At 41.1% G+C, this 72089-nt stretch overlaps 1 protein-coding gene across 1 annotated transcript; it reads left to right on the forward strand.

The window, feature by feature from the left end:
• Nucleotides 1-30905: 30905 nt before the first annotated feature.
• On the forward strand, nt 30906-57011 carry LNX2 (ligand of numb-protein X 2; the record flags this gene model as incomplete). The annotated part of the gene is made up of 9 exons (XM_080354766.1): nt 30906-31306; nt 39484-39722; nt 40805-41004; nt 44864-45235; nt 47253-47399; nt 49585-49762; nt 51347-51578; nt 53334-53492; nt 56681-57011. The coding sequence occupies 9 exons, from the start codon at nt 30906-30908 to the stop codon at nt 56814-56816; spliced, it is 2064 nt and encodes a 687-aa protein (XP_080210892.1). The 3' UTR covers nt 56817-57011.
• Between the last annotated feature and the right edge of the window lie 15078 nt (nt 57012-72089).

A 72089-nucleotide genomic window follows, 5' to 3' on the forward strand; every position in this document is an offset into this window, starting at 1 on the left:
AGCTGTCTGTTAGGAATTAGCTTTGGGGTACATTTGATAGTGTCTGGAAATAAATTTTGAATCATAAATGCATTCGAGCTTCTGTTCAAAAGAGAAACTGTTCTCAGCTAGACTGTCATTAAATAAACACTTTGAATTACTGAATTTTTTTTTAGTACTCTACCCAATTCCTTTTGGCTTCTCGATGCTTTATTCTAAGCTGCAATCCAGCAGCAGATCAAGGAGGCTTAGGAAGAAACATCAAATGGTTTTGGTTAGTGTCCCTACCACTTGGAAAATAAACATGTTAGTACCATATGCTGCCCTGAGTTTAATAAAACAAATTTCCTCCAAATGGAAACAAGGTATGTCAGTGTACTTGCTAAAACCATAAGACTAAATAAGGTCCTGTATAATTTGCTCTTAAAAAAAAAAAATCAGCTCTACTGAGGGAGGAATGCTCTTTCCTGAATGCAATATTATATAAAATGATTAACTCCAAATTCAGCAGACTGCAAAGAACACCATTGTGCCCACTTAGTGTTTTGAGTGGTTTTTTAATAAAAAAGTATGTAATGTTACATTTTTTTTAAAAAAAGCATAATTTTAAAATGAGAGTTTTTAGTACTGAATTTTTAACTGTACTGACCCTTAACTCTGCCTGGTGACTTCAGCAAGAGATAGCCCAAGGCCTTGGACTCAGGTCTGAGATTTGCAAACACATCATGATTTCCTAACACAGGACTCAAATTTTTGATTGAAAAAAAAAAAAAGCTACAATTTAGGCATGAAACTTTGCAAGAGGAATGTAAGCTGGTGAATGGGTGGAAGAGTACTGTTCACTTGAAACAGGTTAGGTTAGGTTAGGTTAAAAAATAAGCTTACTAATGCCTATCAGGCATAATTACAAAAATGTTAGCTTTGACATTGTAAGCTTTGGCATTTGTTTGGAGTCTGCTCTTGTGGAAGCACTGATGACCTCAGTGAAACATGGGTTTTTTTCATAAGGCTTTACCTGCACTGAACAGCCTGTCAGTCTCAACCTTGGTAAATATTTATGGACCTGTATGGCTAAGAACCAGCAGAAGTTTGTTAGCTTCTAGATAAAACTATTTACTGGAAAATACTTCAAAATATCCTCTTTTTTTTTTTTTTTTTAAATCCTGTTTTTCTGTGCTCTTAAAAATGTCTTCACATAGTTCAAAGCAACTGTGAAGAAGTGATACCAACAATATCAAAGTGAAATGTGTAAGGATGTGATGTATACTAAACCTTGGATTAATTTAAATTAATATCATAAATCAGCAAGATGATGCTTACTTAAAGAGTGATTAGATATTAAGAGCTGTAACTAATAAGAAAACAGCACTTATTCAGTGTGAAGATGTTCCCTGGTGTAAAAGTCACCAGAGGAAACTGGTTGCCTATTTGATATAGCAGTGGCTTGTCTCTGATATTTGAAAGTTTATTTTGCAGAAACAATTTTAATGTGACCCCATTGAATTGCATGCTGTGTAATTTCTTTATTAGGTCAATGGAGTTTGTTGTTTAGAAATTGTAGTGCCTTTCAAAGTTGAAAATTATTTTAAATATCAGTATTATATTATGTAATTGTTAGGTCATGATGCCTACAGAGCAATAAATAACAATAATGTTGTGGTGTGTGCTTTTTGGTTTTTATGACCCCAATTCTGTCGATGTTTGCACTTACATATGTTTAATTTTAAACACCCAAGTATTTCTTTTGGAATTAATGCCCGGTTTTTAGGCTTAATGTTAAGCCTGCATGTAAATATTTTTAGGGTCAGGATTTATGTTCACAAAGTTCATGGGATAAACGTGTCATGTGTTTTCATATGGACTGTGCTGTATTTTGGATGAGATAATGTAAGTAGCTGACTTCTGCTTCAGAACCGCGGGCTGGTTTATCTGTTGACACATAAAGAGATGCTCTCAGCCGTACTCTGCGTTACCGTGCTGTACCTGAGCTGACTCCCTCCATGCATCTCTTTAATTTCTAAAGTATTTTTGGTAATTTTGCATATGTCAATCGTTGACATACTTGTAGAATGCTCGTTTCAACTGATATTAGTTTTACAAGTATTCAGGGGCTGGAAGAGGAGGGGAGTCTCTTGCTGAGCCACTCACACTGAGCTGTGCATTAGCTGGTGAAAACAAAAGCTGAAGTATGCAGTTGTTTGATATAAAATCAGGGAACTTGTGAGCATGCAAGATTTTAAATTGCTTTGCGTTTCTGTGATTTTTCCACCTAAATAGTAGGAACTATTTTTATTTTAAAAAATGGAAACTTGGGGTAATGTAGCTCAATATTTGGAACCTCATTTTTGTTTTGAGTAAGCAAGTTGTAATGTTGCTCTGGAGTTGTGGTATTTTGTTAAGAATGTCTAGAATTTCTTTGCTGTCATTACAGCAAAACTGAACAAATCAGGTAAGAAAGTAATTGCGAGGTTATAAATGTGTCAGATCAATACTATATAGAAGTTAATTTTTGCCCAGGCAGAGTTGTTTTACTTTGGGATGGAGTGATAAATGTTGCATTTTGCCTGGCTGTTTTTCCTTCATTCCACAGATAATAATGTGTTTTTATATTTCATTGCAGAGATTTGTAACACTTAACTGCTGTTTGATGGGGTGTACAGAATTTTTATGAAGAACCCTTGTTCGTAGAGCAAAATGCAGTTTGATCAAGGAGCATGCCCAATATATGAACTGTTCTGGTTTTAAATTGTTGTAAATGGTAGTAATAGGTAGTTCTAGATCATGAAGGAGGAACTATGACTTATTTATATTGTTTCTAACAATAGAGAATAACTGACAGTGGTGTGTGTTGAGCAAGAACCTGTGTGTGTCTGGGTGAAGGGTGGAACCCAGTAGCTGTAGAAAGGCAAGGTGAGACTTTTGGATCAGGTTGCCTGGAGTGGTGTAGTGCTGTCAAATATTACTCAGCACAGTGGGGAAAAAATGAGCGACAAATTACCTACTTCTGCATTGGTACATTCTTTGTCAGTGGGAGTGATCTGAGGTGTGTTACAGGCTGTGCTCCCCATGCCAACCCCTGAGATAGCACTGCAGTCTTCTCGTGGTCATATCCAAAGAGGTTGCAGAAGCCTGTGGGAGGTGTCAAGATGCTAGTGGTGTGTATCTCCAAGGGCTGACTGGTTAGAAAACAACTGGGAATAAGTACAGTTCATTATTGGGTTCAAGTCAGTGTTCCTGTATGTTGACAGTTTTATTGGCTCTTGGAGTTGTAGGTTATTCTTTTTTTCATACAATTTTTGTTGGAATCCGAGATCTCCTCCACAGACAGCTCTCTCTTAATGCCGTATAATCTTCAAAATTTTGGCCCTGAAACACCAAAGAATACTAGTGATGGAGGATTTTAAGCTCTTACCTTTGCGTGACTTTCTTTGTTCTTCAGATTGGTGCTAACCCTCATTTCTGAGTTCATACATAGGAAAAAGAAAGCTGGTGCAGCAGACGTTTTTGATACAACAAAAGCAAATGGAAATTCAAGCAAAGCTAACAGATGGAGGTAAAATGCCTCTGACTCGTGTACTGAAACCAGTTCATGGAAAGCAGTTTTCAGTGGACTCTGTATTCTGCTTGGATAAGCTGTTGTGTTTTGCCACAGGAATGTTGTGTTTGCTTTGGAAGGACTAACCCATGGGGTTTTTTTTGGGATACAAAGCAACATTTCAGAATCTAGGCGTGTCATGCTTGTTCTGGCTATCAAGTTTTGGTTGGTGTTCCTGAACAAAGTCTTCATTAAAAAAAAAAAAAAAAAGCTTGACTGATATCAGTGAGGCTACTTGGTACATTTTATTTTGTCATAACAGGAATGTGCTTTTGTCTGTATATCTTGTATTAGTCCTCAAATTAAATGAGTTGCATCAGCAACGTACTCTTATGGCAGTATAATAGAGCCTATACTGAGTTTTTTTGCAAGTATAGTGATATCATCCAAATAATTCCCCTAATTGACATCACTACCTGCTACACCAGAAAAATCCAAGCAAACAGAAAACCCACAGTCCCCACAAGTTTCTTAACACAGTTGGTTCTTCCACCACCATTAGTAATGGTCTGTGCGGAACAGTGCATTCAAATTCTCTTATGGCTGGTTTTATTCAGTGTATGAGACAGTGACTTTCTCATCCAAGGAACACATTTTGCAGAGTCGTTTTTCGTACATGCTTCAGCCTACATCTACCCAGGTAGAGGAAGTGACTTTTCAAGGAGGACACAGTAGATCTTAGTATCTGTACATGCCTCTTGGATAGTTGCACTGAATATCTGCAATAAATTAAATGTGGACTATATGAAACTACTTCTACACATTTGGAGGTTAAAAGTGATAGAAAATAACAGCTATTGCCACTTCATGCAGAGGATGTGTTATTATTACTTCCAAGTTAATGCATTTCTTTACCAATAGCCCACCCTTCCTTGCATTATTGCCTCTTCTTATTAAATACGTTTCCCTGCCCAATGTCATCTTTTTTCCTGTTGTATTTTCTTCTTTTAATCAAGTTGTTCAAAATTTGTTTGTAACCTGACTGAAATAACTGTACATGAAAGCTGATTGATACATCACAAGACCACATAGATCCTGATGTGTTGTATAAACTTTCTGGCTGTTTTCAAAGAGTTTGCTAGAAACCCTACTCTGATCCTACAGCTGTAACTGCACCTGTGGTATGAGATGTGTGCACTGTAGCCATCATCCAAACCCCCATGCTCCTTGGGGCTGCCTTGACTGTTAATTGGTGTAAATTTATTTTAAAAAACTTTTTCAATCAAGCTTCTTCTGGAGCAGGTGGTTGGGTATTTCCTTCTGTCCAGCCTCTTTTTCCTGTCATTTGCTCTAGGCTGGTTTTCTCAGCTGTTTATTGTTACTGACAGGAACTAGTGAAGGCTTACCCAGTGAATTAGTAGAACAGTACCCTGTCTGTGATAGTCTTGCATTTATATTAATTAAAGATTTGTACAAGTCAATTCCTGAGCTGTTTTTACACGTAGTCCCTTACTAAGCTGTTATTGCTGCTTCTAATGAAGGTTGAAGCTGCAGAAATCAGAGTTTTCTGCCTTATACTAAAGGAGTATAAAATCCCATTTGTTCAGTATTGAATGCCTTCAGAATTTAGGTTCACTTCTTAACTATTTTAGTTCCTTTTAAATGCTAATGCTAATCTCATCCAGGCTTTAGTAGGCTAAAAAAAATACAGATTTGTTTGTGTACTTGTAGATCTGTCATGCATTTAATCTGAATGTCTCAAAAAGGTATGTACGTTAGATCTTTACATACACATTGCAAAGCTTCGTAAGAATTCAGTGACAACCACCAAATGTGTTTCTTTTTCAAATCACCAGTTAAAAAAGGTATCTTTCTACTTTGGCAAAATAACCACTCTGCTTTCCTGTTATCTAGGGGATGGCTCAGCATGTCTGTTCAGTGCTTATACTTTCATATTCTATAACTTCTGATAGTGTTTGCTTATAGCTGGAAGTGACATGAGCTGAATTAGGCTTTGCTGCATGTACAGCAGCAAATATACCTGTCATGGTGTATTTTTTTTTCAGTCTAAGCATGATCCTGTATAAATAATACTTGCGTTTTCAGCTGTGGGGAGGTTTTTTTCCCCAATCTGCAATCTGTTTTGACTGATAGCTGCTGATTTATGTATGGAGTGTAGCTCTCCTGCATTCTGCTGGGAAAATAACTTTCCGGTGAAGCAAAAGTGAAGGCAATTCAGTGGTGGTAAAAAGGAGAATCAGCAGCACAGCTTGTCTGTGCACTTGACCTGACCTGTCTTGCCATGTAAGCAGAAAAAGAGAATCCATGGGAAAATTAACACTAAAGTGCATGGTAATGTAGAATTTTGGTTTACTGGAGTGTGAAATGAAACTGTTAAGTTCTTTCTTCTGCAGTAAGGGATGTGTGCCATTGACCCTGAGTGCAGCCTCAGTAAGTTTGCAGATGACACTGAGCTGGGTGGGAGTGTTCATCTGCTGGAGGGTAGGATGGCCATACAGAGGCATCTGGACTGGCTGGATTGTTGGGGTGAGGCCAGTTGTAGGAGGTTTAACAAGGGCAAGCGCTGGGTCCTGCGCTTGGGTCACGACAACCCCAGGCAGCGCTACAGGCTCAGGAAAGAGTGGCTGGAAAGCTGCCTGGCAGAGAGGGATCTGGGGGTGTTGATTGACAGCTGGCTGCATATGAGCCAGCAGTGTGCCCAGGTGGCCAAAATGGCCAACAGCATCCTGGCTTGTATCAGGAATGATGTGGCCAGCAGGACCAGGGAAGTGATCGCCCCACTGTACTTGGCGCTGGTGGGACCCTACCTTGAATCCTGTGTTCAGTTTTGAGCCCCTCATCATAAGAAAGACATTGAGGTGCTGGAGGGAGTTCAGACAAGGGCAACAAAGCTGGTGAGGGATCTGGAGCACAAGTCTGGTGAGGAGCAGCTGAGGGAACTGGGGCTGTTCAGCCTGGAGAAAAGGAGGCTGAGGGGAGACCTTATCACTGTCTGCAACTGCCTGAAAGGAGGCTGTAGCATGGAGGGTGTTGGTCTCTTCTCCCAAGTAACAAGTGACAGGACAAGAGGAAATAGCCCCAAGTTGCTCCAGAGGAGGTTTAGATTGGATATTAGGAAAAAAACACTTCACAGAAAGTGTTGTCAGGCATTAGATCAGGCCACCCAGGGAAGTGGTGGAGTCAGCATCCCCGGAGGTGTTTAAAAGGCATTTAGATTAAGTTCTTATGGACATGGTTTAGTGCTAGAGTTAGGTTTTGGTTGGACTCGATGATCCTGAGGGTCTCTTCCAACCAAAATGATTCTATGATTCTCTGATTCTATGAGTAGCAGAATGCTGTAGAAGTATAATGCTTTCCCAAGTTGTTATATATTTTGACCAGTCTGCAAAGCTCTGAAACCAGGAAACGTTCATAACTAAGTGTCATGCTGTTATGAAGCAGAACATACTTAATGCAGAAATTTTGGATTCATCTTGGTATGTTGCCTCCTCCAAATGGTGAGAAACATATGGATTTCGCAACAGGTGTCATTGGTCTTAAGTCTCAAGTTTAGTGAAGACAACTTATTTCACACAATAATGGCAGCATTGTGCTATGGGATTTGTTTTAGGTTTTGGGTTCTGTTTTGTTTTTCCTCAAAAGATCAAAGAGGAAAGATTTCTGTTTTAGATATGATACTGTCTTGAGGATAAAGAAGGTGATTTCTTCTAAAGCAATATAGGTGAGGCCATGTATTCCTGGAAACCTGCTAAGCAGGTGAAGTTTAAATGTGGGAGACAAGGGACTTCACTCCAGTGCACCCACACATTAGGAGCAGTTGCTATCCCACATATGCTCTTCTTCAGATGACGTATCACATGCTGAGTCTTACTTAGTTATATTTAAGTATATTTAAATATTAAATATATTTATACTTAAATATATTTAAGTATATTTAAATATAGTTATACTTAGTTATATTTAAGTATATTTAAATATTTATTTATAAAATTGTATTTAAATAGATTGATAAAACTCTTTGTTAGAGAAAAATGCTCTGCCTTAACAAGAATTGAAGAGGATTAGGATTTAATAAAGTGAATTACTCTTTTCTGTTTGAGGCGGGGGAAAATGTTTTCCCCTAAGGTTTTGCTTTTAAACTACTGTCTTTCTTCCCAGATGTTTTCGAATACATTCTGCATTGTTTTAAAACAACTCTAATCTTTAATACGATTATCTGTAAACTTCCTTTGTTTACTGAGGGATTTTTTCAGATTATCAAATAATTTTATATACAAATCCTCCTTTTCTTTGTGTGTGCCATAAGTCTCCATTGCATGCTCCAGGCAGTGCCCCAAATGAAGCCGACTGACATCAGTTATTGATGATTTCTCTTTGCACACTGGGAAGCGAAGGGGAGCATCTGGTCTCGATTCATGGTTCATTTCCAAGATGGGGTAATGAGACCAGGTGCAGGGAGACACTGGAGTGTGTGCGCTGATTTGCAGTGTAAGTGTAGACAAGTTACTTAGAGTATATGGGACTGAGAAGAGAAAACGATTGGAGCTGAGGTTGTCATTTGCTTCTAAATAACTTGGTCAATATGTATGTACTTGGGTTATCTGTACGGCAAAATGAGAGAAGCTATTTTCTGTCGCTGTGGTGGTGATATTTCACGGTGCTGGGATACGGGACAGCACTTAGCAGGAGGGAAGAGCCCCTCTGTCCTGGTTCTCCATTCCACCTGAGCGTGGCCTGGTCCGATTTGCTTTGACTGCATCAGGGAAAATTGTACTCCCAATCTCTCACGCAGCAATAACTTTCTTTCTGTGGTGGTTTTTAAGTGTGAAATCAAGCAACCTAACATTGGAAATGTGCTTGTGCATCCCTCATGCTGTTCCTTTTTGTGGCCGCCCCTCTCACGGGGTGGACAGCTGGGGTAAAAGGCTTCTGAACAGAAACCAGCAGCGGAGTTGCGACACAGGCTCCCGACGGGTGGAGAAAACTGAAAGGCAGTGGGATAGCTTAAAAAATGGCATTTCCTAATTTTGTAAATTAGTTTGCAACCTGAATCATCGTGTTTTAACATTGTTACATGTAATTTTTGACATATTTTTAAAGGACAGCAACAGTTGCGGCAACTATATAATTACTAAAATCCTTACTGTTTATGAGGTTTAGAAGGAGCTGGCAATACTGCTTGAGCTACGAGATGGCTTAGACACAGGAGAAAACTTTATTATCTTATAGAGGAAAAGTACTCTGCTTGTTTTTGCTGGAGAACAAAATGATCAGTGAGGATTTGGGTCCAGCCAGGTTTTCCCCCACTGCAGGTTCTTTCCAATGCTGCCAGCCTCTTGTGGGTCCAGCTGCTTGGGTTTCCCTGCAAAGCCTTTGCTTTTGGAGATTATTTGGCAAGCTGTGTTTATGCCATCTGAAGAACAGAGAAAAGAAGGGAAATACTAATTTTTTCAAAACCCAGTGTGGAATTTGTTGGGATAGAGCAAGCCATGCAGGCACATGAGGATTTTTCATGTTTGAAGTTGTCAGAGTCTGTTGTAGGTAAAAAGGTCAGATGTGAATTCAGGAGCGTGATGTTTTCCCATCAGAATCACCCCTCCATCTTCTGGGTGCAGGAGTTCAAATGCCAAACGTAGCAGGGGAAATAAAAAGTAAGCAAGAGACGATGCATCTTCGAAGGGCGAATCAGTGTGTTGAGAGCCTCCCTTGCTGGCGAAAGCCTGAGTAAGCAGGTGAGACTGGCAGCGTGCCCTCAAGGTTAATGTCCTCAGTCACCAACCCGGAGGGAGGCCAAAGCCTTCCTTCTGCAGGGCATCTCTAGAAGGATGCTCTGAGAGGCTTCTGGCTGCTGCCTCTCATTTCACCTTGGGTGCCAGGAGAAAGAAATGGTAGCTAGGGCTGAGACAATGCAAGGCTGAAAAAAAAAAAGAAATCAATTTATATAGTATCAGTGGCATTTAGAACCGCATTGGTTTGTTTGGTGGGCTCTGAAGAGCAGCCAGTGTTTCATTTCTTCTGCAGCTCTGCTGCCTGGGTGGGCTCAGGGGCTGCTGTCTGCCCCCCCAACCACCTCAGCTGCCCGCCCCACCTGCTGAGGTTTTATGGTGCCTCTGGGGCTATTCCTGGATATCAGGTCTGCACTGGAGAAATATGGCCAAATTTTTTTTAGTGCAAGTGCAGGAGAGGTCTAGCTGAGCACAGAGACAGTGATACTGTTAATTTTCCAGGCCGTTGCTATCTTACTCTCAGCTGTTCCTAGGCATCCTCACCATTTAATGTTTCCTCTCTAATGGCATGAGCCAGGATGTCATAATATCCAAAATCAAATGTACCAGAAAATATAATAAATTAGAATCTGGCTAGCAGAGTAATTGAAGAATAAACTGAATTTTAAACAACACAAGATTGCGTTATGAGCTGATTGCTATGCACAAAGTGCACCAGAGGAATGCGACTTCATGTAGATTTACTATTGATGGCAGCATTTCCTAGATTGCTACGGGTAATAAAGAAATGAAAACGGTTTGAACTTTTGAGTTAGTACCACAACATAATGTTGCAGCAAAGGAGAAGTACCATTCTAGTCACACTGCAAAGTAATTCTGGAAGAAAAATTTTCTAAGCACTTTATTTATTTATTTAAGAGGTTTTCATGTATTTAACAATTTTGGAGTTTATAAAGCCACAAAGCGAGGGCAGGCTTTGTAATGGAAAGTACTAAATTTATCCTCAATTCCTAATGTGTTTTTCTATAGGAAATTGAGCAGTACAGTAGATTCCTCCCAATTCAGAAAATTGAGTTTAAGGACATTTGGTGTCCTTAAGGAATTAAAAGGTTGTTTGCCAGGTCAATTCTATGGCAGTCTGCACATTTTTGTTTGAATAATTTTCTTGTATTTTTTATTTCATTAAAAACAGGTAACGGACATACATAAGATATTTTAAAAATAACTCTCTAGCTGTCATGCTAGTAGAGATATAGGGAGATGGCATAAAACGTTCTGTTTTGTGAGCTATAAGTTACCTCAGCTGAGCCCTGGAAGCTGAGCATCTGTGTTCTCCTGGTCTTGTGAAACGTGAAATGAGATAGTGCTAGCGAAAGACACCTGAAGGCTGTTCTGACAACCAGAACTTATGGGAAAATCCATGAAATCCAAATAGTCAGTAGCAGGTATTTGCTAAAAGGTAACAAATATCGCTTGAGCCTGGGTTGAAGAATCTGAGTGGGCTGGATGAAAGCAGGTCCTGCGCAGAGGCATTGGTACTGAGGTAGTCAAGCTGCTCATGTGCAGAGAAACATGAAAAAAACCACTTTTGACTGTACTTTATTTTTTTATGCATCCTGATTTTGAGAACACGAAGGAAATTTTGTAGGGATCAGATTTTTGGTGACAATAATTCAAAGTCAAGGGAAGACTCTGCCACTTCCAAAATTACATTATGTGGTAAAGTATCAGTGAATGGAAGGGCTATTCAATGGTAAAAAATCAAACAAGCTTTCTTTGTGGTAGCAGGGAGGGCAGGAAGGTAAAAAAGTAGTATTACTTCACTAAAAGAATCCAATTTTGTAGCGATAAACAGTATGATTTAAGTGAATATTTTTAAGTTTAAAGTTGTATTTAAATGTGATATGGTAATGTTCATTTTCATTATTCTTGTAAAATTTAAATAAGGTTCTCTACCAGGAATGGTAATGAAATACATTTTATTTGTAAAGTAATTTTATATAATAGTGAAAAGGTAGCTTGTGAGTTAAATACTTAAATATACACAGTAAGCTTTAGCATTATTAAACTAATTCAGAGTGCTGTAAATCCCTGGATTTAAATTACTTCAGTGTGCCACAACCTAATAGAAGCAGAAGTTAATCTAGAAGATGCAATTAATAAGCTACTTACATCCCCTGTGTAATATTTTAAAATGGATTATTTTTCCATCTGTATTTTGATCACTTAATAACTTACCTGTTCATACCCATCCTGCTTCTCCATAGAAGGGGCTGAGGGAGGACATCCCGCTGCTGCCCATCCCTCCAGGCTGCTTGGGAAGAGGGAAAGGGCCCGTTTCATGAAGACGCCACAGGTCACCATGGCTCTGGCTCCTCAAACTTCTGTAGGAGGAAACTTGAGAGAGTGGAGTTATGAAGGAAGAATTAATCTACCTATCAATAGGGGGAAATAGGCAACATTTAACCCATTTAAATAGAAACAACCTTGAGCAGTACAGAGCTGAATTTTCACTACAGTGGAAAATTCAGAGCTCACCTGTGCTACTGAGATCTCCCTGTTCCTTTTTCCGTCCTGCATCCCAGGTGATGTTCAGGAAGTTATGCAAACACCATTTATCTTTGAGAATTTTCTCCAGCGGGATATGACACTTGTAGGAAATATTTGCACGATTAAACCTTTCTATAACTGTGGTCTGTCTCTTAGTCTCTAACACATGTTGCCTATCAGAGGGAAATCTGCATACCGTGGGAGAGCTCTTAGTGCAGGTAGGACCACTAGAGAAACCTTGAGTGCTGTTGTTAGGGATGATTGTGATGGGTAAATGGAGTTCATTCAGGGAGTCATGGAGAATTGGTTTTTTTCAAAATATGTTACTGATATGCAAGAAAGCGAGCATTTCTGATAAAGTTCATTGCAATAGTAAATGTTAGAAACAAGTCAGGAATATTGAGCAGTCCAGATCATGTTGGAAGCTGCAGGCAGTTGAGTGATATATTACAATTTAAGCTATGTATTTTGTATAACATTTAGAAGCAGAAAATCTAAATAATTTTCACAGGGTGAATGCATCCTGGAAACATGCAGCAGTCATCCTGGTAAAAAGGAAAAAAAAACTTACAAAAATTATTACAGGCTACTTTATGTTATTTATTCAAGATCCCTTCCTTCTTCATCTAATTGATAAATAAACTGTAGTGCATAAACGTAATGGGTGGTTTCATCATTTTAAAGAGATGTTTACATATCTGGTGGCATTGCTGACAGGCAGCTAATATAGCCAGGTAGGCTTGATAATGGTTTGCTACAGACTGAGTAAATATCATAAACACTTAATGATGGGAAACTCTCAGGAACAGTAAACATGACTAGTTAATAGCAATAAGTAATAATTTCACTGTTGGATGCAAAATTGCACTAATGTATATTTAATGTGCACACGCTTCAGCTGGATACGTGGTACGGTGATGCTGTTGGGATCAGCACTTAATGGTACAATTTCTGTTAAGGAATGCTTTTCCTGTGGTGGGTGGGCAGGGAGCCAATGCTACATAAAGTCATTGAAGTCATCCCAGGGTTGCTGATGAGGGGAACAGGTGGGACCAGATGTCCTGAGACCAATGTACGAGGCAACCATCTCAGTCCCTGCATTCACTGCTGCTGCCATGTTGGCCCTCTGTCAGGCAGCAAGCACAGACTGAAGCACAGGAGGTTCCATCTGAATATGAGCAGAAACTTCTTTACCTTGAGGGTGCCAGAGCACTGGAACAGGCTGCCCAGACAGGTTGTGGAGTCTCCTTCTCTGGAGACATTCAAAACCTGCCTGGACACATCTGCTCTGGTGACATGCTTTAGCAGGTTAGTTGGACTAGATGATCTCCAGAGGTCCCTTCCAACCCCAACCATTCTGTGATTTACAGTATGTTGTAAGTCCTGTAAGGAAAGTCTTGTCTGGTGATCAGCCTTCCAGTGGAAGCCACTATGTCTGAAGAATCTCTTCAGTCTGTTGTTTTAAATTATGTATGCTCTGAAGGGGGTTTGAGTGCTCCTAGTGTGTCTATTAGACGGGCAGATGGACAGCTCATAAATTCAGATGTTGCTCTGTTTCATGTTCAGTCAAATAGACTTTGGTTGTAATGCAGCAACACAAAGTCATTTTGAGTTTTGTAAATGCAAGAAAGAATATTAATATAGTTCAGCTTTATCCCCAAAAAGTCCAATGAAAAAATGAGGAAAAGCCTTCAGACATTTTGTTATATTGTTTTCCTACCTCGATGAAAGCTTCTTCTTTTCAGTTTTAATAACAGATGTAGTAGCTGAAAGGAGGCTTTTCCCATGGGAAGGAAAAGGGTGAGACATTGCAAAATGAGCTTACAAGATCTTCAGCAGAAATATTTCATGAGGCTTACAGAGGATTCCTTTGTATGAAAGTGGGAGAACTACAGATATAAAGTAAGTCCCTACATGAAGTAATTTTTTGTTTGAAGTGGCACACCAATAAAACTGTTATTTTTCCCTTCCAGCTCTTCTGTGTGTTTGAAGAGGGCATAGAAAAAGCCCATCAAAAGAGTTCATAAAGGTTAAGACTTTTATGGTTGTCAGTGACTTTGAGGTTCTTGGGTAAAGACATTAAATAAGTGGCGTATGCAGTGACTGTATCACGGGCATTACGTTGTTCCATCACACCTTACAAAGTTAACAATGTCATGAGTTCAAAACTTGTTTCCTCATATTTATGCACAACATAGAAGAACACAATTGCTCAGCTAAATAAACAGGACATTTTCAATTAGAAGGTGCCATTACCTTTGTGTGTTCTTGTCATTTATGAAATCAGCGGGTGGTTAATTAAATTGCTCCTTTGCACTCTTCTGAAGGCTGTGTATTAATTGTATTTTAGTGATGGTGTGCACATTTCTCAACTTTTTAATGAGGGTAAAAATTGTTTACCTCTTCCTTCGGAAATAGCATTTTTTTAATTTAGGTTAGGGTAATATGGGGTTTTGTGGTGTTTTTTTCTGTTTTTCCAATAAAAGCTCATTAGTCAGCTGCTCATTGCAATCAACACTTAGTTGAAATCAAATGTTAAAATGTTAATTTTACAGTTGCAAAGCACTACTAAAACAGCCATATCTGTGCATTAAACCCTGTGTTGATGGAGTGAATAGGTTTATCACTTGAAAGGAGAAAATGCTTCCTTCAGCCATCAGGTCTTTTGAAGACATGGCTCCTGGAGACAATTTAGGGGCTCCAACTGAGAATTTCATTTCAGCCCATTGGCTGAGCAGGCAGATCCTGGCTGTCCTCCTCCACCTCCACCTTCACCAGCAGGAAGAGCAGTGCTGGTGTTTGGGGGTTCAGAGGGAACCCCATGGTGGCAGGGCTGGACTGGGGAGCAGCTTTCATGCGGGAGGGCCAGGGCTCTGTTTTTACCCCTGTGCTTTGCGGAGTTTCACCGCACATATCCCAGTGCTAAAAAATTTGGTATCTTAGCAAATGCCATTTCCAGCTTTTTCTTTCTTTTTAGTTTAATGAATGACATTTGCATACTAAAGGAAGCCCATGTAGGTGTAGTGTGGGTGTGCTGACAGAGGAATGCTGTAGGCAGGATTGGTTTATATTTGTTCCTCAGATGAAATGGTGTATTACTGGCAAATGTTCAAGTCCAAAGAAGAAGCCTCTAGCCCAGTGTAAATATCATTGATACCGTAATTTTAGTGCTGTTGGAAGTGCGTCTAGCAGAGGTCAGAAGTTTCTCTAGGTCTTTGAAATGCCATTGCAGGCTTTATCTCATGGGAATGAGCAGAACAGGCCTTGCTTCTGATCAGACCATTTATTTATTATAACTGGCCTGGTGGCCTCACCGGCGGTGAGATCTCGTCTAGTCTGTGCAGCTTTCCTGTGAACCAAAAAGACATCGGTCCTCTTCATTACGCTGTTTATCCAAGCCTGTTTATTTAAGACCATACCAAGCCAATAAAAGTCAAGAAAAACAGTTTGGTACTTTTTGAGATGGGTAGTTTACTTTGCAATTGTGTGTTCTCAAGTGGAAGGTGATAGAAAGACCACCCTGAAGTCTGCTGAAGCATCTATCCACTGAGACCTCAAACCGAACCCTTTACCACTGGAGCATATTTGTCTACTGCTGATTTATGGTGGTGTTTGTGGTTTTAGGGTTTTTTTTAATCCACTTCATGGAACTAAGTAAGTGAAAGGAGAGGACAGTATCTTGAGGGATATAGTGGTTATCACATTTAGCTGGCTGTAGACTCTCCTGCATGTTGTTTGTATTATGTCCAGTATAATGGAAAAAAAATACTTAAGTATTTAGTTTGAAAGTGGAAAAATTAAAGTCCAATTTACTAGACTTTATAAACGCAGCTGTGGAAGACAGTGGTTTGTAGTTTGTGAGTCTACAAATATGCAGTATATCTAATATTGAAAAAAGCCAGCAAGTTAGTTAATTTGAAAGAAAAATACTATTTTTAAAATTTTTATTTTAATTGACAAAAGCAGAGTAATTTCAAGATGTAAAGCTGACTTTCTGCATGGAATACTCCCCTAGGATTGAGATACTGAATTATTAAACTATATAGAAATTGAGAATTTTTCATAAAGTATGCACAGTTTTGAGAACAGTTTAAACATTTTGTTTAAAATTTCTTTTTAAAAAAACAGGATTTTTCTAAAATAGAGGAGGGGAGGAAAGGTTATATAATCTGATTTGTTTTTTTTTTCTTGCAAATGTTGTGTTGCTGAAGTAGCTTTACATAATATTCATGGTGACATATGGTGACATATACATAATATTCATGCACATGGTGAGCATGATAGAGACTTGAAACGTTCTGTATGTGTTGTAAAGGCACTATATACGTGGAGTTATTGTAAGTATTCCTGTGTGTGTGATACCGGCACATGCTCTCCGGGTGTGCTTGCGAAACTGTGATGCGCTAGATGTAGTAGCACCATTTCATTATGCATTCATGAGAAATTGCTGGTGACATTTTAGCCTACGTAGCGTTAGGTTTAGGGTTTGAAAAGGACACAGTGTAAGAGATTGCCTGCAGATCCTTTACGCTGGCTTCTTCTCTGGTTAGTATTTACTAAGCCACAGCTTTTACAGCTTCCCTTGTATTCGTGTGAGGGTAGGTGATCAGATTAATTTACTGCTTTAAGTAAATCAAACCCCGAGAGCTGCTGTAGTGGTTACAGGAGGGGCTGGTCCTGTTTTAATTACTCACCAGTGAATTAATTTGTGTATACCAGCATGCCGACAGCCTTTTTCCTTGAAGTTCCCTGTTGTCATGTGATATCCCCTCCTCCCAGAGAACAACAGTATATTCTCCTTTTCCTTTATGTTGGGCAGGTGCGCTGTGCTCCCTCCTCGCCTCTGCTGGGATGGAAGGGTAAGAAATGTAGACTAAGGAGGTGAAAAAGGGAAGGGGCTGTTGTGCTCTGTGGTACAGGGTTTGTAACAGATCCTCGGTGCTGGCTGCCGAGGAATCACACCTGGGTGTTTCTGGTGCTCCGCTCGGCATTTTAAAGATGCTCTTCTTCAGAGGCTGGATGACGAATGCTTAATTGCACATTAGACCCTGTGATGAGAATGACAAATAAGAAATTAAGGGAATGCTTTCAGTTTGGCTTGTTTCAAATGCATAGGCTGGTCTAACCTCTAACCTGAAGTGTAAAGTAACCTTCTCTTGAATTATCTGATTTGTGCTTCTTGTTTGGTGGGGTTTTTTTTTTTCATGTCTCTTTCTGAGAGTTTTTGCTAGATTATATCATTCTCTGATGTGTTGTATTTAACAGGTTGGATGTTTTGAAAAATGTTGTGGTCAAGAATCTAAATTTCACTTGCATGAGTACAAGGGCTCTTTCTAGTGATTTGCATGTATGTATATAAATTTTTAAAGACTGCAAGTTTTAGTTTTGCTCTGTTATAAAATTCAAGTTTAAAAACACGTTTTGTGAATTACATGAGATTTCTGACATCTTTTTAGGCAGAAGATGAGAAAGAAGGAGACGTGACATAAAATTAAATGGTTTTTGTTGATATAAGCAGAGGTCAGTGTACATTCTGGCTGAAATAAAACCATGTCCTCCTTTCCCACAGCTATTTGTATTATTTATAAATGCATGAGATGTGTATCGAGAGGGTGGCTAGGAAATAAGCTCTTAAATGTGAAAGCTCTTTGGTCTCCTAGGATACGTATGTAGTAATAGTTGTACAGTTATCCATAACGTTTTCCAATAGGCATCCTAGAAACCCTGGTAAACTTCCAGGTAGCCTTTATAACCACCTTGCAAAAAAGGCTTCTCATTTTGTTGGGCGTTGTGCAGTGCATGCAAACTTTTAACACAAGTCCTCTGGTTAAGGCTTTTTTAAAAACAAAAAGGAATTCTATACTTTTATGTCAAGTATAAACAAGAAACAGAAGATCATTCATGTTTTTGTTCCTTCTTTTTACTAAATCTGTTTGTTTTCAGGACTTCTTGGTAGAAAAATAAGAGCTCTAGCGTGTAGGTATTTTAAAATAACAGTACTTAATGTTTTCAAGTAGAAATGTTTGTCCCAGAAGAAAAGTTAATGTTTCACTGTTTTTCTGGGATTTGGGGAAAGGAAGGAGGCAGAGAGAAAAATGGGAGAGCAAGTGAGGTGTCAGGTCTGTTTGTCACGAGGGGTTTTTTTAATTGTTGGTGAGGTTCAGTGGTTTTGCGTTTGTATTTTCTTACCCTAATAATGCTGTGTTCCAATGTTTACAATAATTACTTAGGACAAGGTTCTATAGCGTCCCTTTGGTTGCATTCACAAGTCTGAAAGGAGTCATGAGGGCAGTGGAGAACATGGGTCTCCAGCCAGCCGGAGCCCCAGCAGACGAGCTGTTCTCCAAATCCGATGTCGAAAAAACCACATCCATCTTCTGTTGCATATGGGAAAGGTGAAGTGATTTATTTTAATTTACTTAGTGAAAAAACAAGACTCTTTGTAAACCCTTTTAGCTTTAAATTTACTTCCATTTAGTAGTGCGGTCGGCTGAAGCTAAAGCAACAAAACATGCTTTAAAAACAAAATAAGTATCAGTTCAGAATTTAATTTCATTGAAGCTCTCATGTTAAGTTAAACCGGTCTGTAAAGACAAGCAGCAAATCCAAGTTCATATATTTCCTGTTCTGAAGTTCATAAAGGGAAATGCATGCAAATCATGGCTTTTAGCCAAAGCGTGCTATGTTACTGCAATATGTTTCTAGTGTAACTTCTCAGTCCATGAAGCTTGGTTTGCCTTTTCACCCCCGCTCCCTGATCTTAAAATTGCTCAGCTAGGATGGTTTTTCAGTACTCCTTCGTTTTCCCTGTGTGTGTTCTTTACATTCTCTCTATATGTGGAGACACACTAGTTGCCTGGGATTCTATTTATTGTTCTCTGTTCTTATCCTGATAATAAGGAGACAACGTTGCTTGTAGCTGAGTCTGCTGCCCTTAAAGTAAGACATTTCCTTTGAGTGAAAATTTCATCATATTCTTGACTGCCCTTCTGGTTTTCAGATTGTGCATTGAAAGGACAGGAGGAAGGCTTTTAATTACCCTGTTTCCTCACCTCTCAGTTCACTGAATTGGAATGATTAGCCTTTGAACTCTCAGAATCAGTGAAAATCAAGGCTGATTTTATTGCAGTATCAAATAGTTCTTTACAGAAATGTGAAATGTTGTTTTTCTGATCCAAATGTCTGTGTCTAGCTGGAAGGTAATAACCATAGAGCAGACTAATTTTTTATGTGGACTCCCTCTTAATTGTCTATATTACAAGCTTGATGCAAAAGAGACCCTTCTCAGGATAAAACGTGCACTCATTTCTTAGGTATTCCTTAGCTTTTTGGCATCTCTGCCAGGTGAAGATGACTTGTGGCATAGTCTCTTTGACCCACTAGACCCTGTTCCTGTGAGCTGCCTAACTACTCTGAACTTGATAGTAAGTTTGAGTCATTTCTTACAATATCTGGATTTCATGAACTGGCAGTTTGCAGGTGAACTTCTGACTAATTCCTTGAATACTCATTGTTGCTGATAGGAGCAAAGAAGTTTGGAAGTATGCTATTTCCAAATACTCCATTGCATGCTTGTGTCATTGCATGAAGTTAACCTGGCCTTGTCAACACTTCTCCTACTGTTGTTTCTTCTCTTGGAAGGGTAGGCGTGTGTCTACAGCAGCACCGTGTAGCATTTCTGGGGTCTCATTGTCCTGGTGCACAGCACTGCTTCCTTTTTATGAAAAAGAGATATATCCCATGGGAATGTGAGTCTTTATCTCATAGAGACAGCATTTTCTTTTGGGTTCATTTGCACAGCACGCAATGTAGTAGGAACATTGTCTGTGATCGTTTCTGGCTCTTGGACAATATAACAATTAAAAGAAAAAGTTTATAAAATTTTTAAAATGTTTAAGTATCTGGCATAAAACATGTGAAAGTATTTGGCATGGGTTAGAAATAAAAAGAAAAAAAAAAAGGTGTGGAAATAAATCAGAGCTTGAATTTTTTAAGTCTGTGAACCTAACCTAACTTGTTGAGAAGTGCCTGGTTTGGGAAAATGAGCATTGTGGTTAGGGAGTGAAAAGAAGTTGGGCACTCCTGAGGCTGAATCATCTGCCTCTTAAAGACCTTTTTCAAAAAGCAATGCTAATGAAGTAATATCCTTCAAAGCAAGACTGGTATTTTAAGAGCTAGCTCTGAAGAGTTGAATACATAGAATAAATGAGGAAGTGAAAATTGTATCATCCTCCACAGAATCTCAAATGCAAAATTTCAGTGTGCTGAGAAGAGATTGGACAGGGGGGAGGAGGAGGAGGAGGAGAAGGTTGGCTCCTTCCCAGTGTAGCATGCTTCTGTCAGCCTCTGTTGCTGGAGCCATTTTGACCACGGGTATAGAAAAATGGTGCCTGAAGTTAGGAACCTGGGCATCCTACCTGGTGGGGCTCTTCAGCGCATCGCTCCTTTCCCACTCTCTTCCCAAAATGTGGTGAACCAGAGTTCTCTACTGACGTGAGTAAATGTCTTCTGTATGTTTTGCAAATTCATGATGAAATATCTGAGAACCAAAATGCATTTTTCTTTCAGAATTGTAGGTCTTCAGTTTTTTAACAACTCAGCTTTTGTTCACTAGATGAGTGTGGCAGTTGGAGCCCTGGTGCCTTCCCAACCACCGAACTTCTCCTGACCCGTCCCCCTGTTTGCTCATAGGACAAGCACTTTCTCTGAGCACTTAACCCTCTTGTGCTTGTGTTGAACAATTTTATTCTAGTCGATTTCTTTATTTAAAGCTATATAAATATATATGTTATATATAATTTCTGCATAAGGCTGCCAGTTTGGTGTTTTACGTAGGTGCTACCACTTACGTGTCTTTAGGGTCATTTTGTTTTTCTTTGATTTTTGTTTTAATTTGTACTGCTCACTTAGGAGGTAATGATTTTCATTTGTCTGCCTTTGTTTAGGAATCTTGTTTTTTGAAACACAGAGAACAATACTACCAAAGAAAGCAGTCAGAAATGCTATAACAGCAGTTCAGCACTCCTCCACATTATTCATTCTGCAATGGGGAGGTAGAAGATTCCTGCTTAATATTTAGCCCCTGTCACTCATTTGAGAATAACATACCAGGACCTGTTGCTTTACTGTGTGTTACTATGTATCTTTGCTAACATTTTCACTTGGAATGTAAAGGAATGTTTTTCAACAGTGCTCCTACAGAAGTGGTTTCTTTCCTAAGAGCCCTAACAGGATTCAGGGGGGACACAGAAGCAGCAACCAAACTTTGCACCTCAGGCAGATAAATAACTGCACTGTAAAAGCCTCCCTATCTAATAGGTGCTGAAATTCTGGGGTTTTTTTTAAATATGTATGTATGTATGTTAGTATATATTTAACTTGCAGTCAGCCAAGCTAATAGGGAAAGTAATTGAAATATACACCTGGCAAACATGGTTAACAGACAGAGAAGTGTATTAAGAAAAATGTTTGGGGTTTTTTGGTGGTGTTCTTGTGTTTTGTTTTTCCATTCCACAAATGTTGTCTCCACTTTTTCTTGCTGGCCGTGGAATTGCAAAGACTTAAGTGGACAATATATGATTTCTACAGCTGAACTATAAACAAATGCAGTGCTTTCTTTGTTTCCATGTTCTTTGTCAAATCTGTATAACCAGACTTGACTTTACATACTCAACTCAGTGTCTGCTTCCCTCTCTGAATCCTGTCTGGAGGCTCCAATCAAATGCTAGTCTACTGTGTATGTAAAGACCTGTTTACATACAAAATATTTAAATGTTGGGTTTTTTTAAATTTAAGATAATATTTGTATATTTAAGACTACTGCTTCTAGATCTAACATGTTCTTGTTATGTAAATTCTGATGATGCACGAGCTATTTGTTTTCTTTATCTGCATACAGAGTACGTCTATCTGAGGTATGGTACATGTACAGACAGAGAGTGTAAGCAGAAGATCTCAACGTTAAACTTTTATTTTCTGACAAGCGTCCTACAAAATAATGTGGGAGTATTTTGTATAAATGTACAAGAGCATGAGGACAGGTCACGCTCTGCCTTTCCTGTGTGCTCAAAGCTGGGTTGGGCAACTGGCTCTGAAAATAACCTTTTAACATGGATCAGAAGGAAAGTTCTCCCTGGAAGTTAGGTAGAAATTAAGTTATATACAGCAGCAAAGTGAAATGTCTTCAGCAGAGTTAATAGGGAGAAGGGCAGCTATCACCCTGAAGTGTTAAGAATCAAAGAACTTGCCTTTATCATGGAGTTAATTCAAGTGACAGCTTGTGAATGGCATCCAGATGTCATTCCCAGGGACAGGTAGGGGTGGCTCAGGCACGGCAGTGCTTTCAGGACAAGTCACCTGCTTGCCGAGGGGTGGCTGGGCAAGCACAGCTTTCCCTGAGTTGCAAACCAAGCGTGTGGCTTGGCTGGTGAACCAGTCACCCTGCCTGCAGTGCCCCCACTCACCAGCAAGTCACAGCTTCTGGCTGATTAGCCCTGCGTGTAGGTAGCTGAGGTTAAACACTCTTTTGACTGTGGTTTTAAGAAGGTGCTTTTTTTGTTGTTGTTGTTGTTTTTTTCATTTGAAGAGTCCTGATGTGGTGATACTTGTTTTCTTATATTAGGGAGAAAATGAGCAGTGTCTTGGCTGGGCAGACCAGTTTAGGGGATTGCCTTAGTGCTTCAAGTGAAGCTCCTGAGCTGCTGGGGTGGGTGCTGTTCAGTAGGTTGTGACTGGAGGCACAAACCTTCTGTCTAGACCATCCTCTGTACTTTTTCACCTGTACTTTCAGGTTTCTTCCTCTCTGCATAGGTTGTCATGAGTTCCTTGTAGCTGATGGGCACTTGCTCCTGCAGAGGATTCTGCCTGCTTTCCTGCAGAGCAAGGATGGCATATGGCTTATGATTTGTCTGAGCTGTCTCTAACGCATGTCTTCTTGGCTCTGTCTCATACAGATCTTAGAAATCCTCATTTTGATAGAAATCGTCCTTTTTTGGTAGCATAGTAGGGGGCAGCTTCATTTTTTCGTAATGTGGCTGAGTTAGAGTACTGCTTAGTAACAGCATGGTTTATGTTTCAAAATAGCTTTCCACCATCACTCAGGTTGTGGTTGATGGGGGAAACCAGCTGTAACACATCACACAAGGTGGCATATGCCCAAAGGAAGAGATGGGGCTGATGTTTTTCTCTAAAAATAGTTAGTCCTGCAATTTAACTACCCAGAAAGTTATTTTATCCTTCTTTCCACTCTTCCACCCTCAGCTTCTCTTTGTCATCAAAGCCGTTCTGTGATTAATCTAAGTGTTGTCTCCCTGAATTTTCTCCATGCACACTCATAGAGATGGGGGCTGTTATACAGAAGAGCAGAAAAAGGGAATGTAACTCCCCACTTCTTTCTTTATTTTCTTTCAAATGCTTCAGCACCTTAAAATTTGAGTTAATCAAATCAGGTCGTCTCTGTGCACATCCAGGAACCAGCTACATTTAATCTAGTTAAGTGTTTTCTGTTCATCTATGAAAGTCCCTGTTTCAGGGTGAAGTGCGCAGGGGAGGGCTTTCCAGAAGGTTTAGCGTCTTGATGGACAGCTTTCTGCTGCCTTCATCTCTCCAAACAGAAAGGGTGGCACATATGGCAAGGGCTGGTGGACAGATTGCACTGCAGAAAATAACCATGGCGGATAAGCAAATGTTTTACTCTTTCTTGCCTTTCTACTCTGCTCCGTCGGTGAGAAGAAAGCCTCGCTAATTGTCTCCTTGTCGTGGATTTTTGACTGTTGGGTTACTTTTTTTGCTCCCACTGGATGTAAAAGCCCACCTGTTACAACAGCAGTAATGATATACTGCTTTCGTTATTCTCTTCAAGCAAGGAAGGAAGTTTGGCTCTACTGGCAGGTAAGTAGGGTTATTTTTGCTTTCATTTCATTTTGCTTCTTTTTATTAATTTTTTTTCACTACTGCAAAAATCCCAAAAGGGATTTGGGAGCTCGCAGGAGGTTTCATCCAGGATATTTTTTATACTCTTGGCCCTGAAAGTTGCAAACCTGCTCAGTTGTTTAGAGAGACCTGGGAGCATCTTGAGCCGCCTGGCACTTGTCCTGTGTTTGGGGGTTCCTGCGGTGGGGTGGCTTCTGACACCAAGCAGCGTTAACCCCCAGAAACAGGCCCTTTGCTTTCCACTTAGCAGTGAATTGAATGTACCCACAGAAAACAGATCTTCTGGCAAATCATAAAGGCGGTCACCACCTCTCTTGTCGAACAGGGTGGCAGAGAAGGGCAAATACTTGTGACTGAGACTTTGAGTAGGATGGGCAGCAGTGGCTGCTGTGCTGGTGGAGGAGGGGGTGCAAGTTCAAGTCCTTTCTTCTCCAGGGGGTTCAGGGTTCCTGCAACCCAACAGAATGGCTGGCCATCCAAACCTGGGTAACTCTCATCTAGCTTGGCTTATGCATTTTACCTCTGTTTTTCAGCGCTCCTCTTGTTCAGTAGGAATACGCAAACTTTAATCTGTAGAGACGTGGTTGTGTCTTTGTTAAAGATTCATGCTCTTGCCTCTTTTTCTTCTATTCTAAGATGATTTATCGGATGTAGCTCTGTATTAGCTATAAGGAATGGATACTTCGTTGCAGAGACCTCCTCATCTTCCCCATCGTGTTTGAGACCTATTTGACTAAAGTAAAGCTATTTTAATCTCCTGGTCCCAAAATAGAAGCCATTCCATTTGTGCTGTAGAAAATGGCTGCAGGATGATCTTCGCGTGTTTGAGCAAAACCTTCTGGCCACTTGTTTTCTCTCAGGGCACCTCAGCTGTCTCTTTCCTCCCATCGTCCCCTGGTGTTGAGCATCTCTGGGTTTGAGGTGCTGTTTTTGGGAGATGGGTGTCATCCTCCTTCTAACAGTGGATGGCCTTGTGCTTCCCCCTTTCTTTATGTCTCTTGGTTTGCTGGTGTGATGGTTGCTCAGGCTCCCTGAGTCTCTGCAGGCAGCAGCCAGGCAGCATGGGCATCCCTCCTCCATCCTCTTTCACACACACCGAGGTACAGCCAGGGCCCTTAACGTCGTGATGGTAATTAAAGCTTGTAGCCCCCAGTTGCCATGGAAACGCAGCACTCCACAAATACCGAACACAACTTACAGTCCTATTAATTTCCCCAAACACTCCTTATTCTCCAGATTTAAGGAGGGTTTCATTTCGCAGCCTGGAAAAATGCCATACTCCAGAAATACCCAGCAAGGGAGCGCGTGTGCACATCTTTTTTAGGATATTGCGTGTAACAAGCTGAACCCTGAAGTGGGGAAGGAGAAGCATTGCCTGCAACCTGCTGCCTTTGCAGCAATGATGCCATGTCAACATCTGGTGCAGGGCTGACTCCTTCCCTGTGTGGGCATTGCTTTGGTGGAGCAAAAAGACAAGCACAGAGGCAAAGAAATAATCAGTGGAGAGATAGTTTTACTCCAAGCCCAGCCTTGCCTGGTTGTAGTTCAGTGAAACAAAGTCACTATTCAAGCACAATTTTTTTTAGCTTGATTATAAAAATCTCACTTGTTCTACTGAATGACTTAAACGTGGAAAAGGGTTTCTCATTGGTACAAAAATACAGGTGTATTGGATAATTGTCATGCAGTGACAGTGTGGCTGCAGCATTAGCAGAAATCTATCCCAATCTAATTGCTGTGCTCTGCCCATCTCTAGTATACTTTTCCCTGACTTTGAGCTGCCAGATGCCATCTTTTGACAAAATTTTCAGTTGCTTGCATTTTCAATGAGGAAGAGCCTAACAGGATTACTATCTCATAAATTTGGACTAGAGTCGAATTGGGGTTTGATATTTGAAGACAGTGCAAGCCTCAGATAGCAGTGTAATTAACATGGATATTGTAAAGTCAATACAAGTTGGTAGTTCTGCTTCACTTGTTTGCTGTGTGGCTTTAATATTAAAGCAGAGATTGTATCTAATGAGGTAGGTCATGCTTATTGGAAGATGTGGAATAACACTTTCCCCTCTAGTGCTGTGTGCCAGCTATTTATTCTCATCATGTTTTTTATTACAGTTTCTGCTATCTTTTATTCTTCCATTCAAGCTAGGGTCCGCTTTGAAAACAGCTATGAATCATCAGCCTGATGTTGTAATTCCTATGAAGGGTGCTGGACTGGGAACTAACAACTAATTTTTAAGCAGTTATGATGTGTGTTTTTTAAGCAAAGGTTGTAACCACTCTCTAGTTTCCCTCTGCTGGGGCTTGTGTTGATCCACTCCTGTCTGCTAAGAGATCCTGTTCACAGCCCTCGTGTTTGAACAAGGCAAGGGAATTTAGATACCACGAGATCCTTCTGAGCTATCTTGGGTGCTCAGGTGCCATGGAGAGCAACTTCAGAAATCCTATGACTGTTTTAGATTAAGCCAGCCTTTCCTGATATGAGAGCATTTGTGTTGCCTTGTAAATGCAGATATGACCAGGAAAGGACTGCCTGAGTTCAGGGTCATATGAAACCTTCACCGTAGCTGTTATACCTTTCTATACCCTTCCCTTCCCCATTGCAGAGGGATAAGAAGGGGCTATGCTGAGGCAACCCTGTGCTGGCAGCAGGCAGCAAGTTTTTGCGCCTTGTGGGAAGAGAAGCAGCAGCCAGCACCTGGTGGCATTGGATCGACAGGAGATGCAGGTGGACGTTTTATCACCTGCAGTTGCTTTAAAGCACGCTGTATAAATTAAGCATTAATTCAGTGGTTAGATACAGCTCAGTGAGATGATGTCCATTCTAGCGTGGAGCATTGTCAGCCACAGAACTGACACCTGCATCCCAGAGGTTTTGGGATACAGGGACACCAGAGTCCAGCAAAGAAGCAGTGGTGTCGTTTGTCAGGGGGTGTTTTTTGACCTTTGCTTCTGCTTGAGGAAGTTGCATTGGGTAGTAAACAAAATAGGAAATTGTGGTATATTAAAGATAATTTTTAGCGGGATTAGTTGGTAAGATGGGTATTTTCTGTAGTTATTTGCTTTTGGGGTATAGTCAGATTTTTTTTGTAAAATTTTGAACTGTCAGTTAATGGCCTCTACATCTGCAAGATTTTAATAATATAATTTACAAACAGATTGCTTAGATCTCTGAAAACGTTCATTGCAAATACATATTTCCATTAATTTCAAACTAAAACTAGTGTTAATTATTTGTGACTTATATAAAAAGGCAAACATAGTGAAAGAGCTAAGATATTGCTACAATTCTGGTTTGGTTGTGTTTTGTGTTGGTTTTTGTTTGTTTTCTGTTGTTTTGTGTGTTTGTTTTCATGCCCCTTCAGACAGAAGGAGTAAACATCGTGAAATCTAATGCAGGTATAAAGCCTGACATCTTATGCTTTTGTAAAAACATGTCAAGCTTCTCCAAATAATGTTAGTGGAATCAATAAGTCAGAAGCAGAGGAGGCCTGAGGACAAGGCTTTCAGTCTAAAATCACTCTCATGCACAGTCCACTTAAAAATGAATCACACAATTGGATGTCCAGTCTTGCCCAGTTCCCAAGTGGATTGTGATTTAAAACTAAAAGCAGGGCACTACCTGCACTGTTCGGCTGTTGTAGGGAAGTTCCAGGAGAATTATTTCTTGGCGAATTATAGGACCGGCTGGCTCTTGTACCCTCTTACTGTTTTTTATAATTCTGACTATTTTTCCTGTTTGCAGCTTTACTGAGCTGATACCATCCTGTGGAGGTGGTGATCTTTGGTGATCTGCAGTGATAAAAGAAACAGCACGTAATAGAAGGGACGCATAGAGAGGGTTGAAGTAGGGTATTATAATAGGCAGTGCTCCAGTATTGTGGATTTCGGGGATATAGTGCTTTACATCGGTGAAATTTAGACCCTGTCTGCTATCCCAATAATTTCTTGGACCACAAATACTGTGTTTGTGAGCTTTGTAAGTCAGTTGATATTTTGCACTGGGAGTAGTCTTGGAATTGATAATTAGGCAGCTGTGGTATATAATCAATACAAGTCCTGGTGAATGATTCCTCAGTCCTGGAACAGTGAAGGCAGCAGTGTGAAAGAGAAGAAATCTCAATGGGATTTTTATTTGTTTGGTTTGGTTTATTTTTAAGGGGGGCGGGGGGGCCATGGTAGTGGTTTGGTTTGTGTTTTTTTGTTTGGTTTCTGTTGGTTTGTTTTTTTCTTTTGGATCTTCATGTTGTAATCCACTATCTGTTTCTCCTGCAGCTCTGCCAGCAGGGAGGTGATGGGAGAGTGGTCACGTCAGCCACAGGAAAAGTGGTGGGGTTAGTTTATATAGTATTTATTCGTGGTTTAAGCTCAGAGGGCACTGGCAGCACTGAGAAGCGGCCAGAGGCGATGTCAGCAGCTGCAGGAACAGCCTGTCCCTAGCCTGAAGTGGCACCTCCGCACAGCCCAGGGCACTTCTCACTGTACCAGCAGCATTAAGAGACTGGGATGAGGCGGTTGTAAGAACTGGTCTGTGTGCTCACCTGCTTCAGGCGTGGGCAATCGAGAGTGACTGCCTGTGTTTCACTGTGCTTTCAGTAAATAGAGCTTGTCTCTGGATATGCCTTTCCTGAGAAAGAAGGCTTCTCATGGTAATTTAAAACACAACAGTGAAAGCCTGATCACTCAATAACTTCTCATTTGACTTTTTGTTCAAACTTGATAGGGAGCTATTTAAAAAAAAAAAAGTAAAAAATGAAAGGGTTTAATTGCAGCCTTCTTAAAGAGAGGTGCAAGTATCTTTGACCATAGCAAGTATGTGGTCAAAGTATCTCATGGTATATTTACTGTATGACACTGCCTGGTGCTCTGCAGCAGACTGGCATGTGAGTCACATAGACTTCAAAGGACAGAAATGCTGGAAGCTTTCAGGTACGTGAATTCAGGATGCTCAGCGTCAGGGGTCTGTGACAGGCCTCCATAACTGCAGTACATTGAATGGTTCCTGGGTGTTTCTGTAGGACTGGCTGATATAGGACTTGCTTCTTTCTTGGGACCTGGGTGACTGGGAGGAGGAGGAAGAGTCCTGCTCATAGTCAATAGCAGAAGTGCATCTGGCATTTCGGTAACACACTGTTAAAATGTCTTTCTCTGCCAGTTCTGCATGTCCCTTTTCTCTACCCTGCCTGTTGGGGCTGCCAGTACCCCCACGTACAATATGACATGTGCCATGTATTCCTCTCCTGGAGCTCTAAATGGCAAAATAATTTGTTAAAGCCGCAAATCAATATGGTGTTTTTCTAGAACATTTATCTGGTTTATTTTGCGTTACATAAAGGGCAGCCATTAGGCGGGTCTCATCCCTTCTGCGTTAATCCATGAAGGCAGAGCGCGAGCGCTGCAGTTTGAGCACGAGGGCCCCGCGCGCGGCTCTCCTGAGCTGCCCTCCAATCTTCGGACTCTTATATAATACATTTAAGACTGTTTTTTGAGTAATCTCTTTTGGGGTCTCATTTTGCATTCGCAGTCTCCAGTAACAAAGAACAACTATGCTCTTCCCTGGTGAAATCCTTTCCAGAAGGTGCACATTATCCAGTACGAGGCAGGGCAATGATGAGCATCAATTTCCACGGCAGAATAGAAGCCTGGATTACAAATTACTATTTAATCCTTTTTGCGTCAAAGGATATAATAATCCTTGTAAAATGTGCTCTAAGTCTTATGCTTGGCTGTGTGAGGTTAAGGGGCAAAAACCAAAACAGGGATTCTCTTAAAAAGTAAGACATGGTGAAATGCATGCGTTCCACAAGAATTTCTGAATATATTTATGACTTCATTTCAGCAGCTAAAAATAAAGGTGGTGGGCTGGTACCTAGACTAGCAGTTTTCATTTCTCTGTTTGCTTGCTACTACTCTACTAGAACACAGTAAGCATCTGTCATGAGAGTTGCTTGCTGAATAGCAATAAAGAACTTGGCCACAAAGTAAACATTTCTCAAATTTGATTTTTTTTTTCCCCCACCAATGAAAACATTTACGAAAACTAATGAATGAGGAGGCCTCTAAAGTATGTGACAAAATTTATTTTGCTTTCAAAGTTATCCTGTTATGCGTGTAAAGCAACATGATTTTTGTAAGGGAGAGAAGGGTAAATAGGGTTGGAAGGGGTAAGGATTCAGAGTTTGAAATTGCAGACTGATGGCTGCTCAGTTTCCTGACCAGGCAGCTATTTTAAGAGAGGCAAAGTTGAATAACTTATATAGTTTGGAAAAGAAATCCCGCAGTGACTGACTTACGTTCCTTTGACTGACATGATTATTGTCACATTGAATATGCTGTAATTTTGTTAGATAAAAAGCAAAACAAATTAGTTGTTTGGAACCAGTAGTTTCATATGATTAGTTTATTCCATATTTTTATTAGTGGCCTCTGTGCTAAATCAAATGTGGTGTACTGAATAGAATCAGTCTTTCTCACTGTGTAGCAGCCCACAGAGAAAATGTGAAGGTAAGTGGTGACAAGCATGCAATATTACTGGTAGAAAGAACAGGGTAAGGGGCTTGTTGCTGTTGTTTTTAATGCAATGTATTTAGACCTTTAATGTGTAATATTCTACATTAATAGTCAAAATTTTAAAAAAGATAATAGGACCAGATTAAAATGATAATCTCATATAAAATAACACATTTAGTTACTTGGTCAAATAACCATTATCCCACAATAGGGTATTTTTGTGCTAGACAGTAATTGCACGCTTCTGGTGTGACGTTGCGTAATGCGGTGTCCTTGCTGTCACAAACTGGTCATCTTGCAGGTGAAAGCTGTGCAGTGCAGCAGCTGTTATGAAGCTGTAAAATGTTTATGTTGTAAAAGCAATCGTACTTACACATTTTTTTTTGTTGCTGTCTTCTGTGACGAATTTACAGAAAACGGGAATATTCTCTTACTCTAGCTGTTGTGTTTTGGTAAACCCAGAAGAAGTCAAAAGTTCTGACAAGAACTTTTGTAATTCATGCAAAATGAATGATTATTATATCTTTATTTGTTGCAGAAAATGACACTTGACTGAAGAGCATAAGTCACCCTGGAAGGAGTTGCTCCCCTCTGAGCTTTAAGTGAGCAGCCCTGTCGTATGAGGAGGATCCGTCAGTCTTCTTAGCTGTACAATGGGCACCACAGGTGACGACATGGCTTCGGTGGAGCAGAACGCCTCCTTGAACCCGCTGTGCTTCGAGTGCGGCCAGCAGCACTGGACGAGGGAGAACCACCTCTACAACTACCAGAACGAAGTGGATGATGACTTGGTCTGCCACATTTGCCTTCAGCCCTTGTTGCAGCCGTTGGACACTCCCTGCGGACACACTTTCTGCTACAAGTGCCTAAGGAACTTTCTGCAGGAGAAGGATTTCTGCCCGTTGGATCGAAAAAGACTCCATTTTAAACTCTGCAAAAAGTCCAGCATTCTTGTTCACAAACTGTTAGACAAGCTATTTGTTTTGTGCCCCTTCTCTTCGGTGTGTCAGGAAGTCATGCAGCGGTGTGACCTGGCGGCACATCTCAAAAACAGGTGAGTGGGGCAGGTGCTTGCATTGCGTGTTCCTTGCACGTTTCGTAGGTCAGTTTGTGTAGCACTAGGAATTGAGGGCAGGAAGGGTAAGAGTGTTGGTGGTGGGGTTTAAATTGGTAATAGAACACCATAGGAAATGATCAGTCTGTAACTGGGCATAGCTGGAGCACTGGATCATCTTTTGGGCATTGCGCTTCAAGAATAGTGAGGCGCAATTCAGGAGGGTCATGGGCAGAACAATATCATTCGTTACAGAGGTCTTGACAACATGATTTAGCAGAAAAAGTTAAAGAAAACGGTCTTGTTTGTCATATGGGGACAAAAGGCTGAAGGAAGGGAAAAGAGATGTGCAAACCACATCTGCAAAGAGGAAGGAAATAATGCAATAGGAACAAAGGAGATTTAGTTCAAATTTTAAGAAAAAAAGCTTTAGAATGATCCGGCACTAGTGTAGGTTGCTTGGGGGTGGGGTGGGGTGGTTGTGTATTCCCCACTTTAAGAAGTGTTTCCAAACATATTAAACCAGACTTTGTCAGGAACAGTTGTGGCAGAATTGATTCTTTGAGTTAGGCAGATGAACAGGCTATCTCTGGAGACTCCTTCAAGACCTATTTTTCTGCATGTTAAAAAAAAAATCTGTTTACTGAACAGGTTGATAGTATGTCGTGTGAGCATGCCGTACTTTCTAGGATTGTTTGTTTGTTTTGATTGCTTATAGAACACTTCCAACACCCTGCTAATTTGGTAGAAACTCATGACTTCACACCAGTAGGATGTTTTGGTGCAGCTGTTGTGAGTGATTTTTTTGTGAGAGAGATACATTCTGAAATTACCTGCACCTAAATGTTTAGGACCTTATTTTGAACTGTTAATAATTTTAAAGTTCTTCTGCTTTATGCCATCCTACGCTAAATATTTAAATATTGAAAAGAGGCCATGATAGAAAGAGGGAAATAAGATTATTATAAGGTTGGACCAGATGATTCTTGAGGTCCCTTCCAACCTGGTATTCTCTGATTCTATGATTCTCAAATTCTGGTAGAATAACACTTCATATTGTGCAGACTAATGCACTTTTGTTCTTCCAGCAAAGGAATTGCCTCCATACATGTGTGTTCTGCCATGCTACATGAAGGTGTTTTATTCTTCTCTGTAAGGAAAATCCTTTTTTCTGATGGAAAAATGTTAATCTTATTTTGAGGGGTACATTTGACTTCTTTTGTTTCCTCTATAGAGTGGAGTATATTTTCAGTAAATAAACAGAATTCTGTTAGTTATTAGTTATTTCATTACATGAGTCATGAACAAGAACTTGGACATACCATTTATGTTAAAGCTAAAATATGGTGGAATTAATGAGTCAGGGCTAAAAAAAAAATAATGCATATCCATACCAACTAACTTAAAACTGTTTAGGGATTTATGAAATTATAAGAAGAGTATAGTTAAGGATTACATAAAGAAGGAAATTATGTATTCAAAGGCGATGCATCTGACATCAAAAGGATCCAGTTAGGTGAATTGCATCTGCCTCCAGAAAATATTCCCTGTGCACAACTCAGTGCTATTTGAAGACCTATGTTCATTTCACAGAGAAAGGTTTCAGAAAAGTATGTAACTGTCCTTGCAAAAAACATTAAACCCAGAAGAATAAGCATTGCACGTAGCAATCGTACATAGACAAAAGGCACTAGGAAAATACAATTCAATATTTGAGTATTTTTGTCAGCAGCATTTGTAAAAACAAGCATATTATCTGGTGAAAATGGATGGTAGGAGTACTAACTCCTCTGGTCTCCTCAGTCACCAGCTGACATGAGATCTTTTCATTTCCATAGCTTAATCATGGGCTTTGTTCTCACCTGCATTGCTTTCATTCATTTTGATACTATTTTCTCCTCTCCTCTCCTCTCCTCTCCTCTCCTCTCCTCTCCTCTCCTCTCCTCTCCTCTCCTCTCCTCTCTATTCTTTTCTTTTTAAATTTCTCCACAGTTTCCATGTTAGCTTAGGTTCTTGCTTGTTTCATCCAGGCGAGTCATTTCTAACGTATATGATGGCTCAGGGGTGATGAGGCCGCCTAACTGTTCGTTCAATTTATAACCTTCATATTGAACAGATTTGATTTTAATAAAAAGCAACATGTTAGCAAGATTCCTGCTTCATATTTGGTTCATCCTCTGGTTTCCCACTGTCATGTCCCTCACCTTTCCAGTCAATTTTCCTTGGTTGACATCAGTTTGAGTGATATTAGGGCTGTTTACAACAAGGCCACGTAATTTATTTGTACATGGAACACTATGAATGCTCACTTTAGGTATACATGAAATATTCATTTACTTAATGCACAAGGTTATTATGAAATCCAAGTGAACTGAGTCACTAGCTTTCCCTGTCTGGCGGCTGCAAAAAAACCTTCAGCTGCAGAAAGCTGCTCATCTTCAATTCCGTCTGTTGTCTTGGGATGCTGATACGCATTTTGAGTATATGGTGATTTACAGTTTTCAATTAAGTTTATTTGCAAACATTTGAACATCTGTAAATTATCACTGCTGACATAAACGATGCCTGTAACTCCATAGCTTGAATTTGATTTTAAATGGATTAGTGAATCCAGTAAAATTCTACTGCTGATGATTAAATGTAGGAAAGAAATATAAAATTCAGTATAATTTTCAGCATAGATTAATATAAACCAGTTTCAACAAGCCCTTCTATGAGCTAGTTTGTATTTCTAAGAAGTGCAATATGGTTGGTTAGTTTTCATTGTCTAAAAACATTCACACTCAGGTTTTCCAGTGTTGTAATCAGCACCATTTGAGCATAAAAGCTCGAAGAAAATGTCATCGTATCCAGCAGGCACCTCGGAGTGTGAGGTTGCTTCAAGCTGCTCCAGCAAAGAGACGAGAGGCACAAGACACAAACTTGATTACTTCATGGTGACTAATTGCATTCCATGATACCTCTTCGCAGAAAGAAAATATTCTTGATTTATCAGTCTTTCACATTCACTTGGGAACTGTGGTTTTCAAAGTTAAACACAATGCATATAATCTGATGTAAAGAAAAAGAATATATGTGCACTGTTTTTCCTAGTCACTTGGTATAGAAAAATTTTAATAGGTGCCAATTTCACTTCTAAATATCAAAGGTAAATTTATCAGAAGAAAAGCCGACAAAAAATATTGAAATTTTTTGTGTATGATTTTAATTAATTTAGTTCTTACAGATTATTCAGGCCTGAATAATCTGTATTGTACAAAAACATACTCTGAAATTTGTACAACTTTTTAGTGAGAGGGTTAGCTGTTGAGTTCATGTATTGCTTTTGCATTGGGCTTCAGTTTTTGCTTCCTATATTCTCCCATGGGGGTTTAAGTTATCATTTTGGATTTTTCCAAGTGTTCTGGCACTGAGGCTGACATTCAAGGCAATTTTATGTCAAGTTAAGTTTGGACTTTTTATAGGATTGTATTTTCTGGAATTGAAGAAATTATTGAGCTATTCACTGTGTGTCTGTCAGCATGCTTAATATATGGATGTAGACTAACATGATCCACAGGAAAATTAGTTGTATAAATACAGATTTTTATCATTCAAACACTTGGCAATCCTGCTTATTTTGGTGTTTCCAATAGTGCTGCTGGGTCCTGTTCTTCCCCTATGGCCTCATGTTGGCTGCAAGCACTGTCCTACCCTGCTTGTTGTAGCACCAGGAGAAATGAAGAGGATCTGTAGAATTTACCCTTCTCTTGGCAGGTCTTTTCTTACAGCCGAGCAATGGATAGACAGCAGATTCAGAGTTTCTCCATGCCCTGTGTACTCCTTCCCTTGCTGGAAAGGTGAAGGATCTTTCTGTGGTGGGTCTTTGCTCCGAAGCCTCTTGGTTGGATCCCCAGATCATTTGGTATGGGAGGGAAATGTGCAACAAAACCATTCTTTCATTTTTTTTTTTTATCTTTTTCCTGAGCATTCTCAGATTCCCAAATCAAGATAAGTCCTAGTGCCCCATTTTCTTTTTTCTTTTTTAATTTTTTTTTCCCAAAAGGAAAAACAAGTTTCAAACACTTAACTTCCCAAAGCAGCACCATGTTTTATTCTGAATCGCAGCTGTTAATCTTGCCAGAATTACTGTTTAAGGTCACTTTGCTGGCAATAGCAAAGGCATTTGAGTTGCTTCTCTGCAGTCTTTGCTTAGATTCAGCTCTTACTTGGAAAACGATTTAGTGCAACTGGTTTGAGGCTATTTGGTGTGTTTGCTTTTATCAAACCTCTAGACTGGGCAGAAGCTGATGGCATAAATTACAATGAAATCTTTATTTTCAGTAGTCAGTGAGCAGATCTGTTTTTTGAGCCCCTACTGTTATTCCATGGAACACGCTGTAAACTACATCTTAATTTTGTATGAAAGCTCTTTCTATCTGCAGAGAGAGATTGCTGCCAGTGTTCAAGAAGTCAGCTTTTAAATAAGAAACACAGCAGCTTTGGCTGAAAAGAAAAAAAAGGTAAACTTTTCTTCTGTCTGAGGTGAATCAAGAGCAGTTGGAGGTAAAAGCTACACTTTGTCACCATCCAGAATTAAGCAAAAGCTGGTGCTGAAGGAAGGAGAGGAGGGAGTCAATCCATATAAGCACAGGCTCTTTTTACATCCCAAGAACAACTGCCCTTTGAGTTTCCTGATAAATAACATCGCTCAGTTGTTTTAGCTGGTTGTTTCAGTATCTCTACCATTGGACGCTTTGATCCATGAAAGAAATTAAATAATTCCTGGAAATTCTAAAAAACATGCCCACCTTTCTTCTCGCTCCTAGCCAAGATACTCTGGCTTTGCAGGTAGATATGAAATGCTGTTCCTGTAAGACACATTTCAATCTCATTTCAGCCCTTATTTATGCATTTTGTTGTGTGAGAATAGGTTCCTGTACCCATAAAAACAATCTTCAATGCTAGTTTTGATCCCAAGGTGCCCATCTGTGTACATAACTTGTTACAAGATTTAGTCCAAAATGCTCTTTATCCCAGACATCGGGCAAAATTAGTATTAGTGAAAGTGTGTACCTTTAGATATTTATTGGTGCATGTTAACTGTTACAGTTGTCGTATGGTTTTGCTGTTTGTGAATAATACATTCCAACTGACAATAAAAATCTTTTTATGTTGCAAGTGTAAATGGAAAATTTCCTTACAGGTGTACTGGAATACCAATACTGAGTTTTACTGCTTGGTAGGTGGCAGATCGTGTTTAAAGACTGAGGAACTGCCAACCCATGCACTAAGGTCTCCACCAGACAACTACTTTCCTGGCAATGCAGTACCACTATACTGGGCTGAAAGTAATAGTCTGTTACAATTACTGGTGAATTTGAGGAAGAATATATATATATTGGTTTGGTTTGGTTTGGTTGGGGTTTTTTGTTTTGTATCTGTTCATTTATTTATTTATTGTGGGGTTTTTTGTTTGGTTTTGGGGTTTTTTTTGTGTTTTATGGGGTTTTTGTTTTGGTTGGTTGGGTTTTGGTTTGGTTTTGGTTTGGTGGTGGTGGTGTTTTTACCTTTTTTGCTTTGTAGAGTTGGAATAGGTGTGCTCAGGAGGTTGTTTACATTTCCTGATATTAGCCTTTGAAATGATAATTAAATATCACTGGCAAAAATAAACTTCAAATCTATTTATATTTCACATGATGACTTTCATCAGGTCCCTGGTAATGCTGGGGGAATGTGCTCTGTGGGGGAAGACTTGTCTATGGTTTGGAAGGCTTTGACAGAAATAGGAGAGTTCTGAGAGTGATTTTTTTGTTCTGTCCTGGTTTTGTATAGCTTAAAAAATAATACATTTCCAAGGTGTGCTTTACCATCTACACCAGCTCCTTGGGGATCCATGGCTCATGTGAATTGGCTGCATAAGAGTCGAGAGCACAGTGTTTTGGTAGAAGATAGCAAAAGAACCATCTGGTTCACAAGTAGTCCAGTGAGGCTGGACTCTGCAGCTCAGACTCAGTGGGATTGAAGCGTGGTCTTCTCACAGTGTCAATTTTGAGTGATTCATTCACCTTTCTGCTGAAAATCGCACCTTCTAGCAGAGCAGTGAAGGGACAGCAAGGACATGCAGCTTGGGGTGGCTTTGTCCTCAACTCTGGCAGGTCGTTGTGGGACAGCACATCTGTCAGAGCTTCCAGCAGACGAGATGTTTCCTCTGCAGGAACATTTACTCCTTGCTGTATTGCTGCAGAAGTGAGTGATGTTGGAGATTAATCCTTTGTTTTCCTGTTGTCAGTGCTAAGATTTGGGGGATTGTGGGGCTAACCTATCAAGTTAAAGTATTTTAGAAATTTTGAGGAAAGGGATTGCATCTTTCCTTTTCTTGGCCTTTTGGGATTCTTTTTTTGAGGTTGACATTGTGAAATGGTGAACAATAAAAGCTTCCTGCCAAGTTTCACCTGTACCTGTGGGTCTCTGGCCACCCGAAGAAATTGAAACCAGCCAGGTTTCTTAGCTGATCAGTCCCACCATGCCAATGATTTTATGTAGTAAATATTACCTGACCAAAACCAAGAATTAGGGTTATATTCCTTCATTAAAATCAGAGAAACGTTTTCACAAAGCAAAACCTTTCAAATAATTTTCCTCTTTCATGGTTGTGCTTTCTTAACTTTGTAGAACAGCATGACCAGTAGTCTCCTTGGGGAATGCCCCAAGAAATGGTTACTTAAATGTGTAATTTCATAACATGAACCATCTTCAATTTATGTATTTAAGTGTATTTCGCAGCACATTTGGGTTACCAAATGCCATTCTTCTAAACCTATATGTCATTATATAGAAAGATATATATGACTTCATGTATGTATAACACTGCTGGGGGTCACAAAAGCTGTACAGGTATTTTTATCAACATACTTCAGAGCTGAATTGCTTTGTTAATATTTCTTCAAAATCCCTCATTCTGAAACGATCTAATCATCTAATTATCAAATCCCCTTCACAGAATGTCAGAACAGAATTGTGATTCTTAAAATGTTCTGGTTTAACAAGTTAGGACATGATTCGACTTTTGCTCTGCTAACACATTTATTCTCCTGTTGCAAAAAGAAAGCATTTTTTTCTTTTGTTTTAACAACTCGTTAAGTTCTCAAACAAGGAGTCTTTTCAAGAACATAGCTGCTTTTTCCTTGCGCTGCTACAGTATGAGCATCTTTAGGTGGTCAGCAGCTCCAGAAGCAGAAACTTTAAAGATATCAGATACTGAAAGAAGTGGAATATCAGATGCTGGCAAAACTGTCACATGGGCAGATATAAGATTGATATCCACATCCAATTATCTACATGTAAATGTAAGACCATTTGATAAATGAAGACTGACCATGAGTTTGCAACATCGCAACCCTTCTTTGCAATAAACTGTTGTAGGATTTTAAACATAAGCAAAAAAACCCACACTGCACTAGGAATAATGGGAACTCTCAAAAATTTGTTTACACTGAAAAGTGCAAAATGCTGATGGAGTGTTGTTACATGAGGGAAAGGAAAAAACTGCACCTCCTGTGTGAAGTCAGGAATTAAAAAGTGGAGACAGGAGGAGTATAAATCACCATCTATTGATTCAAGAGGAGATGATGAGCAGATCTGTTACTTTTGCTAAACTTTTCATACAAACTTTAGACAAGCATTTTTTTTCCAGTACTTTAACACTTAGGTTGCAATATAGGTAAAAGGTTCATATCTTTCTTTCCCCCCCGAAATGATCCCAGGAAAATACAATGCTTCCTTTTCTCTTGGCTTACTAAGGTGAAAGGAGATTGCTTCGGGGGGCTCCAGATATGTCTTTGAATGGGGTGCCTCTTCTCTGGAGTTTTATGCAAGACTTGTTTAATCTTCTCAGCAAAGTTATCTTCCAGAAACTGGAGTGCACATAACAGTCCACATTCACAAGGTGTTACTGCACATGTTGTTCATGGCCGGAAAACTATGTAGTAAAAATTTTGTGAAGAAGGCAGTATTGTTTTGGAATTCTGTCCACTCAACCATTTTGGCCTTAAAATCCGATGTGTTTAATATTTTTTATGATTAGTTTAAAGCTGTGGCTTTGAAGAAGACTGATTTAATTTGATGGAGTACCTAGGCATTTTGTGCTACAATCATTACTGCAAGCTTGAAGTGCAGTATAAACCTTGTCTTCACAGGTGTCCTGGGGCTTCTCATCGAAGGGTCGCTCTGGAGAGAAGGAAAACGAGTAAACTGCAAGCAGAAGTGGAGGGCGAGAGCGGTCCTGGTGGGACGGAGCAGCCTGGCAGTTTGTCTCCGGACGCGGATCAGGGAATTGTGCCAGCCGAGCAGAGCTTCACCTCGCCCGCCCTTCCAGCCTGGACAGACGAGCCCGGCATCGATAACTCGCCTTTTGAGGAGAACACAGTAGCAGATAGTATGTCATCGCTTGTCTTCTCAAGTCTCTTTTGTCAGATGTGAAAATATTTGTGGTGTCAGAGCTTGTCTGTTGCCGACCATGAACCTGCCTCTTCATTTTCTGCTCTTTTCTCATGCAACTCCTGGAGGAATATTAGTGGGTTTCAGTTTTGTTGCAAGTATACAACTGGGATACGGTCACTGTTAGGAAGGAAAGAAGTATCTTGCAGTATGTGCTGGATATCGTGGTGCTATATCATCATGTATCATCATGGTGCAGAAGTTCACGTTAATCTAGTAGTAGTACTGTTCTTGCAGTGATTCGGAAGGAGCATATTTTCTGTAAAATTACAAAGGTTGTTTTCTAAGATGAGATTTCTTTTCCCCTGTTTCCCCTTCCCCTCCTGCCCGGATCAGCAGCCTTCCCACACACGGAGAGCTGTCCTGCTCAAGCGAAAAGGCAGCTGAATAGCTCCTGCATCCATCTGCACCGAACAAGCAGTAACGTCTCTAGCATCTGGGATTTTAGAGAGGAAGCACTGAGCCTTACTGCAGAGGAAGGTGGTCCTGTCCCCTTCCTTCTCCTCTGTATTTGCCATCCTTTAGCATCCCCCTTTTTCCTCTTCAGTTGCCTCCATGTTTGCTTCAGAAATGGGCTCCTTCTCTTGAGCTGGTAACTCAGTGGCAGCTCCTAGTGCAGTTGTGAGACCAGCTGACGAAGAGGCATGACCATGTCATGCTGCGTGGGGTAAGCCCCAAACAAATTGTTGTTGTTGTCATCAAACGTGAATATCCAGTGACCAAATTGGAAATGAAGTGTATGGAATTTACTATAAAGGACAAGATCCAAAGGATTCAGAGTGTCATTTTCTGATCCAAATGACCCCATTTCATGAAGCATGGATGCTACTAAGTTGTTAGAAAGCTGTTTCTAACAAGCTGGGTGTTCCAGCAAGTAGTGGAACTAAGCCAATTGCACTTGTTTAGTTTGTTTTTAAGCCATTGTCGTGTGGCCTGTTTACATTGTAATTTGGTGATTTGCTTTACTGAATGAGGTATAAAGGATGTTAACCATCTTTCTTTTTAAAAAATTATCGGCAGCAAATCAACAGCCACCTACCCTGCCTGAAGGAGAGATCACTACTATTGAAATTCATCGGTCTAATCCTTATATCGAATTAGGAATTAGCATAGTGGGTGGCAATGAAACACCTTTGATCAACATTGTCATTCAAGAGGTCTATCGAGATGGGATCATTGCCAGAGATGGAAGACTTCTTGCTGGAGACCAAATACTCCAAGTATGGAACCTCATTACGTATTCTGTCCGCTTGTTTTCCATTCGCTCCTTGCAGAACTGCTTGTTAAATGAGATGGGAGGTTTTCCTTGTTGGACTATATTGTGTAAATGTTAGCTTTGCAATTATCAGTTGGAAGGCAAATTAATATTCAGAGCAGAGCCTGTTGTTCTAGCATTTATGGCTATCATGCTTTATATTGTTGGTGGGATCAGCCTTCTAGAATTATTTTTCCTCTTAGCATCTCTTACGAGTTTTTAAAACATGGGTTTATTTTTCTGTTTTTAAATGTCCTGAGACTTGTTCTTCATTTCAACTTTATGCATGCTTTCTGAAGGAGCCCAAGATTGCTTCTGGATAACAAGTTAGCATAATTTGTCCTATGTAAAAAGCAATGTGTGGATCGTAAGGTTGACATCATCTAAACAGCTATTTTAATCTGGCTTCACTGTCATCTTCCGTAGCCCAGGCAGCCAACCTGCATATTTCAGTATGTGTAGGAGTCGATATTTTTCACTGACATGGTTTGAAACAAGGTGCTCTAAGTATTTTTCCAAAAAATAGACAAAATTAAAGTTGGTTATGATAGTGTGCATTTTTTTTTAAGTAGTTACCCACAGGCAGTGTAAAAAGATCAAATTATTTTAATTTTTGAGTTTTAATTTTATATTAGGGGAAGGGACTCTTAAGAATGGACATAAACAAGATGTTCCTCCGTCTTTTTCTTCTATTTTTAATCATTCCACCTGAAACAAATATATTACCATAATTTCAAAATTACTTCAGTAGCAATGTTGGCTTTTGATTTGTGAGCCTGAGATCTGCCTTTCAGTAGTATCAGCCCTTTTCATTTCACTTTTTTGAAATCAAGCTGATAGAAGTAGATTTAAATACTGTAGTTACCCTTGGAATTAAATCAATTTGCACTTCAGAAAATAAAGTCCCTTTTGAGAAATGTGTCTTTTTCCTCTCTTGGAGTGTTAGCATAGTGGCTGGCCAAGAAAGTGACCCAAGAGGTTTCCAAAATGTTGCCTTTTTAACAAGCAGAGGCAGACACTGATTGAATGCTGCCTAATTTGTTTCAATACTCAAGGGCTCTCCTTGGTTGCCAGAATAGGGAGCTTGAGCTCCAGCGGAGCTTTGGAAATTCTTGCTGTTTGGGCAGATGTCAATTATAGTTTGCAAAGCTGTAAGTAGCAATAAATTGACTATAAATAGGATTTATAAGCTGCAGTGAGTCTCCCCTATCAACGTGCTGGCACATGCTGGGGGGATGTCCATCAGAGTCACCCTGTGGCGCTGAGGGAGAGGTACAGGAGCTAAAAGCCAAACATTTTGGAAGATCTCGATTGCTTTGAATTTACCTGCGCAGATGCTGACCTGTTGTATTAAAATGACCAGGCTTGGTCTCCACAAGCTGTGATGAAGTGCAGAGTTGGATGCAGCCCAGTGTGCACACTTCACACAAATGTTCTGAGAACATTTTCAAAGGCTTTTATGAGCAGTAAAGGACTAAAAGAAAGCCAGAAAGGACTGTGAGGTGAAACAGCATTTTCTTGCCCAGTCAAACAAGAATATTACCCTTTTAAAATCTGAGGGAACAGCATTCAGTAACAGCTACATGTTAGTAAAAGCATATGTTGTCTGCGAGGTGTAGGTGGATGCCTAACATTAAGTGCTCTACAAATGGCCCCTTTTTTGTGCTGGACTCTGACTGTAATTCATGTAAAACGTGTACTAATGAGAATCTCTTTCCCCAAGAAATGCTAGGGGTGTTCTGTTCTGAAATTGTGAGCTGCCTTGTAAGAAGAAGAATTACATTTTATTGCATATATTCTTCCATGCCCTTTGAATGCTTCCATATTTTATGTATTTACTTTAGCTAGCGACAGCTAAAAATAAAACTAGATTTAATTTAAGGGCTCTGACAGATGAGCCCTAGTGGGTTTTGCTGGTGGCAGCTCTAAATGTTATTTCTTCTAGCTCTGCCTCCTTTCCCTCTGCCCAGGGTTACAGCCTGTCTTGGGGCAGTAGAGAACCAGGGCCACCTCCTGCTTCGCTGCTGGAGCGGGAGGCTCTCACAGGAGTGTGGCGGACGCAGCCACCCCTTTGCCGTGCTAAAACCACCACAGCCAAATTGCTTGGCATTGACCTCTCAAAGCCCTTCAACTCAGATGCGTGATGTAAATGTGGCAGCTGTTGTACATAGGCTTCTAGGTCACTTCTCTTCCTATTTTTTTTTTTTTTTTTTAAGTGTTACTATTGCTATTACAGAATCATGGATTGTTAGGGTTGGAAGGGACCTCTGGAGATCATCGAGTCCAACCCACCTGCTAAAGCAGGTACATCAGAGCAGATTGCACAGGAATGTGTGCAGGTGAGTTTTGAATGCCTCCAGAGAAGGAGACTCCACAACCTCTCTGGGCAGCCTGTTCCAGTGCTCTGGCACTCTGAAAGTAAAGAAGTTTCTCATATTCAGATGGAACCTCCTATGCTTTAGTCAGTGCCCTTTGCCCCTCATCCTGTTGTTGGGCACCACTGAAAGGACTCTGGTGCCATCCTCTTGACATCCACCCTTGAGATATTTATAAATATTTAGATGGTGGGAAGCTGCAAGTTTATGGTTTTACTTACTCAGGTTGCAATGGGGAGCATTTAAAGGCTTAGGTGGGGCAGGTCGTTATAGTCCATTTGGTGTTGGTCTCTATCTGCTAAAGTTATGGGACAGGGGTTCCTCCATCAGGGCACAATAGTACATGGGAAGGATGAAGTTTTGTGGTTAGCTTTGAACTCCTTACAGAACAAGGAAAATACAGCTTTTGTGCTGTTTTTTTGTGGTGCCCCTGTTTTCTCCCAAATCTCATTGCACTGTCAATTTTTGTCTTTATAGTGCAAGTGACTGAAGATTACTGATCTTTGCATCAGTGGGCCACATAACAAACACAGTTCTTGTCTGTAGGGAGGGAAAGTTTAATCTGTTTTTCATTTACAACTGAATTTTGAGCGATAGAGGTCATAAGTCTGAAACTCTGACCTAGGTGAAGTCGGTGGACAATCTCCTAAGTTCATGCTAAGATTTGAGAACTAGTACAACCACCTTTTTCTACTGTCTTAAGGAACAAATTTCATTATTCTGGATTTCAGGGGTTTTTTTAACTTTCGACATCATGAAAGTACTACATGTTGTTAGATGTAAGCTTTTTTTCAGAGATTTGGATATATTCTTTTTATAGCTATTATTTTATAGTTTTAAGTGATCCTGAGCTTAACACTGAAATCACATGCAAATTTCTTGTTCTGGAGAACAAACAGTGTAAAGATGTAAAGAAGACAAGTGTTAGGAGACCAGGAAAACAAAAACCCTGGATGATGATGAGAGAGGGTGTTCACCATTAGAGAGATGATGTCACCTTTGTGGGAAAAGGCCACAAGTTGTGCCAGCGGACTTTTATATTGGATATTATGAAAAATTCACTCACGAAAAGGGTTGTGAAGCACTGGAACAGGCTGCCCAGGGAAGTGGTTGAGTCACCATCCCTGGAGGTATTCAAAAGACATATAGATGTGGCAATGAGCGACATGACTGAGAGGTGGACTTGACGGTGTTCGGTTAATAGTTGGACTTGATATGATCATAAGAGGCTTTTCCAACCTCAAAATGGATTTGTAGATTGAGCAGCCCAAGTGTGTTTCTAGGAGAGGGTGGAAGGAGGAGAGAGGAAGGCTGGTAGGGTCAGATATGTAGGTTGCTCCAAGGTCAGTTTTGCAGTGAGCTCTGAACTGAGTTTCAAAAGGACTTTATTTCCATAACCAGGAACAATTAAACATGTGAAAATATCATTTTGTTTTTGTTGTTTTGCAGGTCAATAGCTTTGACATAAGCAACGTTTCTCACAACCACGCTCGAGCTGTGCTTTCCCAGCCGTGCTCGGTGCTGCACCTCACTGTGCTGAGAGAGCGGCGGTTCGGCAGCCGCACGCACACCCACGCGGACGCCACCGGCCCCTTGCGAGAAGACAGCTTCCAGGTCACGCTGCACAAACGCGACTCCAGCGAACAGCTTGGCATTAAACTTGTGCGCAGAACAGACGAGCCGGGAGTTTTTATTCTCGACCTTTTGGAAGGGGGTTTGGCTGCTCAAGATGGCAGGCTCTGCAGCAATGACCGTGTACTCGCAATCAATGGACATGACTTGAAGCACGGGACACCTGAGCTTGCTGCTCAGGTTATACAGGTAATTTGCATTCCTACCCGAGTCCTTAGCTCGGCTTTATTTCTTGGGCAAAGCCTGAGGTAGAGACTATTCCAGACTGAACAGCTTGTGTAACACCTAAAAGCCTACAGTGATGAAATTTGCTGTGATTTATGTTCTGGAAATAATAGTGCAAAACAGGGTCTTGCTTTTTTTGTCCCCAAAACAGGGTTCCGTCACCCTGTGTGCAAAAAAAGAGCTGAATTGTAGCACATAGAGATGAGATATTGTTTATTACAGAGCTGTGCAAGCCTGGATGCTGGAATAAAGCCAGCACACCAGAAAGAAAAATAACAGCCATTATATACAAAATCTTATCACTACATTCACACCCTAAAGAGCCAGTTGGTTATACATTTGCATATTTGTTACATATTGTTTTAGTGTATAATGAGCAACATTCAGCTGAAGGACACTTTAACACATATCTCAAGACTGTTAGATAAAGCAAGACTCAACTAATTGTGAGGTTCCAAAAAGTTTGCACTGCAAGGACAGTATTCTTTGTAGTTTGTGATGATATGTTTTCCAAGTCACCCTTTCTCAAATGAGCAGACTGACCTAAAACTGAAAGGATTCACATATCTTTAGGTTAGCAATTGCCAGCGAGATTTATTCTTTCAAGTTGTAATGACTACAGTTTGGCACCTAACAGATGAACTTCACCTCCACAGCAGTAAAAAGTCTTCTCTGGCATGAAGCCTGAAAATTAGAAGACTACTCATATGAGCAAGGAGAGTACCGTGTAGCCTATTGCTAAGCAGAAAAATAAATGAGGATTATTATTATATTTATGTATGTACTGTAGTTTTAATCTCTCAGTAAGCTTAATAAAAGCGGGCTTTGTTTTGTATTGATTTGCCTGTGCATGGAATTGGGGTTAAAACAGGAAAGTGATTTGTCAGACTTTGTAGAGGCAGCAGGTAGCAGCTGGGAAGAAAAAAATAGATCTTCCATGAATCCCATACACTAAAACTCATTTTCTGAGTGTTTAAGAAAGGGCTATTCCCAATGTCTGGCTCTGCTCTAGGCACAAATGTTACCCAAAGCTTGATGCAGTCTGACATATGACCGTTCCCTGTTCCCACAGGAAAACCTTTACTCCGTGCCTTTCTCCTAGTCTGTAAGGAAACAGCTGCAGCACATCGCTGCGTCCTGCTGACAGGATGTTTGTAATTGCTCTCGTTTTAGGAAAGCTAGAATAGACCTGTAGTACGTTCTTGCAGTCTAGTGCAGTCATCTTTGCTTAACCCAGCACCACCATATAGAGAGCTGCAAAACAAATGAGTAGTAAATATTCATTTCAGGTATCATTTTAACAGCTTCAGTTGCAGTGAAAGGAAAATAACAGTGATCTTGGGAAATGTGAGTTCAGTTTCCCAGTTTTTGGATGCAGTGGTCAGAATTATACACTGGCTAACTTTTATCTATTGAGGTGTATATTTGCAGCAATAGAAAAAATTGCTGTTTCATTTAACATCTGGTATCTGAGTTTCCTGATACTCCCCATACTCCAGAATTTGATGGTCTGCTCACATGTAACATCTTTCTTGGAACTCTTGTTTGGAAACAGCAGAGTTGTTCAGACCTTTTGACCAAAATCTGCAGGCTCTGGAGCCTTCATGTGGGCATTTCTTTCTTTTATTGCCATGTGTCGCAGTTCACACAGGCTGCAAATGGAATTCCATGACTTTTTTTGATGTTTGAAGCTTTCTAATACATTTTTTTAATGTGAGAAGCATCCTTTTGCAAAGGATTTCCAGCTACTACAGATGTAACACCAGGGGAAAAGCAGGAGTGTTAATATCACTTTTTCTGGGGGGAATTGCAGCAAGAAGCCAGTAAGAGACTGTGCAGTCTAAGCAGTTTGTGGCACCTCTGAGGTCTGGAAAAAAGTTCTGCCGTTGTTTTGTTTCATATTTCACCATACATTTTCTTCCCTTTCTGAAAATAATCAATATCCTACCAACTTCAGTACTTTGTTTTCTGTATTCGACAGGCTAGTGGGGAGAGGGTGAATTTGGTCATCTCTAGACCCCTGAAGTCACAGACCGTCAGTATTATCCGAGACACCGGGACTCACAACAGCAACCCACACCAACACCAGTCCCAGCAGCTGTTTCACAGCAGACCCAACTCACATAAGGTTGGTGTTTCTCTTTCTAAGAGTTATAAACACAGTTGTAGTCTTGTTATGCTCTGAGTGTATAGCAAGGCAAGATTTGAAGAAGGCATTATATATTCTTTTCTACTTACTCGTTTTTAAATTTTAAATTGACTTCTAAGTACTCAAATCCTGCATCATGTCTGGAGTGAGAACAAAAGACATGCAACAGCTTTTCAGTATATTTTTTTGATTTGGGGACTGCAGTGAAAGAAGCAGATTCTCTGAGCTGTAGTTGTTAGACCTTGTCTAACACAGTGGCTCGTGTTACTGCTGCATGGGAGAGCTGTCATTCAGTAATGTTATTTTTTTGTTGCTGCTGTGCTGGCTGCAACCAGCAAGGACAAGAGGTGTGGTGCACATCATCCAGCATATAAAGAGCATGTTGGAGGGATGTGTCATCTCCTCAATGAGCCAGCCGTGCTGGCTTCAAGACTGCTGAATTCTGCAGGGTCAAGCAGAGAGGGAAAGGCAGAAAGAAGAGACTTTCATGAAGCTAGTGGCAGATTATCTGGAAGACCTGTAGAAATAAAGCCTGTGCTTGAATGTTCTTGTAGTTAGAAAAATATTACTTGTCAGTGTTGAGAAGTTGATTTTGTGAAATAATTGTCATGCTGACCATGTCAACCAAGCCATCTTTCCTCCTGTCTGCACTGTTGGCGTGTCTGTGTAACATACTTCTGTTGGCAAGTTTTACATATGTTGAAAGTATTTTCTTTTAAAAGCTTGGGTAATTTCAGAAAAGAACAAGGGAGGCTCTAGGAGGCTTCTTTTTTTCTCCCAAGGGACAAAGATGAGGCTCCTGATTAGAGCCACTAATACTTGTCACAATGTTAGGCCATATCAGCACAGTAATTACAGCCCATCTGTATCTGAGCTGGATTGTGTTCATATGGCAGTTTCGAAAGTTGAACTGTTGGCCGAGCTGATCTCCCTCATGTATCAGTCCCATCCCTGGGCTCTTTCAAAATGGGATGTCCCCTCTTACCACAAGCAGACATTTCCCGTGTTTCATACCATTTGTCTTGGCCTGCCTCTCTTTAATCTATAGTTGGCTTAGAAGTCTTGTGGCTTAAAAACTGTTTATATAATTGCATGGCACCAGCCAGTTAGTTCTGAAGACTTAAGAAGAGGCTGTCTTCATAAGCTATGGTATGTATATGTATAGCTAAATGTGAGATTAACACCTACCTGAGAGGAGCAGAGTCAGTCAGAAGGAGAATGTGGCATTGGAAGTCAAAGAAAGCAGTGTTGCCATTTTCCAGGAGAAGGCAGAGGAATAAGTAAGTATTTGTAGTTGGAAGAATCTCCCAGGTTATTTCTTCTGTTGTTTTGCGTTCCTTGCAATTATTCTGTTGATTTAAGATGCTACTACAGGTTTATGTGCTATGGTTTGAATGTGTCACTAAATATCCTGAAGAGGACGGGCTTCAGCAAATAAAATATGCTTTGATTCAGGTTTAGATCCTTTTGATGGGGCAGAACTGAATGTGACCTAAACTTTATGTATCAGGTGTTAGAAAATGAAATGCAGGATCTCTTCTTGCTTCAAGTTTGGGTCTTTGTTGTAATCATTAGAGTCTGCACAAGGCACTCATTACCAGCCTGTAGCATTGATTGACCTTAGTTACTTTGTGCTCTGGGAGACTCTCCATACCAGCTGCAAAAGAAAACATGACGTATAAAGGCTTTGAATGGTCTCTCTTTGTCATCATGAAAACACACGTGTTTTCGTTTCTTAGGAGCTTCTTTGTCGTTCTGGGTCATATTCTACTGACAAATGAGGCAATGCTGTTGTTCACCAAGACATCAAAAGATTTGTTTCTGGTTTGTGCCCACTCTTTTGACCAAATGGTTTTGTAGTGCAGTCCTAAAATGTAGCCTATTCCATTGTAGGATGCTAAGAAAAACTGGAGTGAGATTTCCAAGACGGGCCTTAATAAATTTTCTGTCTATATTTAAGGATCTACATGAGTGGCTTTTATTTTTTCTTTTTCCTGACCTGGAGGAAAATCTAGCTGAAGCCAATTTACTCTACTTAGTCCTTTTAAACCATTCTGTTAATGGTGCCAAAGTACAGCTTTGGGGTGTTTTGTTCTGTGTTTTGTGTTTTGTTCTGGTTTTGGTTTTTTAAGTTTTAACAATGTTGTTTATCCTTGTCAAACAGGATCTCTCCCAGTGTGTTACATGCCAAGAAAAGCACATCACAGTGAAAAAAGAGCCACATGAATCTCTAGGAATGACAGTGGCAGGAGGCAGAGGCAGCAAAAGTGGTGAACTGCCCATCTTTGTGACAAGCGTACAGCCTCATGGGTGTTTGGCAAGAGACGGCAGGATTAAACGAGGTGGGGCTTGGCTTTCCTGGTGGCGTGGCTGGCCTCTGCTGTTTGATGAGCATGTTCTATGGAGTCAGGTGGTGTCAAAAAGTCTTTTCACAGATGTAGGGAAGCGCTGATGGATGTTTTTCTTCATGTTTCAATAATGGAAATACAGTATTTAATATTGCACTTCCACCTTTTCTAGGAAAGGGATGTTTAGAGAATGATATCAGGGGAAGCAGATAAGATCAGGAAATGTGTGGTTAAATTCTTTAAAGCTGACGGTAATCCCCTGAGCTGAGGGCCTGGTGTGATGCTTTGTACTGTAGTGCACTCATCCTGTTTTTGTGTTTAATGTGGTGGGCTGGGTCCCACCTCTGTCCGAGGAATCTCTGCTCCTCGATGTAATATTTGAGCAGCAGAGACGCTCTGATGGCCCACCACAGCTCACCCGTGCCAAGTGTACCCCCAGAGCTACGTCAGTGTTGACCCTGGCTGCCGAATGCTTTCTTATCCCGTGGGACAGCTTGAGTTTGCCAGTTTTCAGGGGTGCTAGAGCACCCATCCATGTTCCTCAGCTTTGCAGATGGGAACCGGGAGGTGGAGGTTGGACTCACTGTAGGTAAAGGCAGCATTTGATGATTAGAACACATTGTGCCATATGTGAAACAAAGACTGCGTATGGGATCTCCGCAATTCAGAGTTCACAGAATTACAGATTATTTTAGGAAAGAAATTTAGGAAAAAAAACCTTCATGGATTGCAAATTTTAAAAGAACAGTGTGGGAGCATCCTCATGTGCTTCTGAGAGAGGGAGATTTACATACACACACCAACGAATGTGCTTTCTTTTTCTGTACTACTATGAAAAACACGCTTGATGGGAGAATCACAATTTCTCTTTCATTGTTTAATATTACAGTAGCCACAACAGTAACTGAAGTCATTTCAAGTTAAACTGCACTTTAACTTTAGCTTTCTCTGGGAGGAAAAAGCTTTTAAAAAATATGTCTCATTCCAAATGGCACCCAGGTGTTCATACTTACGCTTTGGTTTTTCTGGCTTTCATCGGTATTGAGACATTGTGTGAAAGAGGAAATGGTCACTGCTTGGACAGTAAATAACATTCTTGTTTTCATCCTGAGGCTTTTAAAAAATATTGTGAACTAAAATACAAATTGTTGCAAATTTTTACTGGCTTTGACTCTTTCCAGATTATCTTTGGTTACTTTGTATGCTTGTATTTTTCCTTCTGTCATTCTTTCTTCCCTTTTAAAGTTAGGATGGACCTAAGATCCACCACTGGAAATTACTATCTTGTGGCACCTGCAGTAGCTTAGGTAGTTTCTATCTCAAATTTTCAAGGTGATATACCATGAAAGCCCCAACATCCGAGATGTTACGTGAAAACAAGCGATACTGATCCAGCTTAATAGTTCAATACATTGATGTTTCAAACTGGCAGTATGAGGCTTCAGAGCTATTCAGTACCCAGGCTGTTAGTTCAGAATGTCTGAACTCCAGAAAAATACAGGATTAGATGAAACCCTGACACAGGAGGTGCTGTGGGTAAGAATGCCTGACAGACTTCCCTCTTGTGCCTTTGGACAGGTGATGTGCTGCTGAACATCAACGGCATCGATTTGACCAACCTGAGTCACAGCGAGGCGGTGGCCATGCTGAAAGCCAGTGCTGCCTCTTCGGTAGTCGCCCTGAAAGCCCTGGAAGTCCAGATTGTAGAAGAACAGCCCCAGGCTAATGAAGAGCAATTGAGTACCATCAGTGAAAATGAATATGATGCCAGCTGGTCACCATCATGGGTCATGTGGCTGGGACTTCCAAGGTATGGAATTAATTGATAAAGTAAATAGTTACCTGTTTTAAGCGAAGTCTGAGAGAGAGACAAAAGCAGAGACCTTATTGGTTGCATCTCATCTGCCCTTCTTTCTGCCTGACTGACCATCTCAACTGTATTTGGTTGGCAGTGTGCTAAGGAAGAGGCCTGTGAACAGGAGCAATGTTTCCATAGGAAACTGGAAGATAAATAAACTTGGTTTATGGCTTCACAAACCATAGTAACTACTCATGTGGATTCTTCTCATTGAACACAAGACATCTTTTCTATTGCTTAACCATATCATAGCTTCCAGTAGAATACCTAAAACCAGAGAGGTTATTAATAAAAACATGAATTATTTACCCAGTTGTCTTTTTGCTAAGCTGCTACATAAATTTACAAGGCCAAATATATAACTTTAGAATATTGGGTCAGACTTGCCATTCTTATAGACTCCTGACTCAGATCTCTCACACATACACAAGCCTGTAGTTAAATCCTCATATATTATTTTTTTTTCCAAGAACCCACTACCATCTCTGCCAAACACAAAAACTCTCCCAAGATTTGCAGTGAGCGAGCTCCCCTTGAGTAATCTGCAGACTGCTGGACATCACTGTGTTTCATTTTTACTCTGCTGTTTTTCACTCTATTGTGGCTACAGCTATATAATCTCATTCTGGTGTTGCTTGCTAGACAGAAGAGCTCCCAGTACAGCAAAAGTGTTGTTCACTTCAGTCAGGGTGTGCAGGTTAATTCCTCTCCCTCTGATAAAGTTACCGGGCTCAGGTCTGTAGTTTATGCATCAAACCACAAGAACCAGGTGTATTGGTAGCAGAATGCAGATGAAGATAACAGGACCTTGTGTTCCAAAGATTTCACACCTTTTTCTGAGTTTTACAATCAATTAATTTCTCTTCCATTCAAGAATTAATGAGTTATTTAATTTCAATAAACAGCTCTCAGTTTTGGTAAATGTACTTCTTTTCCACACTTGGGCAGTGATTTATTGCTTATATGCTACAGATACCCATGTGTGGCACTTGAAGTTATGCTATGCATTGCGTTGCTGTTCTTTAAAGATGTGTTGTACATCAAGAAAGAAATTGACATCATTTTTACCCAAAAGTTAATTGCAGTGTTGTTTTATTTTAATTGCAGTCAGTGCTAACTTCATTGGCAAAAAACAATTTTCGCTAGGGGAGGTAACATATACCAATACAGTTTGTGAAGGATTATTTAAATTCTGTATATAAATTGGTTAATCATTTATATATTCATTACTTGTGATTCATCACTTCAAAGGTAGAGAAGATGATGCATGGATTTTTAACTCTTTACTTGAAGTGGAAAAAGCCTAAACTGCCTGGGGCTATAAGAGAAACTCACTAGAATTTTGACTTGCATACTAAACACATTGGATATCCATTTTCTACTCACATTCTTGCTACCTGTGAAATCCCTAAAATGCCATCCTATTGCTGTCAGTTTACAGAGTTAACTGCATTTAAGTTATTATTCTAGTACTGCATTATTTCTTTCATAACACTTTTCTGTCTCAAGATTGTGGGGTTTTTGAGTAATCGGTTTGAATATTGCAAGATTAATCTGGGAACAGAATTCTAATCACCATCCCTCCCTTCATCTTCCACGCTTAGCACAGTGGTAATGATGATACAGCAGGTGTTGTACCTACTATAAAAATATCTATATGTGGTATATATGGCTTTTCTCTTGCTATCCTGTGCTTCCATTCCACAGCTGCCTACACAGCTGCCATGATGTAGTCCTGCGGCGGAGCAATTTAGGGAGCTGGGGTTTCAGCATTGTCGGTGGCTACGAGGAGAACCACACGAACCAGCCTTTCTTCATTAAAACGATCGTTCTTGGAACTCCTGCGTACTTTGATGGAAGATTAAAGTAAGCTACAATAACAGTAGTAATAATTATCATCAACACTTTTAAGTAGCTATGCACTGGTGCAACTAAGGGCTTAATGAAATACACTGTAGCATCTTGTGTTGAGGAGGGTCTTGCAGCCCAGTCATGCTTTGCCTTCCTGATGAGTGGTGCAAGGAAGTGCAGGGTGTTTCTGCTGGGGAAGGGGCATCTATCAGGTGCTGGCTCCTCTGCCATCTCCTGTCCTCCCCAGCTGTGGTGCTGGTGTCACCTGCTGTCTCCATCTCCCTGTTGAACTCTTCTTTAGGCTAAGAGACATTGCAAAATGTGTATGTGCAGAACTGGCTAGTTGGTAACATTATTGTCATCATAGAGAACAGCTGAAAAATTAGAACTTCTGTAAAGCAGGGAAAACTGCTTTATCCTTTCATCCTTTCTCCTTCAGAGGAGGGCAACAAAGCTGGTGAAGGGTCTGGAGCACAAGTTCTATGAGAATTGGCTGAGAGAACTGGGGCTGTTTAGCCTGGAGAAAAGGAAGCTGAGGGGAGACCTTATCACTGTCTACAACTGCCTGAAAGGAGGTTGTAGCATGGAGGGTGTTGGTCTCTTCTCCCAAGTAGCAAGTGATAGGACAAGAGGAAATGGCCCCAAGTTGCTCCAGGGGAGGTTTATTAGGGGATTGGATATTAGGAAAAAATTCTTAATGGAAAGGGTTATTAGGCATTGGAACAGGCTGCCCAGGAAAGTGGATGAGTCACCATCCCTGGAGGGGTTTAAAAGACATATAGATTAGGTTCTTAGGGACATAGTTTAGTGGTGGACTTGACAGGTTAGGCTGAATTGATGATCTTAAAGGTTTTTTCCAACCAAAATGATTCTATGAGTCTATATAGCCTTCTGAAGCCACTACTGGAAACTGGTGCTGAAGATGGGCACTGCTACTTTAATGGAAAGGCAAGAAAGCAGATGAAAAAGGTCTCTGAAAATATTGTTAAGGAACCGAGCCCCTGTGCCAGTGCCTTAAGAGTCCATTAGCTGGCAGGAAAGACACTGATAAATGACACAAGCTCAGCAAAGGCCCCTAAGACAGTGGGTGCTGGAGCACTTGGCCATGAGGAGAGGGCATCAGGGGCACCTAACAACCACTGTCAGTACCTACAAGGAGATTATCAAGGACACAGCAGCGCCCAGGCTTTTCACAGTGGTGCAGGGTGAGAGGAGAAGAGACAATGGGCACAAGTTGAACAGAAGAGGTGGAGACTGGTTATAAGGAGAAACTCTTTCCCCGTGAGGACAGTCAGTCTGTGGCACAAGGTGTGTGGCTTCTGCCTTTAGAGGTTTCTGAGACCCAACTGGATAAAGCCCTGAGAGACCTGGTCAGATCTCACAGCTGACCTTGCTTTGAGCAGAAGACCTCCTGAGGTCCCTTCTGGCCTTGAAGATTATATGATTTTACTTACACATTATGTTTGGATGCAGCTCCCAGGTCTAGTATCCATATATGCATCTTAGCCTTATGTAGGATTAGTTCAGAACTAGGACTTAAAATTCCTATTAAAGGTTCTCTTGTTCATAAACTGGGGTTTTTTTGTGAAGATGGCAATAAAAATATGCAACTTGAAGTTTTATGGAATGATTGTTACATGTTGATTTGCTTACAAAATAACTTAAGAAAAAATGTACTTATGCCTAGAGCCTTGACAGTAATTGATTTTTCAGTTCAGTGACTAAATAAATAAATGAAAAAATAGCTTGGCTGAACACAAAATAACTTTTTTTTTGGCCAACTATGAAGCAGTTTGGATCAAGTGAAAGATTTCAGTTCAGGCTGAAGTAAATTATTTCATATTGGGTTCTTAATAAGTATAAGTCTTCACACGAATGGAAATTCAAGCATCGTTCCTAAGAAGGGGGGAAGAGTGGTTGTGGTCACGCTTACCCACTGGTAAGGAATGGAAAAGATGCTCTAGTGTGATATTGTGATGTAGTGTCTCACTGAGAATACAGAAATGAGCCATCAACAAGGGGGAGCTCCTTAGAACCTACACCATGAGTTATCATGGGGCAGGTCTTTTTGAAGCTGTGCTGTTTTGTTCGAATTATCTAAATATTTTGTTAGGCTAGATGGGAAATGAGTAAATAACCTCACAATACAGTAACTAAGACAGTTTTCTACCTTACCTGATCTGTCTGGTGTGATTTTATAGAAGGTGAAATGACTTCTGCAGCAAGGCTGGGTGAGTGACACCCCCATCAGTGAACCATAGCATTGTGGTTTGGGTGCTGGGGCACCTTGGTTCAGGCAGAGAAGGACTTTAGAATGAACGTTTGACTGTTGTTGGTCTCACTGCCTCTTCTTCCTCTGCCCTGCCCTAGTGGAGGGCACCAGGACAGCATCCTTTTGCCATCACTTTTGCTGCCTCCAGTAGCTGGGAGGACCAGATTCAGGAGAAGCCCTGTGTGATCTCCAGACTCATGTGCCACTGCTCTGGGGGATGCCAAATGCACACTCAAGTCACAGAGGAGAGTTGCTTGGAGATGGAGCATGCTCAATATAGGAACAACTTAGGTGCTTTTTTGAAGTTTCTCTTGAGCTTGTAAAAATTGAAACTTAACCCTTTGAGGTCAGTTTTCTCAAGGCCATAAAACAGTACCTTCCCAAATTTTCAGTATCTGCTTCAAAACACATGAGATGCTACAGCTTCTCAGTTGAACCATCTGCTGAGGGAGATTTCAAGCCAAATGGTTACATTTTACAAAAATGTAAGCCATTGAAAACATGGTTCTCTTGGAATGCAGTTGGTAACCATAAGTATCTTTACTTTCACCTCCTACAGTGAAGGCATGTTTGGTGTAAATGTGTTATAATCCACACAAACAAAAATGCTTCTGTCGTGCACATGCTGTCTTGTGATCTCTTGACTCCATTAGATCTTGACACCTCTCTCTTCACATTTCCCTACAGGTCAACTCCTAATGCTGCAGAACTGTTTTTGTATTAGAATTGAAATCGAATGATTTTATAATTTCCTAGATGAGCTTCAGTATTAAAAAAATGCTTTAAATTGAACCCTTTGGGGTTTTTTAGCTACACATCCAGCGTGATAGAAATTTGTCACCGCAGAGGTGAAGTGCTGTTTGTTGGTATGTGCTTGTCACTGCAGAGCAGCAGTCATCATTATTTTTCCTTTTTCTTCTTGTGTTTTTAGGTGTGGTGATATGATTGTTGCTGTAAATGGACTATCCACAGTTGGAATGAGCCATTCTGCACTCGTTCCCATGCTGAAGGAGCAGAGGAACAAAGTGACTTTAACAGTGATTTGCTGGCCTGGAAGCCTCATATAGATTTGTGAATCACTTTTGTTCAAGCAGCTTCTTTTTCTAGATAGCTGGCACAAGGATCTCCTTTGTCTTTTTTTTTTCCTCTGTTGATACAGCTGGTTATAAGCAGGGCCAAAACTGCTGTATTTTCTTTTTTACGGGCCTCTCAGACTCACTCTATGTATCTTTCCATCCTGAAATAGCCATTTCTGTTTGCTATATGCACTGCTGATGCAATTTCAAATATACACGGGCTCACAGAGAAGCTCGCACTCTGATACAGCTGTCATTGAGCTTTCCCCGCAAGGCTTGTAGACTCGGCAGAAGAACTTACTGGTTCTTTGGGTTTCTCTGCACAGTCCTCAAGTTATATGTGATATATAAACCTAATAGCCATGTGCCCATTCTTCCCTGCGCAGAGAACATGTGTCAGTACCACCATGACACATCTATCTGCTGCTATGAATCAAAATCCGTTTCCAAAGGTACGTCTCTTCGTTTTGTAAACCTTTCCATTATTGATTCACTATTTCAGACTGATCCAAGAAATCCATGTTACTCCTCAGAAATTACTTGGTCCCCCAGATTTTTCTTGCAAGGTGTCAGCGTTCATAGAAAAGTAGGAGAAAAGCCTGAAATTACTGGAATTTTTATAAAGTGCAATAATTGGACTCTTTGTTAGGAAACTTTAATATATTTCAGAGTTTTTATCCTATAATGACAAGAAATATAGAAGTAATTACTGGTGCAACGCTGGCAAGGATACACATGCTGAGATCACCTTGAGTGAATGGCTTGCAGTATTAGACTTGACTTTACAAATGAATGTTTTGCTATGTCAGAGAATTTTGATGAACATTTTTATGAAGATCATTTTTACCGTTTCTATTGTAGTTGTCAGCTGTCTTTATTCACATGTGGCAACAACACTTTGACTTGTACTTTCTAAATGAGGGAATGAGTTCCAGGAAAAAAAGCAAGCTATTAAGAAACCATACGTTATGGTTTACAGGTGGGCAGGCTTGAAGAGAGGCTCATTGAATTTGAGTCCAACTGCAAAGTAAGCTGCAAAGTTCAACTCTTATTTTGTCACCTCATGACAAATGTGCAAATGCCCTAATATCAAATGCTGAAACGCGCTCTCTTGTATTTCAGGATTTTTTGTTTCCTTTAGGGAGCACCTGCTATTAAGTTGTCAGTGAGAGTAACACTATTTATCTTGGATTGTATTTAGTATTTTTACAAACCAACCTGTAACTTCTAGACTTTTGCCTTTCCATGGTATTTGCAGGCTAAGCACCCATTTGATTAAGGAAAGAGGGGTGGAGCCCAGAAAGAAATGTGCTGACCTGGAGCAAACCCTGTGTGCTGTCAGTGTTCTCTGTGTTTGGAAATGAGCTTCATTTATAACCAGGTTCCCAACCTGAACTGATTTTATGAATGACCTCTATATTGTATTACTAATTACCAGAGAATGTATTTGAGAATCACAGTATATTTCAATTGTGAAGCATGAACTTCGTTTTCAAACTTAGCTGGTATAATATCGGGGCATATTATCGCATGTCATTAATTCCAGTAGCTTTGTTTTCAAAACAAATAAAGTTACTCTTTTGCAAAAAATTAAAATTCTCATATTAATGATGTGGTTTTATTCTTTGCTGTAATGTATACTATTGGTTTAATTTCATAATATTAAAATACAAAAGAATGTCCTCTACAGTACATTACTGTACTGAGAATCTTGGTTTCTGAAGCAAACACCAAACTTATTTGATAGTCTGAGTGATTTGAGAACAAGTTTCCTCCCATCCCCAGATGCTGTTTAACTGTACGCTATGCTCTTAACATAGATTTTTTTTTTTTTTTTAAGTACATCTTAGTGTAGTCTTTAGGGAAGATTTTGACATATGTACTAGAGTTAATGGTTTTTATTTTGAAAATTACACTTTTCATTCAAAACCCTGCAGAAGTCAGATTTTTATGGGTTTTCTTTCTTTTTTATGTATATGTAACAAAAGCATGGGTTAGCTTCAACTGTGCACTTTTGTTTCTCTGTGCTGTAGCTTTTGATCAGAATGTCTAGTGAACAAACGTTTCTGAATTAATTCCCATCCTGAATCATTTTTCCCATTTCTCTTGTAGCTGCATAGTTGAGTTTGGTTTCCTGTGCCTTCTGTTTTAAATTATTTCAAGACTTTTTTTTTTTTCCCCAGATATTGCTATCTAATTGTATGGTATTAATGAAGGATGAATGAAAATAAAAGTTCATTCTACTCACTGCAATAACTCAAAAGTATTGTCTCAGTCTTTGCAAAAGATATGGGTAGCTCAATGCAGACTCAGTTTAAATATATCATTTTTCTTCTATGATTTATTATAAATTGCAGTTAGTGAATGTACCAAAAGACTCTGAGGGCATGCTCATCCCACCAGGGAAACATACCAGCTGTTTAACCAGCAATTCCAGCACTGGGAAGTGTTTCTGAAGCGGAGGTAAGAGCTGTGCCTTGTGGTGCTTTGCTGCAACAGCGTTTCCTCTTTTCCCTCAACGCCAGCTGGTACCGATCAGCTGGAGGATATTTTCACAGCATAGATTTGATGCAAGGAGACAGTCTTGCTGGAAAGACCAGTCTTACAGCTGAAACTTGAGCCTTCTGGTAATCAGTTCCCATCTCCATCTCCTGCAGGCGAGTATCTTTAGATATCTGCAAAGCTGGAATGAGTCTAAAAGCAATTTCTTCAAGATTTGCAGTGAAGTTGCCCAGAACCTGGATTCTTATTCTTTGCAGTGCTTAGTAGGTTACGAAGAGATGTTTCTTTAAAACAAAACCATGGCTATGTACAAAAACGCAGAAGAAAACAGCCACATCTGCCAGAAGGTTATTGGCTCTTGTACTTCTTGTAAGGTAAGAGCCAGACAAGCAGAGTTTTGATTTACAGACAGATTAATGAATTCACTGTTGCAGCTGAAGGTGCACAGAGCTGCTGTGTGAGGTGGTGGATATAGTCATCTGTGTGCTGTGTTCCTGGGAGGAACACCTTCCCCAACAACCCTAGGGATCTCCGGCGAAGAATGTGGAACAGTTTGTTCTGCTTCACAGCATGCCAGTGAAGTGAAACCTGAATATATTTCATTTGCCTCTCTAAACTTCCATTTTACAGTCAGGAACAATGGAGGGAAAAAATCAACATCCCAGAAGAATTAATAATTCATTTATTTACAAATTCCCTCATAGATCTGGGGTAGGTATAATGAAAATCTAAGCCATGTTCTGAGATACAGTGTGACCCAGATACTGTCAGAAGCAAGGCAAGTTCCGTTTAGTTAAGAAACTTGACCATTTACTTCTGAGACAGTTTTAATAGATCATAACCTTTTTAATGAACTAAGGTAGGAGATCTTGATGAGTTAAAAGAATTATCATGCCAGGCAGGGCAGCACTGATGGCAAATGTGAAGTTAAGGCCACAGGTGTCTGATTCCACACAGCCCAAGAAGATGTTATAACACCAAGAAAGATGAGTGGACATCCTTATCCCAGTTGTCTCAGGCGACTTCTAGGCAAGCTTACTCACCTAAAAAGTGGATCTCCCCCAACACATAGAAAAAGGAGAGACATGAAGTAATTTGCAGTGGCCTCATCACACCTGACATAAATGTGTCCAGCTAGTGACAAACAATTCTTAGATTACTTGTTACCCAGAGGATGGAGAAGGCTCTAGACTTTATGCTTCTGGGACAATCGAAATAATGTTATATGGGTAAGAAAGCTAAATTCTAGCTAAATGTTGATGTTGTCCTTCTGTTTGTTGCCATATGACATGGATGGGTCCTCTGAATATTAGCAGTGCAATATGGATGCAATGCCCCTGTCAATAGTGCATTGCAATTGGTATGATGGTGATGAGCTTGCTTCTGTAGAGTGATGCAGAAAACCTCAGACAACTCAGAAATCAAAGTGGTCTTAGAGTTCCATCAAAGGTAAGGAGCCTGCTTGGCATCAGCCATGGCATTCACTGCACCTGGAGCTGTTTTAGCAGGAGAAGGAATGTGTTTGGGGGTTGGTTTTGTTGTTAAACTGTGCTGTTAAAGGCTGGCAACAGGAATCTGTGGGTTGCAAGCACAGCCAAGCAGAAACAGCAGCACAGTCCTCAGTGAGGAAAGCCAAGCTTGTTTTGCCAAGTGAGGAATGAGAGCCAACTGCTCCCATCACAGGAGGGGAAGGAATTGGGCAAGAGATGGAAGGGGAGAGCTTCTTTTGTGACTTTTGGGGGCAACTATCGCATCTAGGTAGGGCTGCTCCTCTTCAGCCTCCTTCCCAAGTAGCAGTAGCTAGCTTAATCACCTCAACTCCCCTCCTGGACCTTTCCTACTCAGCTGCAGCAACCAGCTGTGGAGACCATGGCTCAGGTTTGGAGAGAAGAGGCAGCAGCATTGAGGCCGCTTTGCATCCCGCAGCAGCTGCCACAGTAGGAAATAGCAGCTGCGGCTATGCTGGGGTCAGCACTCCTGGTCTCAGTGGTGACTCGATCTTGGGTGTCTGGCAGGGAGGTGCTCTGCAAAATCACCACCCCTGCCTGCTAAGGTGCTGCTGCAAGGCTTTGTGTAAACACATCAGGAGTGCTCTTGAACTCTGGTCTTGAAGTTAGGCTTGCCTAATGCTGCAGATCCATAGCACACAGATTAACCTCTGCTATGGTTGTGAGTTCATGTAGGGCTCTGCTTTACCCCCAAAGCACAGTGTGTGGGGGTGCAAAGCCACCACTATTTCAGCAGCAATGTTTGGTCTTACACAGCTCTTCTACCATACCAGCACTGGCAATCATTAGAGGAACAGTTGAAGGAGAGGAGGTAAGTTTTAGTAAATGAAAGATCTTTCTTTATGCTTTTCATGGACTAGTCGCATTCTCAGCAGCACATTTGCTGTACTGTGCCTTCAGATTAATAACAAATTGTGGCATATGAGCACTAAATGGCCATGGAAATTAGAGGTGGATGTGTTCTGTTGCATTAACTAGTTTACCTCTGGGCTGGACAAGATACATCACGTAAGGGAGATGGTATCATAAGCAGTGAGAGAATTTAATTACAATGACGAATTTAATGCTATGATAGGTTTGAGATGTAGCCGTGACATTAGGTACTTGTAGTGACTTCATTGCTTAGCAACCTCAGCACCAGGCAGCAAGACCCAAAACGTCTTTTTTCTGCCCTCGAAGCAGGTGGGTATTGAACCAAAACAGCCCCAGGGTGAGCCTGGGCATCGGGCTGATTCCACAAGCCCTTTCTCAGTGAGCAGCTCCTCTAAAGCCAAATAGGGCCGGGTTTGCAGTTGGGACCCAGCTCTGTATGGTAACAAATGAAATATGCAGTTAAGGAGAACCCATTTGGTATTTCTTTCTATCTGGGACAAACTAAAGTGCTGGTGGCTTTGCTCCCAGGTTTTGCTATAAAGCGATTGCAGAAAGCTACTGAAGAGAAGCATTTTAATCAGATTAGAATAGATAAAGAGTATAACCCCATGGTTATACAATTGAGCTTTCTAATCATATTAAACTTTAATACCAGCATAAGTGCCGTGTTGGAACAACAATTGCAAAAAGCTACAAGCATAAAATATTACAGATCCTTAAACATATTACAAAATGTCATCCACTGAAGTTAAAAAATGTTATCGTGTTTGGGGAAATGTGCCAACTAAAAAGAAAAAAACCAAAACCACACAAAAAAACCCCATGGGAGCCTGAAGTCCTGGGTACATGTGCAGATTAAATGCAGCACAGCAGAGGCAAGGCTTGACCTTTTTGTTTCTTACTTTTTTTGTTAATTAAATTGCTTCCCAAACAGCTACTTCTGCTGCCGCTATTACCCACCTTAGTCCTCATCCACCGAGATGCTAAGTACACTTAGCTCTTTTTGCAATCAATTAAAGGGTCCCTCGTTGTAGGATGCAGCAAGAGGTGGCTCCTCTTTACTGGTGAAGTAGCCCTGGGAAGAAACAGCTTCAGCTGGGTCACACCTCTGCCATTGCAGCCACTGCTCAGCATCCATCGTGCTTAAAGCAGGAGTGGACTGTAGCCAAGAGCTGAAGGAAAGGGGCTGTTAATGCACATTAAATGCCTGATATAAGTGGATCTGTCTTCTGGCATCTATGTGTTTCCACCAATTTGAGTTTTCTTTGTGATTCAGGTTTGTAAGTACAAAGGATCCTTCTTGGAAATGATGGCCTTGAGCTGAAACTCTGCCTGCGAGTCCTGCCAGTGTGGCTCCAGCCTGCAGCAGCCTTGAATCACCGCAGCTGTCCCTCCTGGAGCAAAATGGCCAAACAATAATTCAAATGCAAAGGTTTTCCTTTCTTCTTCCCTCCAGCTGGAATTTCCTCTTCCCACAGACAAACTGGAGGAGCCATGTGATTTGTTTTGATTGGATAGACTCAAGGTAGCAAAGATCTCGCATTTGAATCACGTGGTCCCTCCAGCTGTGGTGCGAGTGCAGCTGGCAGCTGCCATGGGCCAAAGGCCATGGGGGCAGCCAGGACGGGAGCCACCGCACCACTGCAGCCCCAGGTCAGCCATCCAGCTGTGATGGGTTCTCCTGTGCCCCTGGGGAGAAGTTTTGTTCTGCTGAATATTCTGCACCTCACAGAGTCTTTCACATCTTTGAACTAAATAGCATTTATCCCCAGCTTTTTGTTCCCAAGCTTTCCATCATTTTTTTCTGACCTTTTTGCATGTTCTCTGTCCCTCTTCCCACTGCTGTAACGCTTGGACACTTGCTTACGACCGTTTAACCTTTGCTTTTCCCAAGGCGTGTTCCAGCTCGCTAATGCTTCCTCCAGGCTCACAGTCTCTCTGCATCATTCTCTGACAGGCAGCGCAGGGTCTGTAGCACGGGGATGCCTAAGGGGTAATTTGGACTTTCCATCACTGCCAGCACTGCTGGGGCTGCAGCCTGGTGCCGGGACAGCTGCTGGGCTTGCTGCTCCCACGGCCTGGGAAGCATCACATCTGGGTCCCAGAGAGGTCCCTCGTCTCCAGCACCCCACACATCAACAGCCCTGGGGCAGTGGGTGGGGGCCACTCTCTAACAACCTGGGAAGTTTGGCTCTTTGTGTTTCTTTATGATTGACGCCCTGGTAATTATGCACCTTATGAAGATATGCGATGTAATCATATCCTTCTAAAAATGCCTTGGATTAAAAGCTTTTCCCAGGTCTTTAGGTGATGGGCCTGCAATTACAGAAAATGAACTGCATTTTAGCTTTCCATTGAAATTAATAACAGTGGTTCTCCAGTTGACTCTGTGAGTAGTTAATGGAACAAACTGGATGCTTCACTACAATATGGGTTTCAAAGCTATTTGAGAGAGATTCTGTGTTTCAAATAAGAAAATAATTCACACGATGCAAAACCATTTTGTTTGCATCTTTGTGAAATAATGGTTCTGTGTAGCTTCGAGATGTAACTGTTTATTGATAATGATGTCAATGTGCTCTTCCATCCCTCGCTGCACTTGAGGGGAATGACCTGCAGAGAACTTTGGAAAAAGAAAACAAGCCAAGGAATTAATGATGCAGAAAAGAGCTCCAGCCTGGCCTGAATTGCACCAATGGGTTTTACCATAAACCTTTAAAAATAAATTTGTGTGTGTTCATGCAGGGGCAGAACAGCAAATATTCTGAGATTTGTGGAATTTCAGTTAACCTGTCTCCAACTCAACCCAGTTGAATTCAAACTGTGATAATCAGCAAATTTTGGAGTGTTCCTGGTGGCTTGCAACAGGTCTTGGATGAGAGCAGCCGGCCCCTCTCCTACATCCCAGGTAACCTGCCCCATAGGCAGGGCACAAATAGCTCACATCTTCTGCTGCATCTGCCTCCTTTCAGAGCTCCTTTCCCACCGAGCAGAGGTGCATCTGCTGCATGACTCTCCAGGTTAGCAGAAAAGCAAGTGGTCCTTCTTTCCCCAGTGCCTCTTGTGTATGATCTAGGCTAAGGATGGACCAGGACCCAACCCTGAACCTCCTACAGTGAACCCAGTCCTGCTGCTCCTCTACACTGGGGATATTGGATGTCCAGAGCAGGTTCAGACCATCTGTCCTGTGGAGCAGGTGTACTGCAAGGCCACCCTCTCTCCCTCCACCATCAGGACCCATGTACCACCAGCCTGCCCGCTCCTGTGGTGCCACAGCTCACCCCAGAAACATTTCAACACCTTTGGTCCCTGGTCAGCACATCCACTCTCACAGCAGCTGTCAGTAGCTGCTCAGCCTTTAGGGTCACTGTTTGTCTCCCACAACTGGGAAGTTTTTCCTGGCACTGGCCTTTGCAGGGACAGATGCCGAATTAGGTGAGCTGCATTAGCTCATGCTGCAGCCGTTGCTTTCCACCAGTGGCCACGGTGTTCTCAGAAACATGTGACCCTGTCCCTTATTCCTCTGTGGACACTGTTTCAGTGGTCGGGGCACTGTCTCTAACAGGGCTTCTTTATTTTCTCATTTGCATGAACATTTTTATCACTTGTCCAGTGAACACTTGCACTGTGAAGCTGAAGCAGAGCGGGTGCTGAGTGCCATCAGCAGCCTGGCACTGGGGCTGTCACCAGAGCTGGCTCCCTAGTCCTGGTTCATTTAGCAAGGCAAGAAAAGACCCAAGCACACCCACCTCCTTGCCCAAAAAGTCTTCCCCTGGACTGAACTTCCCAGGGTGCGTGGTTGGTCCTCACTCCCACAAGCTGTGTCCTGCCAGAGGCTCTTCATATGTCAGTATTGCCTTTTTTCTGCCTTTCCCCTGGATGATGGCATCATCTATATGAGTTTCAGTACTTTCCCTGACAAAAATAAAATAATTGTGTTCGCAGGGCATATCTCTCAGCTGTCCAGAGCAACCTGAACTGCAACCTAAAGAAACTGTATTTTGCAAGGAGCATCTTGAATTAAACATTTGCTCTTTTTTTCCTCTCCAAAAACATTTCCCAGAAATCTAGTGAGACATCAACCATAGAAAAGTATTTTTCATCAGCTGAGTCTCCTGAGACTCACAGACTCATAGGAGAATATTCCCTCCATCAATGGCCTTGTACCTGAACCTGTACTACAGTGGCCTCCTCAGGTATCTTCTCAGGGGCTGGATGGCACCAATTTCCAACAAAATGCCCTGAAACCCCTGGCCTGAGCCCAGAGCCCTTGCAACAGCAGCACTTGCACAAGGACAGGTGTTGGTAGCATCCCAGTTCCCAGCCAGTAAGCAAGATTGGATATGGTCAGGAATAAGGGTGCCTAATCAATCAAAACCTCAGGCCAGGGAAACTATAGGTAATTTTCTAGCATACATCACTGATAATATATTTTTATGATATATATATTTTGTATTACCCATATAATTACCATATAATTTACTATAACAATCTATATGTTATAAATAGCAAATTATAGATAGTTACCTAAAATTTTGCAACCTTTTGGGTGGCCCAGCATGGACAAGACTGAATTTCAGTTGTTTGTTCTCCTTCCAGACTCACAGCTCCTCAAAGCATGGCTCTGCTTCCTTACTCAGCTGCAAATCAGTCTTAGCTAGGTTAAAAAAAAAAATCACAATAACAAAAAAACCCTCATTTTTTCTTTGCATTTTCCTCTCCTAATTAACCTTCCCCTCACATTTTATATGATCTATACCTTTCCCAAAGTACCAAGGCCCAGAAAGGACTGATCACACCATCCACTCAGCAACCCTGGACCAGAACTGTTGCTGGAAGCTACAGCTGGGATAGGAGACTCAAACCCAGGGTGGGCTTTGAAGGCACCCAGCAGCTGTGCTTCTGGCCACACTTATTTCATTTTATTTCTGTATCTCATTATTTTTGTTGGCAAGGCAGGTAGGTGGAAGGATTTTTTCATCAGAGGTGGAGTCAATCGAGAAGGGCCACAGAAACACCTTTTGGCCGACAGCTGCTGCTGCTGCATCCTCTGTGAGGCAGAGGAAAACTTGCCCCAATCTAATGAACTATAATGTGTTTATCTGTTTTTAGAAAAACCGTTCATTTTTTGCTAGAACAGGTTAATTCTATTAGCAAATAGATCAACTACATTCAGGTCTTCACGTGTATTAGAGTCTCGTGTGCTACACGACTATGCCGCACATGGATTATTAACAAGAGGTGTCTGTAGTGGCTTGAATTTGCCTTAATTTGTGCTCTGTTACCATGAGAAGCCACAGCTCCTCAGCTATAGCTGTTGATCATGGCTGGAACATTCAAGTACCTGTTCTTTGAAATACAATTAAAACAAAATCTCGCTCCCTAAACAAAGTCCTTCTTTGCAGACCCCCAAAGCAAATCAACCTTTACATGTGTGGTAAAACCCTGGAAGAGGAGGTTTTAGTGGAAATGCTGTCAGTCCCCTGCTCAAAGCCCCTCTGATGGCCAATCCTGCTATCATGCCACTGCTCATTCTTCGGCGGTTATTTCACAAATGAAGAGCCAGATGCACATCTTCTTTGGTTTAGGGTAAATACTTTATCAGCTGTACCCTTCAGATGCTGCGTTGCTCTCCCACTCTTTCCCAGTCACAGCAAGGAGTAAGCAGCTCCTCACCTGGGCTTGAGAACAGTTTTTTTACCAATCGTATGGGCTGCGATGCTGAAATCAAAAACCTATTGACTTCAACACCAAGAATGAAGGCTGAGCACAGAGACGCATCTTTGCAATGCAAATTCCCCTCTTGTTTTGTGTGATTTTTCATTGTCAAACAGATAAAAGGTAACTGGGGAGCGAGGAGCAAACCTGGCATGTTGTGACAGACACTTTCAAACAACAGATAAAATGTGCCGATTCCAGCTTCAGCCACATGTGTCTGACATTCGGTGAGTCTTGGGAAGCTTTGAATACCAGGTATTTTAATTATAAATGCTCAGTCACTCAATATATTTCTCCATACAGGAGCAGCAACAGACAAAAAGGATTTTCTTAAAATTCAGCGTGCACAGGAACATCCCCAGAATTTAAAAACAAGACAAGCACATCTTAAAAAATTCAAATAAATGAATAGATAGATAAAAATTAAACCTCATATATACAAAACAGAAACAGCAAAATAGACTGTGGGTAAACTTTGGCCCAAACTTGGGAAGAAACATAAGCCCTGGAAGACTGGAAAGACTCAACAATGTGTAACTTGAAGTAAAACACGGCTGTAGCTGTGCAATCTTAGAGCTACTCGGGACCTTCATAATGGAGGAGAATTTCACCAGATGGGCCTCTCTCACCGACAGACTGGATGTGAGACACAGTGACAGAGATGCTCTGCCCAGGCACAGTTATCTGTCGTGTTGATACCTAATGTTTATACCAGGGAGCCTGGGCTTCTTTTCTCCTTAATGGAGAGAAATTGCCACTTTTAGGTGCTGTTCATCTCATCCTAATGTAGTTGTCTAAAATAAATCAGATGACTCACACTGTGGGCATAGCTTTTATTTTTCCTGTCTTGAAAGAGAGTGGGGATGAGCAGCAGAGGCACCAAATTTTGCACAAGAGTGTCTAAAGATAGGTGAGATAATCTTACTGTAGATAGGAGGAGGAGTTTTCCAAATATCAGATATAAAGCCTCTGAGAGAGGCTATTTTGAGAGCAGTCGAGAAAATGTAAGCAATGAAGATTTCAGCTCCCCTCATGGGATGCAGGTGGCACCAGACAACATTAAGCACACGTTGTAAGACATAGAAATGGGATACCCAAGGGAGTCCCACAGGGTAGGGTACTCAGGGATGTCCATGCTGGGGGAGCCATCACCTCAAGCCAGCTCCTCTATGGTGCTCCTGGGATGGAAATGATGCATCTCAGACAAACCCATCTCAAAGCTTGTGGTCTGGGGGCTCTCAGGAATGTGTGGCTTCTTTAGGGGTAACATCAGGTAACTCAGGAACAAACCACCCCTGGCATGTCCCTGCACCCTTGCTGGCAGCTGCTGTTGGGTACATGGAGCTGGGCGGTGATGCCAGCTGGTGTTAGGGCACCTGCGTTCCCCAGTTTCCTGGAGGGAAAATACTCATCCAGCTCAGTGACTGCTGTGGGGATGGCCCATCTCAGCCAACTTCACCCACCCAGAGGCTGAGCGTCTCCTCTAATCGTGCCTCCACGAGCAGCAGGGACCCCGGAAAGGTGATCCCTTCATGTACTTAGATGTTTGCCCAAGCAAGGGCTGGACCAGCCCTGGAGGCCTCCATGTCCCTGACTGACGAGGGGGTTAGATGAGGGGCTCTTCCGTGGCTAAACCTGTGTGAGGGGGTGCCATTGTCATGCTGTCACAACCAAGCAGCAGTGCTGGGATGTGGACATTTACATTAGGGATAAGCAGCAGCTGATTTTAAAGACAAGTTGCAAATGATACGTTGTTTTGACTATCACATTAATTCATGGTATCTTGAGGTGCACATACACCTAAATCGAAGAAATATCAGCTCCTACCTTGGAGATATCCAAAAGCCGCCTGGAAACAGTTCTGGGCAACTGGCTTGAGGTAGCTGCAGGAGGTTGGAACAAAAGGTATCCAGACATCCTACCCCACCCTCAACACTTCTATCGTCCTGTGAAATCTAAAAATACTGTAGAAACAGTACAGAAATTAATAATGTTCTCAGTGAAGCTTTTCCTGAAAGACGACTCTGAGATTTTATGAAATGGCAATTTTCAAAAATACTTTCATTACTCAGGAGGGTTTTGCCTTTGAATTTTTTATCAAAACACCACACTTTGGTGGAAGCATTCACATTCCCCTGCCAAGATCTCCAGCTCATCAAGCACTTTTTAGCAGAAAGGGGGTACCCACAGGTTCATCCCCTTCCCACCTGGTTGGACCAGGGATTCACCACCACCACCACGCACCACTGAGGCACTGCCAGGGCTGGAGCAAGAGCATCCTCCCCCAGACCACAGCCCCTCTCTCCTCCTACCCTGTCCCTGCTCCCCTGCCACACGATGGGGACGTGGCCGTGGTGCCGGTCATCCCTCCATGGCCACCTCATGGCAGACAGCCTCATGTCTCGCTGCTCCTCCTTGGGCTTTCATATATGCTACATATGCACTGGTCAGATATGGACAGTGGAACCTCATCTCCTTCCTCCCCTTCCATTGCTCTGTGTCTCTGCACCTGGAGGGGAAGAGGCTGCTGATGTTGGTGACATACAGAAGTAAAAAAGAAAGAAAAGGAGAAGGCAGCAAAATAATTCTTCCCTGATGGAAAGCTCTCCTGTTTGTTCAGATCATCATCATATCAGCAAACCCACATAAAAGTACCATTAATTTTAATACTTTCCAAATACTAATTAGGTTTAAATTGGGTAGAAAATAACTAGCCATGCATAAAATCCTCGGTGAAGTTTAAGCAAGAGTGGTAGAAAACAGGGAAAATAGTTTTTATTAATGCATTTACACCTTCTTAGAATTTCCATGAATTGTGTTTTACCTTAGCTATAAAAATGAAAACATTTAAATTTCTTTAAAATTACATTTGAGTTAATTACAGCCAATCCCTAATACCAGCAAACAACCCATTTTGCCTACTTTGCAGCATAAATAGCCACCAGCCTCATCATTTCATAAAGAGTTGTTTTTCTACATGATGTTCTCTATGTGCAGAATGTTAATAGCTACTATAGCTGAATATGAATAGGCTTTGTAGCTCCACTTGAAATATAGAAAAATGGCCCAGACATTAAAAAAGATAAAAGGGAAAAGGGCAGTAATGAATTTAGAGGAAAATGAACATTAATGGTACTAGCATTACCTCATGTTCCACATAACAAATTATTGGAAATCTGTCAAGCACACCAAATTATCTACTCATCTGCTGTTGTGGGGCCCTTTGGAGACATCCAAAACCAGCAAAAGCAAGACAATTTAAGCTAATTTTACTATTTATAACAATAGAACAGACCATTAAGATAAATTAATGTCATTATCAAGTTTCTATGAAAATGACAAATACCACTATTTCAAGCAGCTTTAGAAGCTGTTGACTATAATGAAATCTGCTGTACAGGTACTAAAAAGAAACACTCCAAGTAATTATTTTCTAGTAGCTTGTTTGTTTCCTTCACATTCATTTACTTTCACCACAATTAGTTCTGTACACAATATATGGTAACTAAACAGTCAACACTACGCAGCATTAGGACTAATTGGGCAATTACGATGCAGTTTTCAGCCTTTTAGGTCCTAAAGAGAGCCAGGAGTAAACATTTTAGAGGCAACAATAGCGGCACCACATCAATTTGCGGGGTTGGAGTTTGAAGGAATACAAAGCAATGCAAGAAATAAAGCCAAGTAAAATGCTTTACACAAAACAGCCCGCAATGAGATGGTTTATTAAATAATCTAATTGCTGAGCCACTGATGGTGAGGCTGGACATGGCTGACAGAAGCCAGCCGGGGTTGGGATTTTGGAGCAGACGGGCTCCCGGGTGGCTGGTGGTGCTCAGGATGAGAGCAATGCCGGGTCAGGACTGGCAGACACCGGCCTGGGATCGGTGCAGCCATCGAACCAACAGCAAGTGTTACACCGGGCAGGGAGGGGGGAAACATGTGCTGGAAAGATTTATGCATATTCTTTCAAAAAATCCTCAGCGTTGTAACCCCAGTGTTTCACATGTGCAGATCCCACCCTTTCCTGACCCCCATCACTGCTGTGTTAGACATAAAGTTATCTAAAAAAAATATTTTATTTACTGACAGTCTTGACTTTTTGCTCTGGAGGATAAAGAAAACACAAGCTCCTGGTTCCTCCTTCTTTCCAGCATGCACAATTTACTACATAAGGCAAGGAGAATATTTACACACTGCAAACATGGCATGGATGTGGCTCAATATGTGAATAAATTCCAGCCAAAGCATCAACCCAACACGATGGAGGTAGCCATGGAAAGCTAGGTGGAGATGTCACGCTTTGCCAGGCCAGCTTGGAGGGTTTCTTTCCCCCTACAGTTTGCTGTAGGCAAGAGGAGGATGAGGGAGTTTAGCATCCCTCTTGGAAATCCTTTTTGCTTTCCCTGTTTCTGTAGCTGCCAAGCTTTTATCCACTCTGTGTGTGGCATTTCATGCCAACGACATAATGAAATAATTTGCATATTTGCACATAATTTCCACACAAGTGCCTCGAACTTTAAAGGCCCTGTAGGGCTGAGGTGCAGGGGCGAGCATGGGATGCAGGGAAAGCTCACTGGTGTGATGCTGGGGAGCAGCAAAGCAAAGCTCTGCCTGCATCCCTGCCGAGGGCCATGCAAGTTGAGCCAGGAGCCTCCTCCTT

The sequence above is a fragment of the Nesoenas mayeri genome, assembly GCF_963082525.1.
Source record: "Nesoenas mayeri genome assembly, chromosome: 1".
Taxonomy (NCBI): domain Eukaryota; kingdom Metazoa; phylum Chordata; class Aves; order Columbiformes; family Columbidae; genus Nesoenas; species Nesoenas mayeri.